Below are 65,478 nucleotides of genomic sequence, written 5' to 3'. Positions count from 1 at the left end.
CCATCCACACCTCCGATACACGTAGATAATTTTTCAAAATCGTATGCACCCTTTCATTTGAACCAAAACTGTATTTGTTTTTTTTGTAGATGTGGCCAACCCCTGAACAAGGTACTGTTTCAATTCTTCCTCCTGTCATCCAGACATTAAAGGATAGGTCAAAGTGTTCACATCCCCAGATCTTAAGGCCTGGATCGAAACGTCCGACGGCATTAAAGTAGGACTTTCTGACGGCGATACAGGATCCTTGTAGTACTGGGGTGGGAAATGGTTCCCAGTCGGAGGCCCGAAACTGATTCAAATATGGAGGTAGAGGAAACCAAGCGTACCTGTTGAGATGAACATGACAGGTATACCAGCATTGTTTATTTGGCATTTTGATCTTTACAATGTAGCATCAGGTGCAAGCAAAACGAAAAAGTGACTAAATAACTATTATCAAACCCTACAACTGTTAATACTGTGGTTGAGCCCCAAATGTATTGTGCAGAGTCGCGTCTCTTACACCAGAATAGGATTATAGCAAATTCGAAACCCAGATTCACTTTGAGTTTTATTCTTGTCTTCTTAGTACCATAATCGTGTTTCACCATTAAGGAACACGTTTTTCATCTGCATTACTGTGGTCGTCACTATAATATGAAATAGTCACTCACATGCTTCATTTTCTTTGGGGCGGTCGGGGCAGCCTAGTGGTTAAAGCTTTCGCACGCCATGCCGGGTTCGATTCTTGACATCGGTACAATGTGTGAAGCCGATTTCTGGTGCCGTGATATTGCTGGAATATTGCTAAAAGCGACGTAAAACCATATTCACTCACTTCTTAATTGAACATAATGTCACCATTATTGCAGATGGGCTGCAAATTAATTGCATATAATTTGACATAGTATAATATTCTACCAAAGGTGACACACAAAGCAAGGATATTGGTTATATATGACTTTGTATTTTAAAATTGCATCCCAGTCTTACCTCATGTCCCATCCAAAACCTCCCGTGAACCGTAAAGGTTCCCCAGTGTCTAAGCGAATTGTATGGTCATTAATCCCAATGGGATGTGCTTGGACCACAATGGCTGGCTGACTCTTAATCCTCTCCAGCAGTGGTTCTGCCCAACCCTCACAAACCTCCATATGAGCATCAAGGAAAACCACGACTTCTCCACGTGCTTCTTCTTCCCCTTGCAGTCTTGAAAGTATCAAACCCTTTCGCTCTTTGTTACGTATTATTCGAATTCGTGAATCCAAGATTCTGAAATATTCTTGGAGGTCTTCACCCAGATATGAAAAGGTGCTGTTATCATCTACTAGAATTACCTCCATCAGGAGCTGTGGCGGAGTTCGGGACAAAATGGCGTGAACATGACGTAATAATGGCGTCAGAGCCTCGTTGTGGAATGGAGTGACAATTGATAATGTTGGAAGAGAAGAGTAGTTGAAATTCCTGTTTTTGCATTCAGAAGGTCTAGCATCAGGTACGTCTCTCATCACCGAGATCTCGTCACTTCTCGTGACGTTATATCCGAAATAATCATCCGCTGGTCTTGGATGAGTTTTCAACATTTTTTGTAAAAGAGATGCAAGTCTGTATGATTTCTTAGCATCAATTGTTCCTTGCTTATATGTGTGGACGGGTAAGGAATAATCGCGTATCACTGATTCTGTTTCCCTTAGAAAGAAAGAAACAAATAAGGTATTAAAGTTGGAGGAAATTAATAATTTGCCTGTGGAAACGTGATACTTTGTACATCCAAATCGTTACATAAATATAAGGGGAATGAAGTGTTTCCTCAAATTTGTCTTGTGGGATAATGGTTGCTTTGACGTGACTGAATAAATTATAAATCTTTCATAGATTCGTTTACTGAACACAGTGACAATAGGTACGTCACTATTCTCAAAGATTCGGGACAATTTGTTAAAACCAAACCAAACGTCCTCTGAAGTTTGTTTGTTGGTTGTTTAACGCCGCACTCAGCAATATTCCAGATATATGACGGCCGTCTGTAAATAATCGAGTCTGGACCAGACAATCCAGTGATTGACATCATGAGCATCGATCCACGCAATTGGGCGGATACGATGACATGCATCAACCAAGTCAGCGATCCTGACCACCCGATCCCGTTAGTCGCATCTTACGACAAGCATGGGTTGCTGAAGACCTGTTCTACCCCGGATCTTCACGGGTATTATCAAAAGTCTAATGTGATAACAGACATATCTGCTTCAGATATTTCAGTATCAAGAGTGTAATGTTATATCTGAAGCAGGTGTATTTATATCAAGTACTTTCTGTAAATAAGGATATTATGTTTGGGGGATTTCATGTAAAAACATAGCATTTACATACAGTTCAGATTGATCAAGGTGTTGAAATGATTAGTCATTTAACATCTTTTTACAAACAGGTGTACTGATATCAATCAACAGAATCAACAACAATATCCTAAATTAGAATTGTATACCTCATTGAAAGCCAGTATTCATTTTGAAAGTTATTTATCAAAAGTAATTGTTAAATATTTATCGTATGACATTTTGATCTTTTCGGTGCTCTAGTCATAATTTTGATGAAAGAGAACGACAGACGAATGAGTCTGAGTAGAGAAGGAAGACTTTGTCCTTTATCACCTTTGTTTGAAATGGCCCTTCTATGCCGAGATGTGCCGACAGTCTCTTATCCAAACCTACAGTCGAACCCCGTTATCTCGAGCCTAGCAGGACCGTGTTGTAACTTCGACATATCCGGACGTTAGAGATACCGAGCATGAGCATTATACAGCAAGGCGGTCGGGACCGGAGAACAGGTTCTATATATCGTTACGTTCGAGATAATAGGGATCAAAGTAATAAGGTTAGACCTTTTGGGTTTTTTTAAAAAAAATTCAGTCACTAATTTAGTACAGAATTCCCCTCCATCATGAAATCGAAATAAACAATAAAATGCCTCGTATGAAATTCGACACAGGTTCATATCAAAAATGGCAGACCCAGTCTATATTTTGAAGGTGAGTTTAAAACAAATGAATACTGTTATTAGTCAATCTTTACCCGTTAAATATTTATTCCTGAGTCTGTTACAGAGTTGTAGTACGACGGTAGGCGACATAAGGATCCGAATGGTAATTTCAACGCTTGTTTCCAGCTACATAGCAGAAGGTACATATATTACACTGGATAATGAGAGATAATGTTATCTAGACCTTCATTCGTTTTGCTTGTTTAACTGAGTTGGATGATTTTGAAAAAAAAATGTTTATGGGCGGCTGCTGTCCTTTAATAGTCCATACACTGATAACCTGGTGATCAGCCTGTCTATTCAAATGCAATGCTTTATTTAAACAAAACGGATTCAAAGTGTAGCACCAACTCTTAATGTACTGTGTTTAAATGTTCGGTTAAGACTAGGTGTGTTACTGTTCTACAGTAACTAAAACATAATGCGCTTACTTATTTACTGAACTATAATAAATCCTTTATCAATTCCGATTGAATAAGGGGCACTGCGGTAGCCTAGTGGTTAAATCGTACGCTCGTCACGCTGAAGGGCAGAATTCGATTCCCCATATGGGAAAAATAATTGAAACCCTTTTTTATTGTACCCTGCCGTATTATTGCTATACTATTGCTAAATTTGGCGTAAAATCCAACTCACAAATTCATTCATTCGCTTTCATTGAACACAGGGCCAACCATTTGATGTTTTTCTAATATGAACATATGTTCTCGAAAGAACATGGAAAGGATTCAATATTGCTAAAACTGGCACAAAATCCAACTCACAAATTCATTCATTCGCTCTCATTGAACTCAGGGCCGACCATTTGATATTTTTCTAATATGAAAATACATGGAAAAAATATATCCTCATGTTTCAACATAATATATCGTTACTTGACATGCAGGAAGTTCCGAAGATAATGCGTTCTGAGTACAGAAAAACGACTCTACACATTTTCCACCATCACGGGTGGCCCTGTCGTCTAAGGGGCCGCGATTCGCTGTGCAGAATTGTGTCCTTTGCTTCGAATCTCGGTTCGCCCCGATTATTTTCCTAGGTTTGTAAGCAGCATAGCCGTGCTCGTGGGTTTCACCGAAGAGGTAGACCTGTATCACTTCGGGCTTTCCTCCCACATTAAACTGACACGCCGTGATATAACTGGAATACTGTTAAAAGTGGCGTTAAACCCAACTCACTCACTCACTCACAAGAAATGTTAGACAGCGTATGTGTTGAAGAGCTAACTATAAATTAATCAGTTCTGGTCAGCTGAAATATTGAGTGCATGCATACTCAATAGCTTGACCAATTCTCGATCATTGTAGTTCGTTAAAGTCCAAGTACTTACGGTTCGGAATAAAAAACGTTCTTAGCCTTGAGGTGATGATCATTTTTACTGACATTAGGGCCCACTGTTGACAGGGTTCCAAGTAGCACTACCGTGGTGAGTAGGAAACAAAATATTGTCACCAAACTCAATACCAGCAACCGCTCTCGACTTCTCATCTCGCTTGATTTCATATGACTGACCAACAGACTGATAATACCGATAATGGTGTAGCATTCAAACCACCTGCTGCACAAATGATTTGCTCACAGATGCAGAAAAGTCAATTTTCAAATACATCATATACTTTAAAGAACTAGCCCAAAGGCATCTTCAAATGAATTGGTTTTGTGATTTGCTGGGCAGCGTGGATCGTTGCATATAATACCAATCAATTTTAATATTCATTTATGTTCATATATCAATTATAATGTCACATTTGCCGAAATCTATTGTAGATACCAAACACAATCATAATCGGTTTCCTTCACTTGCATAATGAACACAATTGAATTACAATTTATTTAACCCAATCCACGATTATCAAGTGTGTGATATCCTCGTATATATGATAAATATGATCGACTTATCTTCATATTTGAAGACAATAATATTGCTGGAATATTGCTGAGTGTGGCGTAAAACAACCAACCAAGCAACCAACCATATTTGAAGTACAATTAAATTCAATTATGTCAAAACTTTTGATTTTTCAACCAACATCCTACAGTACAAACTTAAGGAAACACTTCAGTCTATGATCCATGAGGCATTTGTTTTTTCCGCCTTATGGAACTTGTTTTGTTTTGTAATCCAGACTGGTTATTCCACAAAGCGATGGAAGCGCTACGGCTGTCATAAGCTAATGTTATGGAATCTGAGTTACGATCATCTTAACGGTAAGATCTCTTTGTGGAGCGGGACTCTGGAAACAAAATATAGTCACCACACTACATAGTACATACCAACAACAGTTTCTCGACTTCCTATCTCAGTTGATTTCATATGACAGACCAAGAGTTTGATCACAGATATTTCAACAAATCACAAACTTTAAAAAACTAGCCGAAGTTTTATTAGACATATTCGGATGGTCAGGTTCGGAGACTTGCTTGATGGATTTGATCATTGCTTATGATATCAATCACTTATAATATGCATATATTTCAATATCGCAATGATCACAATACATTTGCAAATATGTATGGAAAATATCACACTCAATCGTAATGCTTTTCCTTTATTTTAATGGAACGCAATTAAATTATATTGTATAGTAAACCACTGACAATGTCAACTCATGACCTTTTTTTCCTGTGAAGAGTCTGAGTCAGATCTGGTACCTAGCAACCCATATAGATTGGGTGTTTAGGTTTGGTGACATTTTGTGTGAATGTTATCATCATTTCTTTCCTAGAACTTCAAAACATTACAATAACTGTTTGAGTGTTCTGTTTTAACGTTTAGATTAAATATTTTGTATTTTTCTGAAAATCAGTCCAAAGGTCACCAAGGTGATTTGTTTTTAAGTTTAATCCAAATATTTATCAAAGAATTGTTCAAAGACTTCTTTTCGTCACTAAAATCTGAACATAAACGTCCATGTTTGGTATTCTTTTTGTTTGTCACACATCTGTAATTGTACCAGATCTTTCCCAGTGTGGATCGGAAATGTTGATTTAGCTTGAATAGCACAAATATACTCCGAATGATATGCAGTCATCAAACTGTCATTCGCATGTACCCACGTCATCGATGTTTTCGACTCAGATTTGGATGGACACTCTTTGATCCGCAGAAGAAACGTTGACTCTTCATATCCAACACACCTGCCCAGATATTTCAGTCTCCCATACCTATCCAAAGAAAATGTTTTTTCTTTTATTATGAGGTCGCATCGTACAGTTGTACCTACATACTCGTCCTCAAATACAAACCAGCACTGCTCACTCTTTGTATTTTTTATTTCTCCAAAAAACACATCCTCTTTCGATGGCACCATCTGTTCAGTATGGACACTCTTCAAGAACCAAGCAAATGACTTACTATTACGCTCTTGTCGCAACTTCTTTCTTTCCTGTAAAGACCTCAGTTCAGCTTCCGTAAACACTGGCAGAGGATTACGAATATGGGAGAGTGCAGCACGCACAAAAAATATATATTCATCCATCCATATCTCCGATACACGTAGATTATTTTTGAAAATCGTATATTCCTTTTCATTTGAACCAAAACTGTATTTGTTTCCTTTGTAGATGTGGCCAACCACTGAACAAGGTACTGTTTCAATTCTTCCTCCTGTCATCCAGACATTAAAGGATAGGTCAAAGTGTTCACCTCCCCAGATCTCAAGGCCTGGATCGAAACGTCCGACGGCATTAAAGTAGGACTTTCTGACGGCGATGCAGGATCCTTGTAGTACTGGTGTCGGAAATGGTTCCCAGTCAGAGCCCCGAAACTGATTCAAATATGGAGGTAGAGTAAACCATATGTACCTGTTGAGATGAACATGACAGGTATACCAGCATTGTATATTTGGCATATTGGTTTCAGGGTGTCAGCATAATCGAGAAGTGTGACCAAATAACTATGCTCAAAATGACTGTCTTCATACGTTTTGCATAGCGTACATGACGCATGGTCTTTAATTAAGAATTGACCTTCACTTTGTGTGAGTTCATTGGAGTATGAACCTTCACAGAGTGAGGGCCAAACTGAATGAACGTCGGAGCTTGCGAAGACGTTCATACCATGTTTGGCCCTCACTCTATGAAGGTTCATACTCCAATGAACTCACACAAAGTGAAAGTCAATTCTTATAAAAAAAATATCACAATTTCTTACCTCAAAGGATGTAGGCAAAGATCTAAACACAATTTTATTTAGTACGTGTGACTTCATGTTTACACTGACAGCCATATAACAACCAGCTACATCGCGGAGTAAAATAGTTCCTCAAAAAGTAGAGGTGACATGGCGGTTACATGTGTTAATCATCACTGATCAACTGGCCGATCATTGAAAGGTGAATAAAGATAGGACAAACAGACACTAAGGTAAATTCATAGATTGAGTCGACACTACGATAGTTTAGATGAGCATTTCATCGTTTGTTCATTAAGATAGGCCGCAGCAAGGATATTCGTGAACAAACATGCAGTCACGCTCTCTGACATTTCTCAATGTATACTGAAACGCTGAGACCAAGAATAAAGGTTCTAAATGATCAGAAAGAACGTTTTCGTGCTAGGGAATTCCCAGGGGTTTCCCCAGGAATGTGGAAGTAGTCCGTCAGTTTTTACGTCATTTCAAGAACACGGTCTCGTGAAATATGTATGAACGTCAAATTGTGTCTTTCATACACTTATGAACGTCAATTTCGCGGTCATGTGACCGATCTCTCGTCCAATGGAAAAGCCGTATATCGTGTAAACTTCAATTTAAAAAAATATTGTAATGTAAGGAACACCGCGAGGAAAACATCTTTGTCCAGGATTATTTGTGTCTCTCTTCCCAAATGAAGTGATGTTACTTAATTACTCATTAATTTGCCATATTTGATTAATTAACAGATCGACTGCCCACGTTAATTTAAAAAATATTAACAAATTACAATAATATTCAAGAATGTGACACGCATGGCAAGGATATTGGTTATATATGACTTTGTATTTTAAATATTGCATCCCAGTCTTACCTCATGTCCCATCCAAAACCTCCTATGCATCTTGCACGTGTCCCAGTGTCCAAACCAATTGTATGGTCATTGATCGGAATGGGATGTGCTTGAACCACAATGGACGGCTGACTCTTAATCCTCTCCAGCAGTGGTTCTGCCCAACCCTCACAAACCTCCATATGAGCATCAAGGAAAACCACGACTTCTCCACGTGCTTCTTCTTCCCCTTGCAGTCTTGAAAGTATCAAACCCTTTCGCTCTTTGTTACGTATTATTCGAATTCGTGAATCCAAGATTCTGAAATATTCTTGTAGGTCTTCACCCAGATATGAAAAGGTGCTGTTATCATCCACTAGAATTACCTCTATCAGGAGCTGTGGCGGAGTTCGGGACAAAATTGCGTGAACATGACGTAATAATGGCGTCAGAGCCTCGTTGTAGAATGGAGTGACAATTGATAATGTTGGAAGAGAAGAGTACTTGAAATTCCTGTTTTTGCATTCAGAAGGTCTAGCATCAGGCACATCTCTCTTCACCGATATCTCGTCACTTCTCGTGGCGTTAAATCCGAAATAATCATCCGCTGGTCTTGGATGAGTTTTCAACATTTTTTGTAAAAGAGATGCAAGTCTGTATGATTTTTTATTATTTGTGACTTGCTTGTATGTGAGGGCGGGTTTTTGTCTCACTGCTTCTGTTTTCCTTAGAAAGAAACAAAACAATAAAGAAGTTTAGTTCAAGTCAAATTATTTCTATGTGAGTGAGTGAGTGAGTATGGTTTTTACGCCGCATTTAGCAACATTCCAGCAATATCACGGCGGGGGACACCAGAAATGGGCTTCACACATTGTACCCATGTCGGGAATCGAACCCAGGTCTTCGGCATGACGAGCGAACGCTTTAACAACTTGGCTACCCGACCGCCCCTTATTTCTATGTAAACATGATACAAACCAACCAACAAATAATACACATGTAATCCGATCCTCGATTATCAATGTGGATAAAACTCTCGTACATAGGATAAACATCCGGGACCCATTAGACACCATGTCCATCTTTGAATTATGAGAATAAGTTCGATAATGTTAAAACAGTTAAGAAGGAAACGCTTCGTTCTTTGACCCATGGTGCATTTGGAACTCAACTAGAGATACATCACTATCTTCAAAGGTTCAGGACAGTTTGTTAAAAATTAAAGCAAACTGCATCTGAAGTTTTTTGAGAAAACAGTATGTGAATTACTGGACTTCCAGTAGGTGTCCCCATGGGCACCAATTCTGTTCCCCTCCTTGATGATCTGTTTCTTAAAAAAGAGTATTATGTTATATACGAAGCAGGTATATTTATTTACATTACCTTAAGCAAATAAGGATATTATCTTTTGGCATTTAATGAGCACAAATATCATTTAAATATAGTTTTATGTCACCTCAGATTGATCAAGATGTTGCCAATATTAGTCACTTTATATCTTCTTGGAAACAAAGGTGTATTTTTAATCAAGTGTTTTATCAAGTGTTTCCGTTTAACAATATCGTATGGCACTTTGCTCTTGCAATAATTTTATGTAAGAGAAAGATAGACAATTGTATCTTATTGGAGACTATATCCTCTTTCTAATTTTCATACAAAAATCCGAAAATCACTTTTGCACCTTCTATGCGGACTTGTGCCGACAGTCTGTTATCTCAAACTATTATTACAATTTCCCAAACTCTCCTCCCACCTATTCTCCATAATGCAACCGCCCTATCTCATCTCAAAAATATAGTTTTATAGCTTTTTTTCAGAATTTTTTGACATGCCTTTGCATGGGTTGTGATGGCTGCCACAGTTGTGGCAGGATACACCCACCTCTGTCGAACACCTGGTATCATCACTTTTTGGTAGTGTTTCATAAACACGTGCTCGTGATATAGTCGAATAGTACAGTCGACGTAAGCGCGTCCTTCAGTGAGCCAGTTTATGTTTTTACTTGGCTTCTCCAGTCAGACACATATCTAATGTATCTATTGTCATTGTAAAATGGGTCGGGGGCCCCTTTCGGAATATTGTAAAACACTCTTACTTACTACAGAATTACCCTCGCTCATGAGATTGAATAAACAGTCACAATTCAAGGTCTTATGTTCAGTAAAGATTCACATTGAAAATGCGAACCTTGTCATCTTTTGTAGGTCAATCACTGGATTGTGTGGTCCAGACTCGATTATTTACAGAACGCCGTCATATAGCTGGAATATTACTGAGTGTGGCGTTAAACAACAAACAAGCAAGCAAGCAAGGTGAGTTTAAAACGAAATGAATACTGTCAGAAATCAATAATTACCTGTAAAATATCTTTTCCGGCGTCTAAAGACAAAGTTGTATTGCGATGGTACATGAAAAAACGATCTGATTGGTAATGTCGACGCTATTGACAGATTGACCCAGGGTTTTTTCATTGCAGAAGGAAAATATATTATACTGGATAATGAGAGACACTGTTAAGACTTGGTATGTTACTGTTCTACTAAAACATAATGCACTTACTAACTAAACAAAAGTAAATTATCTTTTATCAATTCAGACTGAATAAGGGACGGTGGAATAACCTCGAGGTTAAATCGTTCGCTAGGCCTACACTGAAGGCCCGGATCCGATTCCCCACATGGTTACAATAAGTGAAGCCCTTTTCTGGTGTACCTTGCTATAATATTGCTAAATTTGGCGTAAAATTCAACTCACAAATTCATTCATTCGCTCTCATTGAACTCACGGCCGACCATTTGATTTTTTTCTAAAATGAACTTACATGGAAAATGATATGCGTCCTCGTGTTTCACAAAACATACTACATCGTTACTGGACATGCGGGAAGTTCTGAAGATAATGTGTTTTGAGTACAGAAAAACGACTAAACACTTTCCACCATCAAGTTAACACGATATACAGCTTTTCCATTGGACAAGAGGTCGGTCACATGATCGTGAAATTGACCCAATTTGACGTTCATACGTTTTTCACGAGATCGTGTTCTTGAAATGACGTCAACACTGACGGACTACTACTAAACCCCTGGGAATTCCCTAGCACGAAATCATACATAAGCGTTCTCTCTGATTATTTAGAACCTTTATTCTTGGTCTCAGCGTTTCAGTATACAGTGAGAAATGTCAGAGAGCGTGACTGCATGATTGTTCACTAATATCCTCGCTGCAGACAATCCTAATGAACAAATGAAGAAATACATATCTAAACTATCGTAGTATCGACTCAATCCGTGCCTTGGCTGACAGTGACCGTCTCCAGCAATCTATGAATTTACCTTGGTGTCTGTTTGACGCATCTTTAGTCACCTTTCAATGATCGGCCAGTTGATCAATGATGACTAACACTTGTAACCACCACAGGTTCATTAACAACTTCTGAAATCTCTCCCGTCACGTTTATCGTGTCGGCCATTTTGACGTCTTGTACTTGATGTAAATGTATTACAACGCGCTGTCATGTGACTGACTTACTGAGGTAGTTCTTTACAGACATTTCTCATCTAATGAGGATATGATTTGAACACATGTACTGCTTAAGATGTTTCTGAAGAGCAAGTTGTGCATCCATACGCCCATGTCACCTCTCTTTTTGAGGAACTATTTTACTCCGCGATATAGCTGGTTGTTGTATGGCTGTCAGTGTAAACATGAAGTCACACGTACTAAATAAAATTGTGTTTAGGTCTTGGCCTACATCCTTTGAGGTAAGAAATTGTGATATTATTTTTATAAGAATTAATAGAATTGTCGCAAGCTCCGACGTTCATACAGTTTGGCCCTCACACAAAGTGAAGGTCAATTCTTAAATACATCGTTACTGGACTTGCAGGAAGTTCTGAAGATAATGTGTTTTGAGTATACAAAAACGACTAAACCCTTTCCATCATCATAAGAAATGTATGACAATGTATGTATTGAAGAGCTAACTGAAAATTTACTCCCTATCAAACAAACACCCCAGCCTACAATTCCAATAACTGGGCCAGATTCGATTATTTACAGGCAACCTCTGGTGAACTGGACTATTTATGAGTGCGTGCATACTCAATAGTTTGAAACAATTCTCGATCATTGTAGTTTGTTAAAAATTCAAGTACTTACGGTTCGGGATAAAAAACGTTCTTAGTCTTGAGATGATCATTTTTACTGGCATAAGGGCCCATTAATGACAGGGTTCCAAGTAGCACTACCGTGGTGAGTAGGAAACAAAATATTGTCACCAAACTCAATACCAGCAACCGCTCTCGACTTCTCATCTCGCTTGATTTCATATGACTGACCAACAGACTGATAATACCGATAATGGTGTAGCATTCAAACCACCTGCTGCACAAATGATTTGCTCACAGATGCAGAAAAGTCAATTTTCAAATACATCATATACTTTAAAGAACTAGCCCAAAGGCATCTTCAAATGAATTGGTTTTGTGATTTGCTGGGCAGCGTGGATCGTTGCATATAATACCAATCAATTTTAATATTCATTTATGTTCATATATCAATTATAATGTCACATTTGCCGAAATCTATTGTAGATACCAAACACAATCATAATCGGTTTCCTTCACTTGCATAATGAACACAATTGAATTACAATTTATTTAACCCAATCCACGATTATCAAGTGTGTGCTATCCTCGTATATATGATAAATATGATCGACTTATCTCCATATTTGAAGTATAATTAAATTCAATTATGTCAAAACTTTTGATTTTTCAACCAACATCCTACAGTACAAACTTAAGGAAACACTTCAGTCTATGATCCATGAGGCATTTGTTTTTTCCGCCTTATGGAACTTGTTTTGTTTTGTAATCCAGACTGGTTATTCCACAAAGCGATGGAAGCGCTACGGCTGTCATAAGCTAATGTTATGGAATCTGAGTTACGATCATCTTAACGGTAAGATCGCTTTGTGGAGCGGGACTCTGGAAACAAAATATAGTCACCACACTACATAGTACATACCAACAACAGTTTCTCGACTTCCTATCTCAGTTGATTTCATATGACATACCAAGAGTTTGATCACAGATTTTTCAACAAATCACAAACTTTAAAAAACTAGCCGCAGTTTTATTAGACATATTCGGATGGTCAGGTTTGGAGACTTGCTTGATGGATTTGATCATTGCTTATGATATCAATCACTTATAATATGCATATATTTCAATATCTCAATGATCACAAAACATTTGCAATTATATTGTATAGTAAACCACTGACAATGTCAACTCATGACCTTTTTTTCCTGTGAAGAGTCTGAGTCAGATCTGGTACCTAGCAACCCATATAGATTGGGTGTTTAGGTTTGGTGACATTTTGTGTGAATGTTATCATCATTTCTTTCCTAGAACTTCAAAACGTAACAATAATTGTTTGAGTGTTCTGTTTTAACGTTTAGATTAAATATTTTGTATTTTTCTGAAAATCAGTCCAAAGGTCACCAGGGTGATTTGTTTTTTCAGTTTTATCCAAATATTTATCAAAGAATTGTTCACAGACTTCCTTTCGTCACTAAAATCTGAACATAAACGTCCATGTTTGGTATTCGTTTTTTGGGGCACACATCTGTAATTGTACCAGATCCTTCCCAGTGTGGATCAGAAATGTGGATTTAACTTGAGAAGCACAAATATACTCCGAATGATACGCTGTCATCAAATTGTCATTCGCATGTACCCACGTCATCGATGTTTTCGACTCAGATTTGGATGGACACTCTTTGATCCAAAGAAGAAACGTTGACTCTTCATATCCAACACACCTGTCCAGATATTTCAGTCTCCCATACCTATCCAAAGAAAATGTTTTTTCTTTTATTATGAAGCCACATTGTCCAGTTGTACCTATATAATCGTCCTCAAATACAAACCAGCACTGCTCACTCTTTGTATTTTTTATTTCTCCAAAAAACACATCCTCCTTCGATGGAACAATCTGTTCAGTATGGACACTCTTCAAGAACCAAGCAAATGACTTACTATTACGCTCTTGTCGCAACTTCTTTCTTTCCTGTAAAGACCTCAGTTCAGCTTCCGTAAACACTGGCAGAGGATTAAGAATATGGGAGATTGCGGCACGGACAAAATATATATATTCATCCATCCATATCTCCGATATACGTAGATTATTTTTGAAAATCGTATATTCCCTTTCATTTGAACCAAAACTGTATTTGTTTCCTTTGTAGATGTGGCCAACCTTTGAACAAGGAACTGTTTCAATTCTTCCTCCTGTCATCCAGACATTAAAGGATAGGTCAAAGTGTTCACCTCCCCAGATCTCAAGGCCTGGATCGAAACGTCCGACGGCATTAAAGTAGGACTTTCTGACGGCGATGCAGGATCCTTGTAGTACTGGGTTTGGAAATGGTTCCCAGTCGGAGGCCCGAAACTGATTCAAATATGGAGGTAGAGGAAACCATTTGTACCTGTTGATATGAACAGAATAGAACAGAATAGCATTATCACAACTTCGAAACTTAGATACGCTTTGATTATGATTCTTGGTTTGTCTGTACCACAACCGGCCTTAACCAGGGTTTATCGAGGAAAACATCTTTGTCCAAGATTTTTTGTGTCTCTCTTCCCAAATGTCGTGATGTAACTTAATTACTAATTAATTTTGCCTTATTTGATTAATTTAAGATTACTTTTCTATTAAGACAGATCGACAGCCCACGTTAATTTAAAATCAATTGACAAATTACAATACTATTAAAAAATGTGACACGCATGGCAAGGATATTGATTACATACGACCCGTTATTTAAAAAATTGCATTCCAGTGTCTTACCTCATGTCCCATCCAAAACCTCCTATGCAACTTGAACGTATCCCAGTGTCCAAACCAATTGTCTGTTCATTGATCGGAATCGGGTCTGCTTGGACCACAATGGCTGGCTGACTCTTAATCCTCTCAAGCAGTGGTTCTGCCCAACCCTCACAAACCTCCATATGAGCATCAAGGAAGACCACGACTTCTCCACGTGCTTCTTCTTCCCCTTGCAGTCTTGAAAGTATCAAACCCTTTCGCTCTTTGTTACGTATTATTCGAATTCGTGAATCCAAGATTCTGAAATATTCTTGTAGGTCTTCACCCAGATACGAAAAGGTGCTGTTATCATCCACTAGAATTACCTCCATCAGGAGCTGTGGCGGAGTTCGGGACAAAATGGCGTGAACATGACGTAATAATGGCGTCAGAGCCTCGTTGTGGAATGGAGTGACAATTGATAATGTTGGAAGAGAAGAGTAGTTGAAATTCCTGTTTTTGCATTCAGATGGTCTAGCATCAGGCACGTCTCTCGTCACCGAGATCTCATCACTTCTCGTGACGTTATATCCGAAATAATCATCCGCTGGTCTTGGATGAGTTTTCAACATTCTTTGTAAAAGAGATGCAAGGCTGTATGATTTTTTAATATTTGTGACTTGCTTATATGTTAGGGCGGGTTTTTGTCTCACTGCTTCTGTTTTCCTTAGAAAGAAACAAAACAATAAAGAAGTTTAGTTCAAGTCCAATTATTTTATGTAAACATGATACAAACCAACCAACAAATAATACACATGTAACCCGATCCTCGGTTATCAATGTGGATAACATTCTCGTAAATAGGATAAACATCCGGGACCCATTAGACACCATGTCCATCTTTGAATTATGAGAATAAGTTTGATAATGTTAAAACATTTGAGTTGTCAACCACTTTACCACAAGAAGGAAACGCTTCGTTCTTTGACCCATGGGGCATTTAGAACTCAACAAGAGATACATCACTATCTTTCAAGGTTCAGGACAGTTTGTTAAAAATTAAAGCAAACTGCATCTGAAGTTTTTTGAGAAAACAGCATGTAAATTACTGGACTTCCAGTAGGTGTCCCCATGGGCACCAATTCTGTTCCTCCCCTTGATGATCTGTTTCTTAACCAAGAGTATTATGTTATATACGAAGCAGGTTTATTTAGTAACATTACCTTAAGCAAATAAGGATATTATCTTTTGGCATTTAATATCAAATATCATTTAAATATAGTTTTATGTCACCTCAGATTGATCAAGATGTTGCCATTATTAGTCACTTTATATCTTTTTGGAAACAAAGGTGTATTTTTAATCAAGTGTTTTATCAAATGTAGCAGTTTAACAATATCGTATGGCACTTTGCTCATTTCATTTCGGTGCTCTAGCAATAATTTTATGTTGGAGAAAGGGAGACAATTGTGTCTTATTGGAAACTTTACCCTTTTTGTAATTTTCATACAAAAATCCGAAAATCTCTTTTGCCCCTTCTATGCGGACTTGTGCCGACAGTTTGTTATCTCAAACTATTATTACAATTTCCCAACAGCACTGAAACTCTCCGCCCACCTATTCTCCATAATGCAACCGCCCTATCTCATCTCAAAAATATAGTTTTATAGCTTTTTTTCAGAATAATTGACATGACTTTGCATGGATTGTGATGGCTGCCACAGTTGAGGCAGGATACGTCCACCTTTTGGCGAACACCTGGTATCATCACTTTTTGATAGTGTTTCATAAACACGTGCTCGTGATATAGTCGAATAGCACAGTCGACGTAAACACGTCCTTCAATGAGCCAGTTTATGTGTTTACTTGGCTTCTCCAGTCAGACACATATCTAATGTATCTATTGTCATTGTAAAATGGGTCGGGGCCCCTTTCGGAATATTGTAAAACACTCTAACTTACTACAGAATTACCCTCGCTCATGAGATTGAAATAAACAGTCAAACTACCTGATCTTAAGTTCAGTATAGAATCACATTGAAAATGCGAACCTTGTCATCTTTTGTAGGTCAATCACTGGATTGTGTGTTCCAGACTCGATTATTTACAGACCGCCGTCATATAGCTGGAATATTACTGAGTTCGGCGTTAAACAACAAACAAGCAAGCAAGCAGGCTGAGTTTAAAACGAAATGAATACTGCCAGTAATCAATAATTACCTGTAAAATATCTTTTCCGGCGTCTAAAGACAAAGTTGTATTGCGATGGTACATGAAAAAACGATCTGATTGGTAATGTCGACGCTATTGACAGATTGACCCAGGGTTTTTTTCATTGCAGAAGGAAAATATATTACACTGGATAATGAGAGACACTGTTATCTATACCTTCATTAGTTTTGCTTGTTTATCTGAGTTGGATAATTTGGAAAAATGTTTATGGGCGGCTGCTGTCCTTTAATAGTCCCATACACTGATAGCCACTCTTGATCAGCCTGTCTATTCAAATACAATGCTTTATTTTAACTAAACAGATTCAAAATGTAGCACCAACTCTCAGTGTACTGTTTAAGTGTTCGGTTCAGACTAGGTGTGTTACTGTTCAACTAAAACATAATGCACTTACTTACTAAACCAAAGTAAATAATCTTTTATCAATTCAGACTGAATAAGGGGCGGTGGAATAGCCTTGTGGTTAAATCGCACGCTAGGCCTACGCTGAAGGCCCGGATCCGATTCCCCACATGGTTACAACAAGTGAAGCCCTTTTCTGGTGTACCTTGTTATAATATTGCTAAATTTGGGGTAAAATCCAACTCACAAATTCATTCATTCGCTCTCATTGAACTCACGGCCGAACATTTCATATTTTGTCTAATATGAACATACATGGAAACAAATATACGTCCTCATGTTTCACAAAACAAAATAATTTTTTTAATTTGAAGTTAATACGAAATACGGCTTTTCCATTGGACAAGAGGTCGGTCACATGACCGCGAAATTGACGTTCCTTAGTGTATGAACGACACAATTTGACGTTCATACGTTTTTCACGAGATCGTGTTCTTGAAATGACGTCAACACTGACGGACTACTTCCACATTCCTGGGGAAACCCCAAGGAATTCCCTAGCACGAAATCATACATAAGCGTTCTCTCTGATTATTTAGAACCTTTATTCTTGGTCTCAGCGTTTCAGTATACAGTGAGAAATGTCAGAGAGCGTGACTGCATGATTGTTCACGAATATCCTCGCTGCAGACAATCCTAATGAACAAATGAAGAAATACATATCTAAACTATCGTAGTATCGACTCAATCCGTGCCTTGGCTGACAGTGACCGTCTCCAGCAATCTATGAATTTACCTTGGTGTCTGTTTGACGCCTCTTTAGTCACCTTTCAATGATAGGCCAGTTGATCAATGATGACTAACACATGTAACCACCACAGGTCCATTAACAACCCCTGAAATCTCTCCCGTCACGTTTATCGTGTCGGCCATTTTGACGTCTTGTACTTGATGTAAATGTATTACAACGCGCTGTCATGTGACTGACTTACTGAGGTAGTTCTTTACAGACATTTCTCATCTAATGAGGATATGATTTGAACACATGTGCTGCGTAAGATGTTTCTGAAGAGCAAGTTGTGCATCCATACGCCCATGTCACCTCTCTTTTTGAGGAACTATTTTACTCCACGATATAGCTGGTTGTTGTATGGCTGTCAGTGTAAACATGAAGTCACACGTACTAAATAAAATTGTGTTTAGATCTTCGCTTACATCCTTTGAAATTGTGATAAAATATTTTATAAGAATTGTCGCAAGCTCCGACGTTCATACAGTTTGGCCCTCTCTCTTGGAAGGTTCATACTCCAATGAACTCACACAAAGTGAAAGTCAATTCTTAAATACATCGTTACTGGACTTGCAGGAAGTTCTGAAGATAATGTGTTTTGAGTATACAAAAACGACTAAACCCTTTCCATCATCATAAGAAATGTAAGAGAATGTATGTATTGAAGAGCTAACTGAAAAGTTAGTCCCTATCAAACAAACATCCCAGCCTACAATTCCAATAACTGGGTACGATTCGATTATTTACAGGCAACGTCTGGTGAACTGGAATATTTATGAGTGCATGCATACTCAATAGTTTGAAACAATTCTCGATCATTGTAGTTCGTTAAAAGTCCAAGTACTTACGGTTCGGAATAAAAAACGTTCTTAGCCTTGAGATGATGATCATTTTTACTGACATTAGGGCCCACTGTTGACAGGGTTCCGAGTAGCACTACCGTGGTGAGTAGTAAACAAAATATAGTCACCAAACTCAATACCATCAACGGCTCTCGACTTCTCATCTCGCTTGATTTCATATGACTGACCAAGAGACTGATAATACCGATAAAGATGTAGCATTAAAACCACCTGCTGCATAAATGATTTGCTCAGAGATGCTGAAAAATCAATTTTCAAATACATCATATACTTTAAAGAACTAGCCTAAAGACATCTCCAAATGAATTGGTTTTGTAATTTGCTAGGCAGCGTGGATCACTGCATATAATATCAATCCGTTTTAATATTCATTTATGTGCATATATCAATTATAATGTCACATTTGCCGAAATCTATTGTACACAATTATAATCGGTTTCCTTCCCTTTCACAATGAACACAATTAAATTATATTTTATTTAACCCCATCCACGACCATCAAGTGTGTGCTATCCTCGTATATATGATAAATATGATCGACTTATCTCCATATTTGAAGACCCGCGAAGATCGGGGCTAGAATAGGTCTTCAACAACCCATGCTTGCTGTAAAAGGCGACTAACGGAATTGTCTGGTGCAGACTCGATTTTTTACAGACCGCCGTCATATTGCTGGAATATTGCTGAGTGTGGCGTAAAACGAACAACCAAGCAGCCAACCATATTTGAAGTATAATTAATAGAGGATATTTTATGTGTTTTCTCAAATACCAGTTTTATCTCATTGAGTGAAGTGGGGAGAGTCTAACATTTTCACTCGTGACTGAATTTTCTATTTATTATATGCATGTTTTATTTTTATTACTTGCAATTTATATATTTTTTCGAAAACAGTGTCTGATAAATTACTAAGTTCTCCCTGTCGCCCCTTTACCACCGCCGTATAAAGGGGGTTTGAGAAAAGAATATAGTTCATGAATAAAACTAGCCCTGTTAATATATGTTATGCGAAATATGTTATTTCATATCGAGTATTAAGTTCCGTGGACATTTTTGTTTGTCATAATTAAACAGTTCCGTTCAAAATGAAAACAGAAATCATTTTCAAACAGTGATTATTTTATTGGCGTAGGAATATATAAACAGTTAGTACTGTGACCATGTCGAACGATCAGCTGAGCGCTCTCCAGACTTGCAAAATCCGCAAAATTAGATCAAATTTTCTCACAGATAAGTATGAAAGTATAAACACATTTATAGAACCCCGAACATTTTAACTAAAACATTCTTGCTTGGTGTCATGAATTAAATTAGGAAAGTTCAATTCTCGGAAAATTCAAGCGGGCGTTCATCGCCTCGGCGGTACGTCTCGCTGTCGCCAGTTGTGCCTAATGTCTGACGAAGTATGTCCGGCGCAAGAGTGATATTAACATTGCCATAGATGTTATTTCCAGACATCAGACTCGTCAAAAAGTTCCTGTGGTTAGTTGAAGAGAAGTTATGCACCTGCCGTTGAGACTGAGTACAGTCGGCATCTGAAGCATGTGGACTGACCGTGCAGATGGGTTCGGCTCGGTGTGTAAGACAGATCGCACCTGTTGACCCCATTTCCATTGATGTGTTGTCGGACAACAGGTGCGAGATGTTTTTTTGTTGATTGGAATTAAGGTGACTGTACTGGTTGATGGAATTCACATTCTGGTGACCTGTTAAATTAGAGTATGACGATATATAATTTATAATCATTTTTATAAATTAATTTATCAATTAAAAGTACGTAGTCTCATATGACTGTAAGTAGGCTAACATTTCATGATTATAATAAAATTCCTCAGTCTGCTGTTAGAAGCTAGAATGTGATAGTTTATACTGATACAATAATGGAATAGTATGTGCATTTGAAAGAAATAGTCCATATTGGAAAAGAAATTGATTTTTTAATGATTATTAGTCAAACAAAGGACTAGGTTTATTGTTAGTTTCAGGTATATTGGGACAATTGTGTTCAAATGAGGTATTGCAGAAGAGTGGAAATTTGAGAATACTAAAATTTACCTGTAAATATAAATAATTACAATGCATGCAGGTGGTATTTTTATCGATGCAGTCCTCATGTGGGGATACTATATGCTATATTATCTGGCAGTTAAATTTGCAGAAAATTCATCATGTTTGCCTAATGATTCATGCTCACTTTGATCTGCAAAAAACAAATATCACCCTTTGTGTGCATAATTTGGTTTTTTTTTTGGGGGGGGAGGCCCTTGTCGTTCAGTTTCTGCACCAGATGTTTTCTCACACTGCAATGAAATAATGGGCATTTTTCAGCATGAGAATAATGTATGTATTCAGTTTAGTTTGAAATTATGACATATTTTCCCAAACCAGAATTTTGGATTGAGTTTGCTATATTTGATAGTAATAATGATAATCTTTCTTTCTTACTCAGGTTATTATAACAAGTGGTAATTTGCAAGTTTTTATTATGATTATTTTTTTGCAGCCAGTTGAACATGTTGAATTATGGCTGTTGTAAAGCAGTATTGTGTTTCATATTATGTATATTTTTATTTATGTTTTAGCATCTGTCGTGATTAATGTAATGTTTACCTGTAGGGTGTTATGCGCTCTTTTTGTTCGAATGTTGTTACGCTTTTCATGCCTTTCATTATGTCATAAATTGTGTTGATTCCCATGGCATTTTTTTCAAACCATGAACCACTTTCTTTTTTTTGTACTTGATGGCAAGAAAGAATGGAGTGTCGCCAGAGAGCATCGCATCTGGTCGCTTCTCCCGGTACAGCTTGTACAAGGCAACTGGGTCTTTCTCTGGTGTCTGAGGGATTGCATAAGCACGAGGCTTGGTGTCCCGCATATTTCTCGCATCTGCTCCAGTCCTGGTCTTGGTTCTCGCATCTGCTCCAGTCCTGGTCTTGGTCTGCTGCTCACTGTCGCACTGAAGGTACTCTGTACCATCATCATCGGTAAGTAGGACAACATCGCCCCATGTAAGATTGTGGCATTCCTTTCCGGTTTGTATCCCAAAATGCATGGTACAAATAAACCACATTGAGTGAAGTAGTGATTAGGGATTTTGGGGGCCAAGTTTGTCAAGAGCATTCATTTCTTCTATATTTGCGTCACTTAACTCAACCGCTGCTTTGGGTTTATTCCATTTACCCTGGGATTTGAGAGACTTTTGTTTCAGTGTGAGGGTTTCTTTCATTTTAGAAAATTCTACATCATCAAATGTTTTGTTATACCCTTTCTTTTTCATAACCCGCTGAATTGAGCTGATGAATGACCGAAGACCGGAAGGCTCATACTCCCCACCATCTCTCTTTTTCACGGACAAAATGAACATGCTCAAATAATTGCTCAGCTCAGTCGGAGGCATGTCTGTAAACTCTCTGAATTCCAGATTGGCCTCCAAAAATTCCTGGAAGACTCTTACATCCTGCTCCGTCTTTCTTTTAGTGTTCTGATTTACCTCAGTGTCCAGAAACTGGTCCACATCCTCAACTGTCACTTTGGCAAATCTGCTGTTTTCTTTCCTTTCGATAATTTCAAAATCAATGTCAACTTGACTTAACAATAAATCAATGTCAGAAGTGTCCATTTCGTCCATTTATTGTTGCTGAGCAAAGGAGGATAACTCTTTAATGTTTTGATTCAGGAGAAAGTAGTTCCGGCACCTTGTTTATATCAGTCATTAGTGACTAATAACTTGATCTATCGTCACTGATAAATTCCAGTATTTCATTCATATGTATATAATAAAATTCAATTATGTCAAAACGTTTGATTTTTCCACAACCATCCTACAGTACAAACTTAAAGGGGCACTCATCTAAAGCAATTCCCCGGGACTGGTTGTTGCCTTTGTTATTGTTTTTTCCCAGTGAGTACCCGGATGATACGCAATGCAACTGAGCGTGACAAGAGACTGGGCTACCGTCTGCAAGGACAGCTAAATAAACTTGGAGGCAATATTTGTTTTACTCATTTTTGAACACTGATTGGTTAACCGTGATCTATAAAGATTTCGACAAAGAGTGCATGTTTCTTCAGCCTAAACAGACAAAAAGAACGGCGGAGCTTATCGGATGTCCTCATTTGGAAATACCTCTGATTGTTATAGTTTAATAATAAAAAAATATACATGCAGTGAAAGCATTTTCGGATTGCGTCGATAATACGATTACTATTCCCTTGTTGTCATCCACGTTTTCTCATATAACCCTACACTTGTGTATTTGTCGTAATTTATTACGTGTATAATTAGTGGTAGCACAACTCAGACAAAGGTTCCCATTTGGCATTTATTGTGTCTGGGGTAATTATTCAATGTTGATCCAGATTTGAAGGGAAGTGAAATGTGTGTTTTGTAATATGCACGTGGCAGCCCAGCATGAGATGAATGATCAGTTGATTTACTTTTTGGTAAATCAACGGATCGTTCCTATTCTTCAAAGGATTAACAGAAAATACATTGAATGATTAATTACTGTTATCTTGCAAAGTGGATATGTCAAAAGTAAGTGTTAACATGTGTAGGTGTACTAAAACAAAGGGAATACACTCATATCATGGCGTTAGGGGCAGATGTAAAAACAACATACGTTGTTCAAAGGGTTAACCGATAATACGTTGATTGATTGCTCATTGTTATCTTTTTTAGGAACCGTGGACGTTATGAAAATAGTTGTCACGTGGGCTTTCTCAGCCCTTTGAGACTTGACAACTTTGTGAAACACCTGAAACAATCTAAGTGATCAGTTGAGAAACGAACACGGGTTATAATATCCCTAAACGATATATATTTTTTTAAATATTTGATTGTTACAGAGACACGTGACATCGAATAAGTTTCTTTGTACAGCTGCAGACGTGTGGGATATTGTTCCTTAGTGTGGGTAATCACGGATACATTCTTCGAACAAGGAAGCTGCCTAAAATTTTACACATCAGTTTGGTAGGCTGTAATTATGATATTTGCATTTTGTCTTCCTTCATTTGCTGTAGCATTGTAAAGATTCATTCTTGATCCTCTACGTCTTGGTTGGGAAATTGTTTACTTTTCCTTTGTAAGCGTGTATATATTACAGCCAATTTGTAAAATGTGATTCTCTCAGGCAGTTTATAAAATGTGTAAATATTTCAGTCCTTTTGACCATTTCTTTAACAGATTGACTAAAATTGATTAAGGCGATCAAAAGGGGCTAGACACACCGCAGTAGATTATTATGTAGGATCTTGGTGATGATATTAAGCATAAAAATGTTTGGAGTCCGTTGTCATAATAATACAGATGGACATACTTTTCAGTCAATGAATAGTCACTGAATATTCAGGCGTTTAATAAATTTCCTAATGTAAATTTTGCACATTTTGACTGTAAAAATATAAACACGATGAAATAAGCAATGCTCAGGAGAAATATTTTCTTTGTGTTGCAAGATAAAATAGTGTAAACGAAAATCGCACAATTACCAAGCAAGTGACTTATCAAAACTTCGTCACAATTACCGATGCTACCCCACAAAGATACCTACATTTCCTTATTATTTACCAAACTGTATTCCATTATGTTGATCAATGTTACCATACGCTCTTATACTATCAATAAAAGTGACAAATGCGCTTACGAATTGCGCAGCACAGGTCGCGAACTAGTCTAGGTTTCTGCTATATCAGCCGGGTACTCACATGAAAAGACAATAACAAAGGCAACAACCAGTCCCGGGGAATTGCTTTAGACCAGTGCCCCTTTAAGGAAACACTTCAGTCTATGATCCATGAGGAATTTGTTCAGACCAACAGTTTGATCACAGATATTTCAACAAATCACAAACTTTAAAAAACTAGCCGAAGTTTTATTAGACATATTCGGATGGTCAGGTTCGGAGACTTGCTTGATGGCTTTGATCATTGCTTATAATATCAATCACTTATAATATGCATATTTTTCAATATCTCAATGATACAATACATTTGCAAATATCTACTGAAATTATCACACTCAATCGTAATGCTTTTCCTTCATTTTAAGAGGGCACGGGTGGCCCAGTCGTCTAAGACGCCGCGATTCGTTGTGCTGGGTTGCGTCCCTTGGGCATGCCAGAAACCTTTGATTGTGGGTTCGAATCCCGGTTCGCCCCAATTATGTTTCTAGGTTTGTCAGCACCATACCCGTGCTCATGGGTTTCACCGAAGTGGTAAACGTCTGAGACCTGCATCTCTTCGGGCTTTCCTCCCACATTAAGCTGACACGCCGTGATATAATTGGAATACTGTTAAAAGCGGCGTTAAACCAAACTCACTCACTCCTTCATTTTAATGGAACACAATAAAATTATATTGTATAGTAAACCACTGACAATGTCAACTCAAGACCTTTTTTTCAGATCTGGTACCTACATCTTCCCGAGGCAAGAGCGTTAACTGGCTTTAAAAGTCCAGTTTCCACCCTTGCCGAACAAGGCTGGAATTCCTGGGCTCGATCGTAGCGCCGCCAGTGGCTATTACGAGTAATGTCCTTTCTATGCCTCTCCTATTGACCAATCAGATTCAACCTCTCGTATCACTTGCATTTGCTTCAAACAAAACGGTGGCGCCCAGTCAAGACGATCTGATCGATAATCCAGATCTATATTGTGATCAAACGAATCTTACATCGCGAAGTGCATCAAATCACGTGAGCACCTTGATTAAAAACATGAAAAGATATAGAAAATATCTGTTGACAACGAGTTAGCGGTGCACATGCTTTTCAAATCCTGCAGTCGACCGAAATCTGCATGACACTTTACGAACCAGATTTCGATTTCGGTGCGCGATTTTGATTGGACTATGCATAGACTCGTTATGTAACTCCATAATACCAGCCTAGTTTGGCAAGGGTGAAAACTGGACTTTTATAGTCAGTTAACTCACTTGCCTCGGGAAGATGGGTACCTAGCAACCCATATAGATTGGGTGTTTAGGTTTGGTGACATTTTGTGTGAATGTTATCATCATTTCTTTCCTAGAACTTCAAAACGTAACAATAATTGTTTGAGTGTTCTGTTTTAACGTTTAGATTAAATATTTTGTATTTTTCTGAAAATCAGTCCAAAGGTCACCAAGGTGATTTGTTTTTCAGTTTTATCCAAATATTTATCAAAGAATTGCTCATAGACTTCCTTTCGTCACTAAAATCTGAACATAAACGTCCATGTTTGGTATTCTTTTTGTTTGTCACACGTCTGTAATTGTACCAGATCCTTCCCAGTGTGGATCGGAAATGTGGATTTAGCTTGAGAAGCACAAATATACTCCGAATGATACGCAGTCATCAAATTGTCATTCGCATGTACCCACGTCATCGATGTTTTCGACTCAGATTTGGATGGACACTCTTTGATCCAAAGAAGAAACGTTGACTCATCAAATCCAACACACCTGCCCAGATATTTCAGTCTCCCATACTTATCCAAAGAAAATGTTTGGGGTTTTTTATATTATGAAGCCACATTGTACATTCGTACCTAGATACTCGTCCTCAAATACAAACCAGCACTGCTCACTCTTTGTGTTTATTATTTCTCCACAAGATACATCCTCTTTCGATGGAACAATCTGTTCAGTATGAACACTATTCAAGAACCAAGCAAATGACTTACTATTACGCTCTTGTCGCAACTTCTTTCTTTCCTGTAAAGACTTCAGATCAGCTTCCGTAAACACTGGCAGAGGAAGACGAATATGGGAGAGTACAGCATGGACAAAATATTTATATTCATCCATCCACACCTCCGATATACGTAGATTATTTTTCAAAATCGTATATTCCCTTTCATTTGAACGGAAACTGTATTTGTTTCCTTTGTAGATGTGGCCAACCTTTGAACAAGGTACTGTTTCAATTCTTCCTCCTGTCATCCAGACATTAAAGGATAGGTCAAAGTGTTCACCTCCCCAGATCTCAAGGCCTGGATTGAAACGTCCGACGGCATTAAAGTAGGACTTTCTGACGGGGATGCAGGATCCTTGTAGTACTGGGGTGGGAAATAATTCCCAGTCGGAGCCCCGAAACTGATTCAAATATGGAGGTAGAAGAAACCATATGTACCTGTTAAGATGAACATGACAGGTATACCAGCATTGTATATTTGGCATATTGACGTTTCAAACAGAAAATAGGGTGTCAGTATAATAAGAAGTGTGACCAAATAACAAAATGACTGTCTTCATACATTTTGCATAGCAAACATGACGCATGGTTTTAAATGTAATGTAGGGAACACCGCATGGTTGTAGTGCATCCTTTAGAACAGAATTCGCATAATCACAACTTCGAAACTTAGATACGCTCTGATTATGATTCTTGGTTTGTCTGTACCACAGTCGGCCTTGACCAGGGTTCATCATCGAGGAAAACGTCTTTGTCCAGGATTATTTGTGTCTCTCTTCACAAATGTTGTGATGTAGCCTTATTTGATTAATATAAGATTACTTTTCTATTAAAACAGATCGACTGCCCACGTTACTTTAAAATAAATTGACAAATTACAATACTATTCAAAAATGTGACACGCACAGCAAGGATAATGGTTACATACGACCCGTTATTTAATAAATTGCATTCCAGTCTTACCTCATGTCCCATCCAAACCCTCCCCTACAACTTGAGCATGTCCCAGTGTCCAATCCGATTGTCTGTTCATTGATCGGAATCGGGTCTGCTTGGACCACAATTGACTCTTCATCCTCTCCAGCAGTGGTTCTGCCCAATCCTCACAAACCTCCATATGAGCATCAAGGAAAACCACGACTTCACCATGTGATTTCTCTTCCCCTTGCAGTCTTGAAAGTATCAAACCCTTTCGCTCTTTGTTACGTATTATTTGAATTCGTGAATCCAAGATTCTGAAATATTCTTGTAGGTCTTCACCTAGATATGAAAAGGTGCTGTTATCATCCACTAGAATTACCTCTATCAGGAGCTGTGGCGGAGTTCGGGACAAAATAGCGTGAACATGACGTAATAATGGCGTCAGAGCCTCGTTGTGGAATGGAGTGACAATTGATAATGTTGGAGGAGAAGTGTAGTTGAAATTCCTGTTTTTACATTCAGTTGGTCTAGCATCAGGCACATCTCTCATCACCGAGATCTTGTCACTTCTCGTGACGTTAAATCCGAAATAATCATCCGCTGGTCTTGGATGAGTTTGTAAAAGAGATGCAAGTCTGTTTCTTAGCATCAATTGTTCCTTGCTTTTGTGTGTGGACGGGTAAGGAATAATCGCTTATCACTGATTGTGTTTCCCTTAGAAAGAAAGAAACAAATAAGGTATTAAAGTTAGAGGAAATTAATAATTGTCTGTGGAAACGTGATACTTTGTAGATCCAAAACGTTACATAAATATATACGGGGAATGAAGTGTTTCCTCAAGTTTGTCTTGTGGGATAATGGTTGCCTTGATCTGACTGAATTAATAAAAATCTTTCATAGATCGATTTACTGAACACAGTGACAATAGGTACATCACTATTCTTCAGGGGTTCGGGACAATTTGTTAAAAAAACAAACGTCATCTGAAGTTACTGAGAAAAAAATATGTGAAATGGTGGACTTCCAGTAAGTATTCCCATTGGCCCCAATTGTTTTCCCCTCCTACGTGATCCGTTACTTTATCAAGAGCGTTGTTGTTGTTGTTGACATGTATCAACCAAGTCAGCAAGCCCGATGCCGTTAGTCGCCTCTTACGACAAGCATGGTCACCTTTTATGGCAAGCATGGGTTGCTGAAGACCTATTCTATCCTTATCTTCACGGGTCTACACATATGGAGATAACTCGATGATATTTATCATATATATACGAGGATATCACCCCGGATCTTCACGGGCCCTGAAGTTATTGGGAAAAAAATATGAAGTTACTGAGAAAACAATACGTGAAATGGTGGACTTCCCGTAGGTATTCCCATGGGCCCCAATTCTTTCCCCCTCCTTGGCGATCCTTTACTGTTGTTGTTGTTGTTGTTGTTGTTGTTTAACGCCGCTCTCGGCAATATTCCAGCGATATGACAGCGGTCTGTAAATAATCAAGTCTTGACCAGACAATCCAGTGATTAATATCATGAACATCGATCCACGTAATTGTGGGAATACGATGACATGCATCAACCAAGTAAGCGAGCCTGACCACCCGATCCCGTTGGTCGCATCTTACGACAAGCATAGGTTTGCTAAGACCTATCCTACCCCGGATCTTTATGGGTATTATCAAAAGTGTAATGTGATTACAAATATATCTGGTTCAGATATTTCATTATCAAGAATGTAATAGATATCTTATGTATCCATTGTCACTATATAATGGATCGGGGGCCCCTTTCGGAATATTGTAATTCAGTCACTAACTTAGTACAGAATTCCCCTCCATCATGAGATCGAAATAAACAATATAATGCCTTGTATGAAATTCGACACAGGTTCATATTAAAAATGGCACACCCTGTCTATATTTTGAAGGTTTGAGTTTAAAACATAAATGAAAACTGTTATTAATCAGTTTACCTGTTAAATATGTTTTCCTGGGTATATTAGAGAGTTGCGGTACGACGGTAGGCGACATAATAAGGATCCGAATGGTAACATCAACGCATGTTTCCAGCAACACTGACAAATTGTCCTTGGTTTTTTCACTGCAGAAGGAAAATATGTTACACTGTATAATGAGAGATAATGCTATCTAGACCTTCAGCTAACTGAAAAATTGGTCCCTATCAAACAAACATCACAATACCAATAACTTAGCCAGACTCCATTATTTACAGGCAACCTCTGGTCAGTAGGAATATTGATGAGTGCATGCATACTCAATAGTTTGAAACAATTTTCAATCGTTGTAGTTCGATAAAAGTTATAGTACTTACGGTTCAGAATAAAAAAACACGTTCTTGGCCTTGAGATGATGATCTTTATCACTGACATTAGGGCCCATTGTTGACAAGTAGCACTAGCATGGTGAGTAGGCAATATAGTCACCAAACTTAATACCAACAATGGCTCTCGACTTCTCATCCCGCTTGATTTCATATGACTGACCAACAGACTGATAATACCGATAATGATTTAGCATTAAAACCACCTGCTGCAAATATGATTTGCTCACAGATGTTGAAAAAGTCAAATTTCAAATTATTCACATACTTTAAAGAACTAGAACTGGTTTCAATATATCAGTAGTAATGTTACATTTGCCGAAATCTATTGTAAATACCAAACACAATCATAATCGTTTTCTTTCACTTTTACATTGAACACAATTTAATAACAATTCATTAACCCCATCCACGACTATCAAGTGTATGATATCCTCGTATATATGATAAATATCATCGACTTAACTCCACCTTGACATGGTTGATGTATGTCATCGATCCCAATTGCGTAGATCGATGCCCATGATGTCAATCACTGGACTGTCTGGTCCAGACTCGATTATTTACAGACGGCCGTCATTTAGCTGGAATATTGCTGAGTGCGGCGTTAAACAAATGGGATACGATGACATGAATCAACCAAGTCAGCGAGCCTGACCACCTGATCCCGTTAATCACCTCTTACGACAAGGATAGTCGCCTTTTTCGGCAAGCATGGGTTGCTGAAGACCTATTCTACCCCTTATCTTCACGGGTCTATTGGCAATTAAGTGACTCTAGGCATATACATGTCATGGCTACAGGGTAATTAGTCTTTGGAATTAAATGTTCATTAAGACAGAAGTCGTCCCCAATCGGTCGCTGTGACATACATTGGTATTATTCATGAAGATCATGGGTGTCTGTGGTGTTGCTACATATGCAATGCACTGTTCCTGGTTGCATTAAGTACAATACTTTACATTCACAAAAAGGCATCATAGTGAAAACCAGGCATCATGATGCTGACAAGCCTAGAAACATAATTGGGGGAATTCGGATTCAAACCCACAATCAAAGGTTTCTGGCGCAAGCGACGCAACTCTGCATAGCGAATTCCCGAACCTATGACAACTGGGCCACCCGTGTCCCACGTTAACATGCATGAGTTTTTCGTCTTAAATTAATGGACGTATGATGTCTTTGCTCGCCATTTAGAAGTAGCAAAAACATGAACACATGGCGCTTTGTTGTGTATAACCTTAAACGAGTAAAGCAAGATTATTGTTTTGAATTCCTGGTATGAATTGAATTTATCATATGATGGGTAGGTTTCTCGGCAGGATAAAGCCAACAGATAAAAACGATATCCGTAGGGGTCATATGCGGATAGAGATACAAATATCAAGTAGGGACTACTTTTAGTGTTTATAAACAAACATAGGCGTCGCCCTTGTCTTTCGGCAAACTAGTCAGAATTACCCATCGGGAATCTGGATAAACTACAGAGATAATTGCTATCATTATGAAAAGAACAGTCTAATATACTTAAAATCAGTTTCTAACTGTGACGTCCCTAATGCATTTTACAAGTTGTGGCAACTTTGGAGATATAAATTTCGAAACATTTTTGCTAGAGCACTAGGCCTAGCCAAGTGGGATCAGTAGACATATCTGTGCTTGTAGACCTCTGCGGCTTGAAACCTTTTCCACAAATAAAATAGTTGGATTTGGCCGAAATATATTTGAATTGTTACCTTGTTTCATTTTGTCGCTGTGTGTACATCTGATTGAACTTATTAACGTTTTGACAGGACAGGCCGACTGTCAGCAACGTCTGAACGTGGCCATGACGTCTCATAGACTATGGTTAGAGTAGCTTCCCTTTGACAAAGGGCAGTTACTCTAGCGAACAGACCGATGGACTGCCGCGAAATGCAAGTAAAAACAATTGTTGTTTTGCGTATATGTTGCTTCGCCACTGTATAAGAAACAGATTTCAGTTGTGACTATATTGGCTACTGTCACTGTCCGACTGACACACCACTTTCCCCGTGACGTAATAAATATTAATGCGAGGAAAACTCGCAATGTTTAGGTAATGTTTTTGAGAGAGGGAAAGCGATTTTCAAGCACAGAATTAAAGAATGACATTATATGATAAAGAGGTTAGCTTAACGGCACTCGTTTCAACCAGGCGACTTCCATTTCAGAATACGCATGAAAAATATGTTGGCACAGTTCTCGATTAAAATTTTGAAAACTGAACAAACGAACATTCCGGAATGTCTAATATATGGTTGAGATTGTATGACAGTACTTCCCATGTACTGTGCAACGCCTCCTCCGTTCAAAAGTTTGACCCACGGAAGCGAGAGACAGACGATAAATTTGACGGCATCAGTCGTACGAGCCGTAACTGTCGTTCGGAATATTCCGTGTTAAGGTTTTCGATGTTGCATGATGAGAAAACACATTCTGTTTGTCACTTTCATGATCTCGTAAGCGACTCTTTGATTGGTTGGATGAAAGATCGTTCTGACGTGACCCGTAATGGGATGTCCTCAGATCCTTGTTTTGCGATAGCGAGAACTAAGATCTGATTTTAATGAGATTGTGTTTATTCCTAATACTGGATATTTACCACCCCCAACCACACTCGGGTGATAACCTCTATGGATATTGCATTGGGTATCTTTTGCTTTGACGTGAATGTTTTCTTTACTTGGAGATTTGTACATTTATGAAAGAAATCAAGTATATCAAGACGTACTGAATCAGCATTTCCTCAGCAACACTTCCACAATAATGGAAGGGAGACTATTTGCCGTACAGGCACTTAGTGCAAGAATATATTACGTACGCTTCGTTGACTATTGTCCAAGTGAATGTTTGTTTTGTTTGTTTGCTTGTTGTTAAACACCCCATTCCAGCTATAGTGACGGTTGTCTGTAAATAATCAAGTCTAGACCAAACAATCCAGTGATTGACATCATGGGCATCGATCCACGCAATTGGGATACGATGGCATGCATCAACCAAGTCAGCAAGCCTGACCACCCGATCCCATTAGTCATATTTTACTGTAAGAATTGGTTGCTGAAGACCTGTTCTATCCCGGATCTTCATGGGTCTGATTGTGTTTTGTAACCATGGATAAATGTTTATCAGTGATGTATTTATAACTACCTATCATACGTATGCATTATTGTATGACGACGTTTCCCGTGCTTTCATCATGGCGTATTTGGCATCATCATGTTCGACAATCACATTATATTGTTAAATACGTTTGTCTACCAGTGAAGATCAGGGCTAGAACAGGTCTTCAGTAACCAATTCTTACAGTATAAGGCGACTAAAGGGATCGAGTGGTCAGGCTTGCTGACTTGGTTGATGCATGTCATCGTATCCCAGTTGCGAAGATCGATGCTCATGATGTCAATAATTGGACTGTCTGGTTCCGACTCGATTATTTACAGACCGTCGTAATATAGCTGGAATATTGCTGAGTGCGGCGTTAAACATGAGCAATATTGGGCATCCTGGGATCCTGGTGGTCTTTATTAGACAATAAGCATTCATTCCAAGTGACTGAGGCTCGTATTCTACCACAGAGTGTATACTCCAGTGGTCACATACACATAACATAAGATATTTACCATGCAGGGGTATCTGACAACTACTCAGTGACACCTGCAAACAGTCAATGTGTTACACGTAGTTTTCCTTCAGCTGTCCAACCTCAGCAGACCGCCTCCGTGGTCTAATGGTAGAGCGGAAGGTCCGGGGTTCGATCCACAGCCGCGTCATACCAAAAGACGTGAAAAGATAGTACTTGTTGTTACCCTGCCTGGCGCTCGGCATTATGGGGCTAAAACAAGGACTGGTCGGCTCGGAGTCAGTAGACTGTGTCTGCGTAGGGTATTCTGCGGCATGGTATCTCAGTGGGCTAGCACTATAAATCGGCATCAGTCCGGATTAGTACAAGCAGCCACACACACACACACACACACACACACACACACACACACACACACACACACACACACACACACACACACACGTCGCTATATAAGTGCAATAATCTTGGGCGCGACGTTAAACCCCATTTCACCTCACCTCATCTCCAACCTCTGCAAGCTGAAGTATGCTGGAACGCAGTTTTAACAAACGTCTCTATCGGTGAACAGAAATGTGTTTAATTAATATTATCTATGACAGCTGCAGCTGTGTCGTATAGAATAGTGGTTTGATTAATAGTGTCTCCGCCTGCTATCTCCACCTGGGCGGTTTCACTCGAACAGGTAATCAGATGTTTGTCGTATGTTTAAAGCCGCACTCAGGTTTATGTCGGCGATTGTAAATAATCGAGTCTGCAACAGGCAATTCAGTCATTGGCATCATGTGCATCGATCTACGGAACTGGAATTGGCATCAACAAAGTCAGTAAGCCTGACCACCCGATCCTGCTAGTCGTCCTTTTTGACAAGCATACGTTGCTGATGACCAAGTCTAACCCGGTCTTCGAAGTGATCTGGGGCGGTCGGGTAGCCTAGTGGTTAAAGCGTTCGCTCGTCACGCCGAAGATCCGGGTTTGATTCCCGACATGGGTACAATGTGTGAAGCCCATTTCTGGTGTCCCCCGCCGTGATATTGCTGGAATATTGCTAAAAGTGGCGTAAAACCAAACCCACTCACTCACTCACTCAAAGTGATCTGATTTTATATCTTTCATGTCAGGTGTAATCAAATTTGTGTCGCGGCAGATCTGTTTACTTTCGCATGTAGTTATAGTTTTTATATGTTAAAGAATGAGAGTTTCGTGGGACGAAGGTTAGAAAGTGCTTCAACAGTCACATGTGAGTGTTTAAGTGGATGTGAATAAAATTACCATTAAGATAACTGCTTTGAGGACGTATTTGTTGCACGTATTTAATGCATGGCTTATACTTCACACGCACATTTTATCCCATAATATGTTTAAGTGATTGGTCACTTCAAAATGCTGTTACACAATTTACATTCCTTACAAATCGAGACTGGTTATTCTCTGGCGTTGGCGTTTCATAATTACTCATAGCTGATTTCGTTGGTCAAAGCTGATCATACCCAAATCCATCACTTATTAAAATCTCTTCATCAATTTGAGGGGCGGTCGGGTAGCCTAGTGGTCAAAGCGTTCGCTCGTCACGCCGAAGACCCGGGTTCGATTCCCGACATGGGTACAATGTGTGAAGCCCATTTCTGGTGTCCCCCGCCGTGATATTGCTGGAATATTGCTAAAAGCGGCGTAAAACCATACTCACTCACTCACTCCATTAATTTGAAAAAGTGATTTGTGAGACATTTGATCTACCGTTGCATATTTCCTGCTCAATCCTGATGTGGATTTCTTTTCATTCAAATAACAGAACGTTAACGTCAGACAATAACCAGCCTCGATTATCCACCAAACAGATTCTATTGTAAAAAGGCAAAATAGCTGGGGAAAATGTATAAGCAGGTCACCGTCGCATGGCAGAAATCCTGCAGTGCGGCGTTAAGCTGTAGGCTACTTAGTGTAGTGTACCCATCCTATGAGTGGCGGCTGCTGCTAGGACGTGGTTACTCTTCTCGCGAACACCCGGTGAGTGAGTTGGGTTTAAAGCCGCTTTTAACAGTATTCCAGTTATGTCGCGGCGTGTCAGCTTAATATGGGAGGAAAGCCCCAAGTGATGCAGGTCTCAAACGTTTACCACTTCGGTGAAACCCACGAGCACGGGTATGGTGCTGACAAATCTAGAAACCTAATTGGGGCGAACCGGGATTCGAACCCACAATCATAGGTTTCTGGCGTGCCAAAGGGACGCAACTCTGCACAGCGAATCGCGGCGCCTTAGACGACTGGGCCACCCGTGCCCCCGAACACCTGGTGTCATCACTGATTTTCAGTGATCCTTCCAGGAAACAAACCAGACAATCAAGTGACACAATAGCGCCTTTACAGATTTTGTTGAAACTGAAAACGACATGTTAATTTTCTGCTGTGTACAAGTGCAGAGATTATATCAGCGAAGAAAACGATTATTTTACTCTTATTATTGTACGCCACTCCTGCGATATCACGTCGGCGTATGAATAATCAATTTTGGCCCAGATTGACATCGCAGTGTCTGATTTCATCAGCTAAGTTAACAACCAGAAGAAACACCGCAGTACAATATCATCATATATCCCGAAGTAAGTAGATGTCTTTTGTTTGGTGCTTAGCAATTGGTGACTATTAATTCACACACATTAAGTTTGTTTGATTGTTGTTGTATAACGCCGAACTCAGCAATATTTCAGCTACATGACGGCGGTCTGTAAATAATCGAGTCTGGACCAGACAATCCAGTGATTGACATCATGAGCATCCATCCACGCAATTTGGATACGATGACATGCATCAACCAAGACAACGAGCATGACCACACGATCATGTTAGTCGCATCTTACGACAAGCATGGTCGCATTTTGAGGCAAGCATATGAATTCTGCATGGTGTGTGATGTGATTGTATGTTTTACATAAAATATTATTGCCTTACTTCGATAATAACGAGAGATCGTAAACCAACATACATACATATATTGAAGATAAAAACACGTTTGAATTGTAAACGTTACCTGAGGCTAAATCGAAAGCGGGTCCTACCGGTTGGGCAGAACCGTTTATCCTTTTCACTAACGGTCGGGTAGCCTAGTGGTTAAAGCGTTCGCTCATCACGCCGAAGACCCTGGTTCGATTCCCGACATGGGTACATTGTGTGAAGCCCTGGAGTCCCCCGCCGTGTTATTGCTGGAATATTGCTAAAAGCGGCGTAAAACCATATTCACTCACTTACTCACTTTTCACTAACAGTGATCCATTCATATAATTTTACCACTGGTTTGCCTTTAGCGCCCTGTGAAATCGGCTTCAGGCGATGAACGATTTTATGATGAAGGAATAAGCACAATAGTAATATTCCACAAACTGTAAAAATGTTCTTACATCCTAATAAAAGCGACAAACTCTTCCCATAACAACAAGAAATCTCTTCTAAAAAAGAGTCGATTCCGACTGCACCATGAGCCCATGCTTCTGAATCCCTATGCAATTGTGATGATACCAGGTGTTCGCGAATAGGTGAGCGTATCCTGCCCCAACTATGGCACCCGTCACAAACACATGCAGAGGTAAGTCATGGTTAAATTTAGAAAGCATCTGTTGTAATAATTGTATTTGTTATTTGCCTTCTCCATCAACGCTGAGCTACTATACTACATACTAGTCTTGATGAAACTGTCACACATGTTAATCATGACTCTAAATGACGTATATTTTGTTTCTAAACATGTTTAGATCTTAAACCTGTTAACTCGCCGCGAATAGCTGCAAAATTGCTGATGCGGCGTTAAGCAATATTCACTCACTCACCGTTAACACAATTCTTGACAGAATTAAGTTAGCCTCCAGTTTCACCAAACAAATTAATTACTATTCGGAGACAACAACCAGTACTATTAATCCGACCACTAAATTATACAGTGCAGGTGAAACTGTCGTAGATAAAATAAATTAAACACCTTCATGTTCACAGACGGGGGCAATTACATATCACAGCGATCCATCATGCACCAGCACGAAACAGTGGTAGCGTAACTGCAGGCGGACAGATTGTCTACAGACTGTATATTCTCTTGCATTGACGCTATATATTTACATGTGTAATTGATTCGCTGAACGATGGCTCGGCAGCGGTCAATATTTTTGTGGACGAGTTTTGTTGTTTTTTGGTTTGCGTTTTACATACTCTGTTTATGTCTATTTTTGACGACTGGAGCGAACAGAGAAAAAGATGTCACCAAGAAACAAATAACATTTCGAGCGGATCGACCCCAACAAAATAGGTAAGAGCGAGATACGGAAATTAATGTTGACACAACTGAACCGGTGATTGTGCAGCATCGTTTTAATTTATTGCCATAAGCAGATATATTTATGAATTGGTTTTTAATGTTGCTATTTCATGCTGGGACACAAATCGATGAGAGACGCTATTTGTATATCCCAACAGATATACTACTACTACTACTACTACTACTACTACTACTACTTCTGGAACCACCATATGTGGAATAACGTGGTGTGGGGTCGAAGCCCTGGATGAATCTGGGATGACTCTAAAAACATACTCAAATTATTTGAATTACAAATATCACAGAAGAGCCTCGTTTCATTAGATCAAATTCACTTCAGTGTTGCTTGGGGGACGATGCCGCATGTAGAATAAATGAGTTAGCAGTGGCGCTTAATCAACATCAACAACGGAGCACATAAGATAACGACGCACAGTTGAAATAAATTGTTTTGTTTTGCTGTGTTGTCATTGGTTTTTTAATTATTGAAACATTTTATCCGTTTGACAGAAGACCCGCCTCTGTGACTCAAGGCAAGACTAACGACAATGCCCAAGTCCACTTCAGGGCACTGCTGGATTCCAGCCCCAGCCACAAGGAAGAGTTGTTACGACGAACACGTCATTACCTTTTGAAGACACAGAACATATCATCTTCCGATAGTTTTGGCTTTAACGTTGATGTAAGTGACACGATACCCGTTTTACGACAACTACCGGACACACGACCAGATGACTGCAAGAAAACCGGATACAACATGTCCACCTTACCCACTGTAACCATCGTGTCACCGATGTATAACGAGGCTCTTTCAACACTTTTGCGCCACGTCCACTCACTTCTTGCCCGAACGCCAAAGGAACTTCTGAAACAAATCATTATTGTGGATGACAAAAGTGAACACTCCTTTCTAGATAAACGTCTGGACGATTATTTCAAGATTCTCGATTCAAGGGTAAGGGTCATGAGAAGTAATCATCGGCAGGGTCTGTCACGGTCGAGGATGAAAGGAGCTTCAGTAGCGGAAGGGGAGGTAATCGTATTCCTAGACAGCCACATGGAGGTAAACGTAGGGTGGCTCGAGCCCTTGTTGGAACAGCTAGTGAATGGTGGACCCGCAACGGTAGTACAACCCGATGTTGTTTCTGTAGATGCCAAAACATTGAACTTCTCAGAAGAAAAGGAGACCACCTTTGTAGGTGGATTTGGATGGGATTTACGGTAAGTTTGATTCGAGTTTACTTTCGTTATGACAACAAGTCGATGATGTATCAAATGTCCTTGGAGGCGGATCCGTGAAGATCCGGGGTAGAACAGGTCTTCAGCAACCGATGCTCTGCGTAAAAGGCGACTATGCTTGTCGTAAGAGGCGACTAACGGGATCGGGTGGTCAGGCTCGCTGACTTGGTTGCTGCATGCCATCCTATCCCAATTGCGTGGATCGATGCTCATGTCAATCACTGGATTGTCTGGTCCAGACTCGATTATATACAGACCGCTGTCATATAGCTGGTATATTGCTGAGGGCGGCGCTAAAACAACCAACCACATTCTAGGAGGCGAACAGGAACTGAGTTAGATTTTGGAGAAGATGACATAATGAAAAATCTATAAATTTAAGATTGTGAGTTCTGTGTGACAGTTAAAACACACAACGTTTCTCATGTGGTAAACTTACCAACAAGTATGAACAAATGTTACTTAATATATGCAGTGCTTATAATTTAACACAAAAGATACATTGTTGCAAGCTGTAGTGGTAAAAATAATCCACACTACATTTTAACGCTGCTCTTTTCTTCAATGGCTGGAAAATTTGAAAAATAATCAGTAGCTAAATATTTTAATAGGGTGTGTACGATTTGCCGAACTTGTCGGTGACTACGACGTTTTTTGTTGGTTATCAGAAAGGAATCTTATATTTTCTCTGCAGATACTCTTGGTTTTTCAAGCCCGACTATTTACAGCAGGTTCTTAGGACCATGGCAGATCCGATACCCACCCCTGTATTGGTCGGGTGTGCAATTGCGGTCTGGAGGGAACATTTCATGTCAACTGGCGGATTCGATCCTGAACTGCAGGTCTGGGGTGGCGAGCACCTGGAACTCTCCTTCAAGACATGGATGACCGGGGGAAGAATACTCACAGTTCCTTGCTCAAAGGTCGGACATGTTTTCAAATCCGGGCCGTTTCGCTTCCAGGAAGATTTTCAAAACATATTACGTAAAAATTTGATGCGAGTTGCAGAGGTGTGGATGGACGACTACAAGGAAATATTTCTCGCTACTCAGCGATATGAAGCAATAATGCCAGAATTTACCGTATCCGATCTAGACTCTATTACAGAGAGAAAGCGTTTACGTCAGCGTCTAAGATCAAAAAGTTTCAGATGGTTTCTGAAGGTAATAACACCTGACATGAAAATTCCAACTAAAGATGCTGTTAATTATGGTGAGATTGAAAACGCTTTAACCCATTCATGTATAACGGTGACATCTGGCGGTGTACTGACTCTCTCCTTTAGATGCTTTCGACATAGAATCCTTCCTGAGAATCAGTTCACTATTGACAAATATGGCCAGTTTCTACATGATGGAAAATGCATTGTTCCAACAACTGGAAAGTTGATCTTAAGAGAAACTTTGTGTTCTTGTAACGCCAGGAAAGAAGGGGAGTGGCAACTGAATCCAGGTCCTCTTGGGGGACACATACAGTTTGGGATTGCCAAAAAGTTGATGTATTGCGTGGTGCCGCAACAACTTGATGGTATGATGGTGTTGACGCTAGAACGCTGCTCCCTAGTGCACGACAGGGACGACAGCTACTGGGAATTTCAGTATCACCTACAGTATAGTCAGGATGACAGACATCTTGGTTTTATTACAACATGACATCGTATTGTACCTATGTTAACGTTTGTCAAAAACACAAATACACAAAACAAGAGAATGATTGTTAGTCTGATGGAAGTTAAAAATTAATGTACAGTAAACTACGGTTATAACGAACTGACGGATATAACGAACTACTTTTTTGGTCCCGACTATTTGCTTTAGTTGCTTTATTTGCTGTATATATGCTTATAACAAACTACGGTTAAAACGAACTAAAATTAGTAGTCCCTTTGAGTTCGTTATAACCGTACTTTACAATATATGTTAAAAATATGAATAATTGGGCATCTACACAAACAGTTTAATCCGCTGATCGAGGGTTCGGATAGTACTGATTTTTGTCCTGGGATTGTAGGCACCGTATTAGTGCGTGTGGGTTCATAAACACATGGAATCGTACAATCGACTCTGCTTTTAGCAGAGATATCTTATGGAAATGAAAAGGTTTTTGTCGCTCTTGTTTTCATCTAAGTGGTAAACGTCACTTTAGGATTTCTTCCCACATGAAACCTATACATCGCTACTTTACTCGCATTCACTCGGCGGTCGGGTAACCCGGTGGTTACAGCGTTCGCTCTTCACGCTGAGGACCTGGGTTCGATTTCCGACATGTGTACAATGTGTGAAGCCCATTTCTGGTGTCCCCCACCGTGTATAGCTGGAATATTGCTAAAAGCGGCGTAAAACTATCCTCACTCACTCACTAGGGTTTAAGGCACATAAATAGTGACGAGCTGTTTGTACCAGCAAGTCCGTATTTATGCTGGTGTTATTGTGCAGGCCTACTTAACTTGGATACCCATTACATTACACTGACTAACATCTCTTTGTATCTTTTGGTATGAGTTTGTTTGTTTGTTGTTTAACGCCGCACTATTCCAGCAACATGACGGCGGTCTGTAGATACTCGAGTTTGCAACAGACAATCAAGTGATTGATACCAGGAGCAGCAAACCACGCACTTGCGATACTATGACGTGATACAACCAAGTCAGCGAGCCTGACCACCCTATCTCGCTAGTCGCCTCTTATGTTAGAAACATTCAACGACATTCAATTAATTTAATCTCATGCTGACAAACAAAGTCGCCTTTTACGGCAAGCATGCTTTGCTGGAGACTTATTCTACCCCGGAACTTCTCGGGCGACCTGATTACTTACAGACCGCCGCCACATAGCTAGAATATTGCTGAGTTCGGCGTTAAACAACAAACGAACTAAAGCCTGGTTTCTCTGATTGTTCGTCAATCTTGGCATGGCGCTAGTACCGATACAGGATTGTTTGTTTGTTGTTTAACGCCGCACTCAGTAATATTCCAGCTATATGACGGCGGTCTGTAAATAATCGAGTCTGGACCAGACAATCCAGGGATTAATATCATGAGCATCGATCCACATAATTGGGATACGATGACATGCATCAACCAAGTCAGCGAGCCTGACCACCCGTCTGTCGCCTCTTACGACAAGCATAGTCACCTTATTACGGCGAGCATGGGTTGCTGAAGACCTATTCCACCCCGGAATCTTCACGGGTCCGATACAAGATTGTTGGATCCACATTTCAGAAAGGCAAAGGGAAATGCACGTCATCATTAAATGTGGATGCAGACTAGTGTCATCAACGAGGAATGGGGTTTCTTTTGCTGTTCAGAATATAAACTGCTATAGCATACCCTCTTATTCTCAGTACACTGTGTTTTTTGATACTCCAGACTAACTGTTCTATCGATGACAGACCATGTACCGTAAATATCCTACTATATTTCCTTTCTGGCCTACAAATCTTATCAAACCTTAATTCCAAACGTTGCGTGTATACAAGCAAACTGTGAAACGTTTGAATTAATATCACTTGAATACCAGGCATCGAAACACTCGTAGTGGCTCTCTCTCTATGCATTTGTTAATGCCCTTGTGTTCTAGGTAGATTTGATCCACAATCTTACTTTTCAACTGTGCTGGCACAACGATGCGATCCCAGAATATCAAGAGATGATTATCGACTGAGAATTCACTGCGTATCTGGTGGTATGCACGAACTTGTGAAGGTAGATCATGGCCATGGTGCCGTTGTACAAAGCGATCTTAGCGCTAAGGTGCTCGTAACTCCAATACCTTACGACAGTTGTAGGGGCGGTCGGGTAGCCTAGTGGTTAAAGCGTTCGCTCGTCACGCCGAAGACCCCGTGTTCGATTCCCGACATGGGTACAATGTGTGAAGCTCATTTCTGGTGTCCCCCGCCGTGATATTGCTGGAATATTGCTAAAAGCGGCGTAAAACCATACTCACTCACGACAGTCGTAGCGTTAATGTTGCTTTGAACAACGGCACCCATTTTAGCTGTATTGTAAGCAAATCACTGTCTGGTATTGAGGTTCTTTTCGTGCACTCTACCTTATGTATCTTAAATTGTTCTGATTCAACATAATCAGCTATTTCCTCCTCCAGACATACTTTATCAACTTTCTCTGACGAAGGACTTCTTGACAGTGTATCTGGTACAAGGAAATTCTTGTCTGGTAGATATTCAGCATTGGTATTGAAACGTTAAAATCTCTTAAGCAAGCCTTGAGATCATGGCAGTTGATCAACGGTTTATGATCCGTCTAAAGCTTGAATGATGTAAGGCCGTTAGGGTGCGTGAGCAGAAGAACGTAATATATCACCATGTACTTGAAGCAGTACTTAAGCTATGGCGTGACTACTGTCATCAGCACTGGCCACTACTGGTAGAGCTGGATCATAGATTCATAGAATACGTGTACTTGACTACTTGTTAACGTGTCTTTAACTGCTGTGAATGCACTATCTTGTGCTGGACCCCAAATCCATACTGAATCATTCGTGAGTGATCTCTACTCGACGGGTTGTTGTAACCATTTCACACTGACCTTGAACCTGTAGGTATGACCATAGTGAGTCTATATAGAGGGAGTGGGCACTCGGCTATTTCCGCTGGATCCCTTGCACAGTTTCTGCGCATGCACGGTAGCATCAGAATACTTCCAGTTGTGTTGACAAATTTACGCTCTCACCAAAGAATTAAGCTCATGACAGCTGACGTCTATTCTCTAGTTGTATCCTGACTATATACATATCTGTTATGATGCATGTACACACTGATTAATTAATTTCCATGTTTGTACTCTCCAATACTTATGGAGGAAATAAAGATTATTCATTCATTCATTCATCCCATATGGTTACTGTTTTTTCACTATTCATATTCAAATTTCATTCATAATACCACACCATTACAGGGCTCACGGGTGGCCCAGTCGTCTAAGGCGCCGCGATTCGCTGTGCAGAGTTGCGTCCCTTGGGCACGCCAGAAACCTATGATTGTGGGTTCGAATCCCGGTTCGCCCCGTTTATGTTTCTAGGTTTGTCAGTACCATCCCCGTGCTCGTGGGTTTCACCGAAGGGGTAAACGTCTGAGACCTGCATCACTTCAGGCTTTCCTCCCATATTAAGCTGACACGCCGCGATATAACTGGAATACTGTTAAAAGCGGCGTTAAACCAAACTCACTCACTACAGTACTCCTTGGAACTTTACAGTGACTTCAAATGTTATGTACAATAGATTGAAGGGGAAGAAATGACTGTGCAGTGTACTAAGAAGGATTATGTCTGTCATTATGCAGCTTTAGAGTTAGAATTTGCTCATTCGAATAAAGAACGAGACTAATTGATTATCATGAATAAATATTGCGCAGTTAAGATTTTGTTTGTTTGTTTGTTTGTTGTTTTACGCCGCACTCAGCAATATTCCAGCTATATGACGTCGGTCTGAAAATAATCGAGTCTTGACCAGACAATCCAGTGATTGATATCATGAGCATCGGTCCAGGCAATTGGGGCCGATGACGTGCATCAACCAAGTCAGCGAGTCTGACCACCCGATCCCGTTAGTCGCCTTTTACGAGCATGGATTGCTGAAGACCTATTCTACCCCGGAATCTTCACGGGTCGCGCAGTTAAGATCATATATGATATATGAAACATATGTAGATCGGGTGTATAATCTCTTTTTTTAATTTGGCAAAATACACGTATTGGTTTGTTAAATATGATTATGTAACGAATTTTGTTTTAATTCCTTTCATTCAAAACTATGCTTGAAAAATAGATCTGACTTGATGGGAGATGTGATGTTAGCCAGTTGAGACAGTACATGTGGACACACAGTTACATCGATTACAGCATATATACATGTAGGCACTATGTTCAAGCAGGACTGTACAGGAAATGCTATGTAACAAACAATTCTCTGTGTACTCATTACATGTTTGGATGTTATCAGTTCTGCGTTCTGGGATACAGTGATGTAAGTATCTACTACAATTAACAATACATTCATATATTAAAAATATAAAAAAATAACTCTCTGCTGGAATATGTGGTACATTCGATCGGGTAAGAATCGTATAATGTATGACCAGACGATTCATCTATTCATACCCCATACAAACAGCCAGATTTTAGTGACATGAAAATTTAAAATTCTAATTTGCAGATTAATTAGAGAAAGTGACCACATTACATAATCCCTATAAATCAAAGCTGTTAAACTGAAAATCAAATCTATCGGAGACACCCCAAGTAACGTTGCGTTACCAAGTTTTATTCATTGCTATATTTGCTACAATTCAAAATACTTTAGTGTTACATTCTTCAGAGGAAAGGGCATACACACCAGAATTATATTGCTTGCGTGTGTGAATGCATGCAATACTTGACATCTCAGTTCTCAGCTTCATAATGCTTCACACTGGCGATATAACTATAATTGAAGTTGTGTATATGGAGGCATACATAGCATGAAAAACACTTTCTATTCACCAATCTACAACAACTCAAAATAGTCAAACAGGTTTGTGTTGTCTATGCAATATCCTATCCTTAGGAACCGTTTGTGCACAGGCAAGTTGTTTAGTACAATATTTATTTTTATTAAAATCTATTTCAGTTTGTTTCCACCATTTTCTCTGTACCCGTTTATGCATGTTTATGTTGCTTATTATAATTGCTCATTTCAGTTTTCTCAAATCACGTGGATCATAAAACACTTTAATGTTTCTCCTTCCTATTCTAACGTTATAAGGTTTTAGATCATAACCATCATCTAAAACACAACAGATGATACCAAGATATATTTTATTTGTATTTATTGTTTGTACGGTCTTATTTCATTAGTCTTTAAATCTTATGCCTATTGCATATGTTCACAACAGGACCGTTAGCTGAAATAAGGAATGTAACATCCAGTTGATCGTCCAGTTATCTTTCTTTAGTTATCTTTCTCTTCAACTTTTTGTGTCTTTCACCCTCATTTATCTACAATTAACGAAAATATATAGTATAATATAACTGTTTATTCGTGGTGTGGCAGATTGTAATTGAACGAGTGCAGGTAATGTAGACTCGCCTGCACATTAGGCGGACTCTGTAATTAGATACAACTTTCTCTAAGGCGAGTGACATTGTGTATTCAAGTGTAAGCTGACCTAGTTATAAGAAGAAGATATATTTACTGAAGGCATTAATCAACCTGCATATACAGAGTGACAGTTACAATGAATTGCGATTACTAACATCATGTTCACGTGTATTCGTGTTCCAAAATTTATTGGAAAGTTTAGATTTTTCCCTGGAGTGTAATAACTACGCGTATACTCATTACGTAAATATCAAACGTCAGAACAACTAAACCTGGTTGTTTATTATCATAAACTAACAATATTTACTCACACATTTAACTTTAGTCGTCATACTTTTTTATTCTCTTGAGAGTTGTACACATTTTAAGGCACATTATGCACACTGCCACATGTGCCACGCTGAATTGATCATTCTGAACATAACATGGATATACACTGCGTTATTAAATAGTCCAGCAATATATCGACAAGATACGTATACATGTACATTGTGTTACCACACTGCCACATGTGCCACGAATTGATCAGTTTTGTAGGACTACATGTAATTCACTTCATATTGCTATCAACGTTAACTATGTGGCCACACTAATCAGGACGTCTCTCCATACATGTACAGGGTATGTGTTTTGTACTCAAGTACAAGTACATGTACATATATCAGCTGTGATACAACCAGTGTCAAAGTGGTATTCCTCAAACCACAACATAAGTATATGCTAGTACATACATGTATACAAGTACATGTACATATATCAGCTGTGATATAACCAGTGTCGGAGTGGTATTCATCAAACCACTACATAAGTATATGCTAGTACATACATGTATACAAGTACATGTACATATATCAGCTGTGATACAACCAGTGTCAAAGTGGTATTCATCAAACCACTACATAAGTATATGCTAGTACATACATGTATACAAGTACATGTACATACATCAGCTGTGATATAACCAGTGTCAAAGTGGTATTCATCAAACCACTACATAAGTATATGCCAGTACATACATGTATACAAGTACATGTACATACATCAGCTGTGATATAACCAGTGTCGGAGTGGTATTCATCAAATCACTACATAAGTATATGCTAGTACATACATGTATACAAGTACATGTACATATATCAGCTGTGATATAACCAGTGTTGGAGTGGTATTCATCAAACCACTACATAAGTATATGCCAGTACATACACTACTGCCTAGAAGTTCATTCCCCTTACACGCATGGGCAACGCGTTACGCAACCAGTGTGCATTGGGTTGGTCACGCGTGTGATACCCGTGTGCAACGCGTTGCACACGGGTGTGCACCCCGTCCGCCACTCGTGTGCAACGCGTGACACACTCATTAGAGGGGGAACAAACTTTTGATCAAAGGAGGACCCGTCTTAAAGGGGCACTGATCTAACGCAATTCCCCGGGACTGGTTGTTGCCTTTGTTATTGTTTTTTCCCAGTGAGTACCCGGATGTAGAGCAGAAATCTAGACTAGCTCGCGACCTCTGTTGCGCCATTCGTAAGCGCATTAGTCACTTTTATGGATACCGGTAGTAATAAGAGCGTATGGTCACACTGATCAACAAAATGAAATACAGTTTTCGAGATAATAAGGAAATGTAGGTATTTTTGTGGGTAGCATCGGTAATGGTGACGAAGTTTTGATAAGTCACTTGCTTGGTAATTTTGCGATTTTCGTTTACACTATTTTGACTTGAAACACAAAGTAAATATTTCATTTGAGCATTGCTTTTTTTATAGTGTGTATATTTTTTTACTGTAAAAATGTGTAACATATTTATTAAACGTATAAATATTCAGTTATTTTACAAAGTGACTGAAAAACATTTCCATCTGTATTATTATGATAACGAATTCCAAACATTTTGATGTTTAATGTCATCACCAAGAGACTGAAAATGTTACGTTGAAAAGTACATTTCTATGTTGTTTGGCTTCTAATCCTACATAATAATCTGTTGTGATGTTTGTAGGCCCTTTTGATCGTCTTAATCAATCTGGACAGATCTTTTAGTCAAAATGACTGAAATATTTACACATTTTATAAATTGCCTGAGAGAATCACATTTTACAAATTGACGGTAATCTATACACGCTTACAAAGGAAATGACCTGTGAAAACAATGTCTATCGCGCATTGAAGAATTTCCCAACCAAGACGTAGAGAAACAAGAACGAATCGGTTCAAATGAAGGAAAACAAAATGCAAATACCATAATTACAACTTACCAAATTTATGTGTATAAATAGGCAGCTTCCTTGTTCGAGGAATGTATCCGTGAATATCCACACAAAGGAATAATGTCCCACTCATCTGCAGCTATACAAAATAACTTATTCGATGTCACGTGTCTCTGTAACTATCAAAAATTCTAAAAGATATATATCGTTTCGGGATATTATAACCAGTGTTCGTTTCTCAACTGATCACTTGGATTGTTTCCAAGGGTTGGCTGAGAAAGGCCACGTGACAACTATTTTCATAACGTCCACGGTTCCTAAAAAATCCACTGAGTTTGATAACAATGAGCAACCAATCAACGTATTATCAGTTAACCCTTTGAACAAAGTATGTTGTTTTTACATCGGCACTTCACGCCATGATATGAGTGTATTCCCTTTGTTTTAGTAAACCTAGACATGTAAACACTCACTTTTGACATATCCACTGTGCAAGATAACAGTGATTAATCAATCAACGTATTTTCTGTTAATCCTTTGATGACTAGGAACGATCCGTTGATTTACCTAAAAAAGTAAATCAAGTGATCATTCATCTCTTGCTGGGCTGCCACGTGCATATTACATAACGCACATTTCACCTCACTTCAAACCTGGATATAGATTGAATAATTACCCCAGACACAATAAATGCCAAATGAGAACCTTTGTCAGGTAATCTAAGTGGTGCTACCACTAATTGTACCTGTAATAAATTCATTAACTGAGCATCAAGTGAATGACGACAAATACACAAGTATAGGGTTATACGAGAAAACGTGGATGACAACAAGGGAGTAGTAATCGTATTATCGACGCAATCCGAAATCCGAAAATGCTTTCACTGCATGGATACCTTTTTTTTAGTATTAAACTATAACCATCTGGGGTATTTCCAAATGACGACTTCCGATGAGCTCCGCCGTTCTTTTTGTCTGTTTGTTTAGGCTGAAGAAATTAATTAACATGCGCCCTTTGTCGAATCTTTATAGATCACATTTAACTAATCAGTGTTTATTCAAAAAATGCGTAAAACAAATATTGCCTCCAGCCTCCAAGTTTATTTAGCTGTCCTTGCAGACGGTAGCCCAGTCTCTGGTCACGCTCAGTTGCGTTGCGCATCATCCGGGTACTCACAGGGGAAAAAACAATAACAAAGGCAACAACCAATCCGGGAAATGGCGTTAGATCAGTGCCCCTTAAAGGGGCACTGATCTAACGCAATTCCCCGGGACTGGTTGTTGCCTTTGTTATTGTTTTATCCCAGTGAGTACCCGGATGTATAGCAGAAATCTAAACTAGTTCGCGACCTCTGCTGCGCAATTCGTAAGCGCATCAGTCACTTTTATTGGTAGTAATAAGGGCGTATGGTCACATTGATCAACAAAATGAAATACAGTTTTCGAGATAATAAGGAAATGTAGGTATCTTTGTGGGTAGCATCGGTACTGGTGACGAAGTTTTGATATGTCACTTGCTTGGTAATTTTGCGATTTTCGTTTACACTATTTTGACTTGAAACACAAAGTAAATATTTCACCTGAGCACTGCTTTTTTTTAAAGTGTGTATATTTGTTTACTGTCAAAATGTGTAACTTTTTCAAATTTATTAAAAGTCTAAATATTCAGTTATTTTACAAAGTGACTGAAAAAAACACTTCCATCTGTATTATTATGATAACGAATTCCAAACATTTTGATGTTTAATGTCATCACCAAGAGACTGAAAATGTTACGTTGAAAAGTACATGTCTATGTTGTTAGGCTTCTAATCCTACATAATAATCTGTTGTGATGTTTGTAGGCCCTTTTGATCACCTTAATCAATCTGGACAAATTTTTTAGTCAATATGACTGAAATATTTACACATTTTATAAATTGCCTGAGAGAATCACATTTTACAAATTGACGGTAATATATACATGCTTACAAAGGAAAAGACCTGTGAAAACAACGTCTATCGCGCATTGAAGAATTTCTCAACCAAGACGTAGAGAAACAAGAACGAATCGGTTAAAATGAAGGAAATCAAAATGCAAATACCATAATTGCAACCTACCAAATTTCTGTGTATAAATTTTAGGAGCTTCCTTGTTCGAAGAATGTATCCGTGAATATCCACACAAAGGAACAATATCCCACTCGTCTGCAGCTGTACAAAGAAACTTATTCGATGTCGCGTGTCTCTGTAACAATCAAATATTTTAAAAGAACTATATCGTTTCGGGATATTATAACCCGTGTTCGTTTCTCAACTGATCACTTGGATTGTTTCAGGTGTTTCACATAGGTGTCAAGTCTCAAGGGTCGGCTGAGAAAGCCCACGTGACAACTATTTTCATAACGTCCACGGTTCCTAAAAAATCCATTGAGTGATAGATAACAATGACCAATCAATCAACGTATTATCAGTTAATCCTTTGAACAAAGTATGTTGTTTTTACATCGGCACTTCAAGCCATGACATGAGTGTATTCCCTTTGTTTTAGTAAACCTAGACATGTAAACACTCACTTTTGACATATCCACTGTGCAAGATAACAGTGATTAATCAATCAACATATTTTCTGTTAATCCTTTGATGACTAGGAACGATCCGTTTATTTACAAAAAAAGTAAATCAAGTGATCATTCACCTCTTGCTGGGATGCCACGTGCATATTACATAAGACACATTTCACCTCACTTCAAACCTGGATTTAGATTGAATAATTACCCCAGACACAATAAATGCAAAATGGGAACCTTTGCCAGGTAATCTAAGTGGTGCTACCACTAATTGTACCTGTAATAAATTCATTAACTGAGCATCAAGTGAATGACGACAAATACACAAGTGTAGGGTTATACGAGAAAACGTGGATGACAACAAGGGAGTAGTAATCGTATTATCGACGCAATCCGAAATTGCTTTCACTGCATAGATACTTTTTTTAGTATTAAACTATGACCATCTGGGGTATTTCCAAATGACGATATCCGATGAGCTCCGCCGTTCTTTTTGTCTGTTTGTTTAGGCTGAAGAAATTAATTAACATGCGCCCTTTGTCGAAATCTTTATAGATCACAGTTAACCAATCAGTGTTTATGCAAAAATTCGTAAAGCAAATATTGCCTCCAGCCTCCAAGTTTATTTAGCTGTCTTTGCAGACGGTAGCCCAGTCTCTGGTCACGCTCAGTTGCGTTGCGTATCATCCGGGTACTCAAGGGGGAAAAAACAATAACAAAGGCAACAACCAGTCCGGGGAATTGCGTTAGATCAGTGCCCCTTTAAGGCATCTGTGTACAATTGCTGTCGAAGGATGCGATTCACATGCAACATGCGTGTTCAGTGGGGCTACGTGCACGGAGTAGGAACACACATATTAGCGATATTTCTATTTCTAGGAAGTTTGAGGCAATAGAATAATGTAAGGCGGGATGTTTTGTAGTCAGGTGGGAAAGGATGATAATCTATTAATTAATTTTGAATGGCCTAAAGTAGCGACTATGGTGTCGTGTAAAAACATCGGACAATCTCATTTTAGCCGAATGCTACAAATTGGTCTTGGAGAATTTTGTTTAGATGAATAATAATGTGATTATTTCTGTAACTGTTACAGCAATACTGCTGATGTGGCTTTAAGCAATATTTACTCTATCACTGACAGTGATATATATTGTTTCCAGGTTCCTCACACTTTAATGTTTTCACTATCCATGAACATTCATGTACACAATTTCTTTTGTTAAATTATGTTTAGCATGTTGAGGGTTTTAATTTAAAGTACATAGAAAACAGCACCAAAGGGAGAGGAGTCTACTCTACTCTACATGGGTCTTTGTGTATGTAAATTACATGATAGCATTTTCAAGCTCAAGTCATACATTTTCTAAATGCTACTTGGCGAAAGAAGAGAATGATAGAAGCATGACCACTGTGCAGGACTACTAATGTGCGCATGCGCCTTGACCTTCTGATATCACGCATGCGCACGGACTGCGTCTAAAACACTAGAACACGAGAATGCGACATTTGGACATGATGCAAAATCTGGTGGGGTTACTAAATCTGACTATTGTTTCCTGAATAAAATATTATTGACTTCAGATATACCTCTTATCTTTTGGTGTCATGTGACACCAGATGTTGTTATCAACCAATACTCCTGTATAGAAATATGAAACATCAATGCTTGAGAATGCTAGTGAATAACCAATTTCGATTTGCCAACAAAACAAATTCCTGACAACGTTGACAATAGCGGTAAGAATATATTCATGGATCAGTGATGACCCAGTTGTTTCCAAAAAGAAGCTGTTGCCTCAGATGAATAGATGAAGTTATGCCAGCTGGGACCACGTCAGTACATCATGTATGACTTTGCTGCAGGCTTCAATGCAGGGTTGGAGTACACAAAAACTATTCAGAGACAATCAATTCAATTCATTAATCAGTGTAACTACCAGTGCAAATGAAGAATGTTTATTATGATATGTCATTATTATTTTCCCAAAGATCAAAGATTAAAGCAGTTATCAAGATTTATTTTCCATATCTTTAGAAATACTTAATCGTTACATTGAAACTGCCATCATGATGTATTATTATGATTATGATTATTATTATTATTATTATTATTATTGATGTACATATGGTTCGCACCATATGAATATATATCAAGTTTCCTTTTGCAAGAACATATGCATGCTGTTGTGTTTTTTCAAGGTAATCTTCGTTCTCTCATTGATAACAATATTAAAAGAACAAGTATTATAAAATATGATACGGGAATATATTACACACGTTATTTACGCATCCGGTTGCTCATAATACAATGCTAGTAAACAATATTTTTGTTCCAGGGAGTGAATACCAATTAGACCAAGCCAGTTCAACATCTCATTCACTTATAAAAGACAACTTCATCATAAACTTAGTCATCATCGGAGTATTAACAGTTTTTATGTGTGACGCCACATTCCCCGCTATAGTGCAAGTATCCATGATAGAAAACGTATGATGTCTGGAAACGTAAGATCCGACGATTGTGTTATGAATAATAATAAAGGCATGTTTGATGCTGAACGCTCTGAACGAAAACAGGACAATCCGCCATTGTAGTCCGGCAACACAATGTTTTCGTAGTATTTTTAAAAAATAATCTTTGATAATATTTTGTAGATGATTTTTGCAAGGACTACCGTTTTACGAAACGCGATTTTCCGCGTTTCCGCCGATATTTCACATTATAACAATGTATATCTACAATGAAACCGACAGCTCAGAACAAACCAAATTCAACATTTTTAAGTAGTGATATCATAACTTGTTTGATAGGCATTACTTAGAAGTTGACGGATGACAAGATAGACACAATTTTTATGGATAACAACTTCTTTAATACTGTAAAAAGGCGACGTTTCGGTTTGGATCCTTATACCGTTGTCAAGCAAGACTGAATGAGGGACATAGTGCAGAATATATATAGCAAGTGGATGATTAACAATAGAGGATTAACAGCAACAACAAGGGCATACTTACTTACTTACTTACTTACTTACTTACTTTGGAGATTTAACGTGCGCTTTCCGACTGATGCGTATTTCGCACACGGGCCCGGCCAGGCCATTTAATGTGTTTCCGAAAGGGGCGAGGGTGGTCTGTGCAACCCAAGAGGGGGCTTTAGGGGTTGCTTATAAAGAATTTGGGAATTTTGAGATTTGGAATAGATGCCGATGGGGTTGGGGAGGAGAACTAAGGGAGCTGGGTATGGTGGATGATTGTTTGTTTATGTGATTTTGATTTGGTAGGTTATTATGGTTTTAGATGCGTTTTATTAGTTCCGTTTTGATTAAGAATACGCCTAAGGCCTTGAAGTTTTCTAGTTTATTTTGTGGGTTTAGTATTGCTTCTAGAGTGAGAGCCTTGTTTAGATTGAGGGTGGTTTGTAATGCGGTTCGATGTGTTAGGTAGTGTGTGCAGTGGATGAGTGCGTGTTCTGGGGTTTCTGGTTGTTTGCAGTGTGGGCAGTTACCTGTAGTGTGTTTTTTAAATTTTTTTAGGTGGTTATTTAGGTTGGTGTGTCCTGTTTGGAGTTTAGTGATTACTCTGTCGATTTTTTTTGATGGATGGAGAATTTTTGGTTTGGTTAGTGGTTTGCTGAGCACTCTTTTGATTTGGCTATTTGAGTTTAGATATAGGTTATGCTATTTTTTGTGATTTTTTGTTTGTTTACACTTTTAATTTCTGATTTTGAGATGGGTAAGTTTAAGCTTATTTCTGGGATTTTGAGGGATAGTTTAGCTGCTTTATCGGCGTTTTCATTACCGTATATTCCTACGTGGGCGGGTATCCACAAGAAGGTTATTTGTTTGCCTGCCTTAGTTAGGTCGTTGGAGCTTTTAAGTATTTGATTTATTAATTTAGGTCGGTTTTTGGTATTTTTGTTTTGTAGGGCTTGTAGTCCACTTAGGGAGTCAGTAAGTATTAGGATTTTTTGGTGGTTTTTGGATTCTTGATTGTGGAGGGCTGAGGCCATGCCCATTAGTTCTGCCGTGAATATTGATTGGTTATTTGGGAGTCGGAAGGATTGTGTGGTTTTAGTTGGTTGTGTGGTATGGACTCCGAAACCCGTGTGTTTGGAGGTCGGATCTGAGGATCCGTCCGTGTAAATGTGACACCAATTTGGCCAATTTTTGTGTATGTATGCTAGTGTGGTAGTTTTAGCTATGTTTGGGTCGGTTTGTTTATTTATTTGGCTAGCTAGTGTTGTGTCTATTTTGGGTATTTTAAGTTTAGGGGTGAAGATATTTGATTGTTTGCAGTTTTGTTTAAGATTTTTAATTCATGTTTTTATATTTGAATACTATTCCTGTTGTTTTTTTCTGAGTTAAGGGAGAAGCCCCATTTGTCAGCCCATTGTTGTATTTTAGTAAGAGATTTTTGGAGTAGATTTTTGGCCATTTTCATGCTTTTAGTGCGGATCCAGATGGCTCCATCATCCGCGAATTTTGATGTGTTTACTTTAGGGGATAGACCCTCGAATAGATCGTTTATCATTATATTGAAGAGGGTGGGGCTGAGGATACTGCCCTGTGGAGTGCCATTTTCTAGGGGACATTGGTCCGATAGAGTTTGGTCTATACCCACGGTTATTTTACGATTGTTTAGGAAGTCCTGGATGTAGTTTATTATCTGACCTTTGAGTCCTATTTTTTTAAGTTTTTGTATTAGCCCATCGTGCCATACCATGTCGAAAGCTTTAGAGAAGTCTAAGAAGATGCCTGTGGTATATTGTTTATTTAGTTGTCCTGTCTTAATAGAAGAAGAAGAAGAAGAAGAAGAAGAAGAAAATTATTTTATTATAGTGCCACCTGGTGTTTAAAAACAGTAAAAAACATTACACGTATACATACGTATGATATATAAAAACATCAGCCGACCCATGAAGGATCTATGAGGCACTTAAACTCATTAAATTATCCATTATATAAATTGGCAAGAATAATACACGAACATAATCGAAAGTACACACACACCCACGCACGCACGCACGCACGCACGAACACACACACACACACACACACACACACACACACACACACACACACCCATAAATATTACACACATTTCATTTTCAATCCACTCAATATCACGTGCGCATACATCACATACAAACACTACCCACATACTCATCTATCACTCACAAAAACATACACATTATATACATCACTGCCCGGCACGTTGTCGCCGGAGAAACATTGACGTCACTGTTGCGGCGAGAGGTTTACACAAGCTGACACACTGCATAAGGAAGCGAAGTTGATCACAAGGGTGGAAACTCAGAAACTGTGAATTGGCAGTGCAGGCTTTCCTCCATAGGTCGTAACGGATATCCGAGAAGAGGGTACAGTTGATCAGGAAATGGGTCTCGTCTTCAACTTGAAGTTCATCACAGAACTGACATATACGGTCATTAAGTGGGGTAATCGGTCGCCGGAATCTGCCGAGCTCAATTTCTAAAGGTAAAGTCGCACATCTCAATTTTGCAAGAACACTACGCTCTTGTCTGTTCAGAATATTCCGGACATAAGACTCGACGTGTGCGGATGCCTTGAATAGCCTGTAGGTCCGCAGTTTGTTCCCATTGGCTAATCCCCTGTCAATTTTGTAGACTACACCTTTAGCCTCTTGGGGTTTAGATGTGTAGTCTACAAAATTGACTGCAACTGTGGGCAATCTTACGTAGGTGAAACATCCCGCCCAATCAACACCAGAATCAAAGAGCATAAAACCTCCACCATCAAATCCGACAGCAAATCAGCCATCTCGGACCATATCATCAACTGTCCCAATCACATCATCAACTGGGACAACGTCCAAATCCTCGCCAACAACCTCCATGACTTCACCAAAAGAAAACTAACAGAAGCAGCCCATATTCGCCGCCACAAGCCATCAATCAACAGAGATAAAGGCTATTTCATCCCATCCGCCTACCATGAACTCATCAACCAATAATCACCTGTTTATTGGCTTCATGCCCCCATTGGCTTCTAGCTATGTGTTTTCTGTCCATCGTGTTGTGACAGCATAATCCCTTTGTTGTCACACCTACCTATGTTATCCCACTCTTGTATGCCCTTGTTGTTACTGTTAATCCTCTATTGTTAATCATCCACTTGCTATATATATTCTTCACTATTTCCCTCATTCAGTCTTGCTTGACAACGGTGTAAGGATCTATACCGAAACGTCGCCTTTTTACAGTATTAAAGAAGTTGTTATCCATAAAAATTGTGTCTATCTAGTGATATCATAGTTTTCATCCTCTGTGCAATCCACTCTGTTGGCATATGAGCACGAGCATGTTACAAAACACATCGCGGCCTCCCCGTAAAACGAATCCAAGCTCAAACACTTTCAATACAGAAGTTACCGCCAATGCAATCGCCCCCGACAGCTAATCCTCTCTGTGCATTTGACCATAAAGTCTACTCACATACCAAGCACCGCGCCAGGAAAAGTACCAGACGCCTCAACCGCCCACCCGTCAATATCATTGCAAGGACAGTATGTACTCCGCTAACAGTGTGGAGTACTAATTAAACATTCCAGTAATGTTACCCGCCACTATATCAGTTTTTTGTAACTTGCTGATACTATTTTGCACATACAAAACAATTATAGAGCAATACATAGCAATTATCCTCCTTTACCAACATCTACAAAGAAACACAGTGCTTAACTTAAAACACTTCAATTTGCACATATATAATAATTATACACAAATACATAATAATTATCTCCGTTTACCAATATATACAAAGAAAACAAATTTGGATACACCATATATACAAATTTGTCTATTTTTGTATATGTCGTATATACAAACTTGTATATTTTTGTATATATCATCATTCCAATCTTGTATATCCTTTGGAAATATCATCTTTCCAAAGGATATACAAGCTTGTATATATGGATTTTTTTTGCAGTGAATTAATGCTGCACTCAGCAATATTCCAGCTACATGTACATGTATACAAGTAGATTTGTACAAGACACGACGCAAGTCGATCAAAAATCAAATATGCATGTCAATAAGAATATTTAATGAGAGCATTATTATTGCAGGAATATATTCCATGTATTTATCGAACATTACATGTACCTGCAATCCATTCATCAGGGCGTACATTGTATGCATGGAGACTATTTCCATGGCCAGCCACGCATTGACGGCGTGATAGTCCCATAAAACTCCTAGATTAAAATAGTTTTCGTTGAAGTCCTTGGATTTTGCAGATTATTCTCGAATTATTTGCAACTTACCCGCTCATTATTCGCAATTTTACTGCAAACTACAAACGTTTGGGTTGTAGTGTACTGTACACAACTTATAATGTACGTCGAACAATCAGCTACTTCCTTTTCAGATAAGAAAAGGGTCACCTGATCAACAGATTGCCGTGAATGTAAACGTCTATTGTTAATGCACCATTCGCGTATTGTAATTACATTACCGTATTTATCAAAATAACCATTAACGTTCAGAAACGTTCAATCTATCCGTCCTCCCCACACCGTACATATCCATGTAACTTTTGTGATCTATTATTAATGCATTATTGATTGAATTTGTCCTGATGTATAACATATATTATACATTACGTAAATTAAGTGTAAGTCGAAATCTTGAATATTTAGAAGTCATGCCAATTAAAGTTACTGGTGTTACATAACATGGAAATCGGAATAAGATTATTATCCAAGGTTTATGATTACTTAATATATGTTTATATTAAAACGTTAAAGTCATTTCATCATATCTACACTGTACATTTAAATGTTGTTTGAAAATTGTCTCTCTATATATTTTTACTGCCACGAATAAAGACTACTCGACTCCACAGCCTTCTTTCTGTTTTAAGGTGATAACCGCGCAGACCGCTCTTCCAAATTAAATCCTCGACTATCGTAAGTCATTGTGACAATAGCAAACGGGCCCACTACACATAACAGGCAAAACGTCGCCTATTGATCCCTGCACCAGCGAGATAGTCGTGCAGTGTTGATTTGTTTTGACGCCATAGTTGTAGCATGCGGGGAAAACCTCGTTTTGGAGTCTGACCTTGGGGTCGTGCATAAATATTAAGAGAGGTCTATTGTGGCATAGAACTCGAGGAAGCAGGATGTGTACCAAGTACAGTCACAGGTATTAATGTTGCTCTCAATTAACTGAAATATTATTTTATTTGTCTACATGAATGTTTTTGAATTTACCATTGTTTTACTTATTCAAAGCGTCAGAGGATAATGAGCTCCGAGCTCCGCATATTTGCCAAAACAGATTCCAATGGCGTAAAAGTAAAAAATAGTGATGAAAGTTGTATAAATTGAATAGATAAGACATACAGAAACACTCTGTAATAATGTCAAGACGCACCAAGACTGCAGCTCAGTTGCCCATTTGCACAAAGCGATCTTAGCGCTAAGATGATCTTAACTCCCATATTTTAGCATAGGCTTACAATAGTCTTAGCGCTAAGATCGCTTTGTGCTAGCTGAAAAATAGCCATCCACGTCGCAAAGTTCAAAACAGAGGTACCACCCAGCGGCCCAAGCGTCTAGGGACATAATGATAGTACTTGTTTGTTTGTTTGTTATAATGTATCCACCCTTTTTTAAAATATGCATTGATTCTGTATGATAGTATTTTAGTGTGGTCAAGCCTCAGGATCTTTATATTGTACATGTAAATATGCCAATCGGCCTCCTAGCAGCTGGTTAATGTGTGCACCGATGGATGTGTCTGGAAATGTGAACCTGATGCATAAATGATGTAATATATGCCGTAGAATCGATTGTTATGGCAGCAACCAGATCATATTGCAAGGACACACAGGTTGTGTCCTTCGTGCAAACGCATGTGCTGTCTATTGGTGATCGATACCAATTTATTACTTGCCCGTGAAGAGATCACCCGTTTAATAAACATACAGCTGTATTACACATTGTGTAATACTAAAACGCGTGCTTATGTACTCTCGGAACACGTTTCAGGAACAAATATTGAAAGCTCTCAACATCCCTTGGCTTATTCAACGACATTACGTGTGGAGTTGATAGCTCACTGAGAGGAGCTTATGCACACTCGATGGCCCCAGCAACCTTGTTGCTAAGCTGACGTCACATGGCATTGTTTCGCCGATGGATCTTGCAACAAAATTCCACAAATTACGTCATCGGGTATTGTGACGTTATTGTAAACTTTGAGGTGCAAGGCCCGTTCCACAAGGCGATCGCAACGATAGTCGTTAGTCTAAGTTAAAGTATGTGAGTTGCGATAGTCTTAGCCCTACGATAATGTTGTGAATTCTTAAGGTGGACCTTTGTATGGTATTAAATTCATACGTTTCAACTTTTGACGTGTTTGAAGTATTATTCTGTTAGAATCAATTGGACTATGCCGTGGATCGTGTAGGTGTCAGCCTATTCATACTCAACAGTATAATTAAAAACCCCGTTATAAATGGCAAGTAATAAATACAATACTAAACTCGCTCCCGTGTAAAACCAATTTTATGAAACTCGTGAAAAGTTGAGGTATCTGACTCGCTTTCGCTCGTCAGATACCACAACTATTCACTCGTTTCATAAAATTGGTATTACACTGGAGATCGTTTAGTATTCTATATATATCATCCAAAACTGTCTCCCACAGGAGATATCGCTTGGGTTAGATCAAGCAATATCTACACTGTAGATATCGCTGCAATGAAATTGCATCACAATGCTTTGCAGACCATTGTGACGTCATTGGTTACCATGGCGTCACAATCAAATGACATCACTAATGGCTCTGCTACTGAAGCTGTAAGCAGTACCTTTTACACTTAAGACACTGCTTATTACTTTCTACAAACTGAAAATGTTGGAAAAATGATGTTGGATGATAAATAAAATCTCACCCTCGTGTCTTTTGATATGAAATATATCAACACTCGTTGATAAAAGTGGAAAAAATCCTCGGCAAGCCTCGGAGTTTTCCCACTTTTATCAACTCGTGTTGATATATTTGATATCAAAAGACACTTGGGTGAGATTCTCTATATATCATACCTTTAATGCCTATAATCCAAACCGTCTTTGTTTGTTTTAACGTTGTATAGAATAACTGAAACTGCCCAAACTGTCATTTTTTTAGAAAAAATAACGAACAATATATTTATCTCTATGGAAGAGGGTTTCATGTTTACCTCTTGTCTCATGCATTTTTTCGCATTCTGTTCCTTTTGGTGTGAGACAGAAGTGTATCGCGCCCCCAAACCGAAGATCATTGTCAGGCAACCCATGAAGATCCGGGGTAGAATAGGTCTTCAGCAGCCCGTGCTTGCCGTAAAAGGCGACATATAGCCGAATATTGCTGAGTGTGGCGTTAATCAAACAAACAAAACATTGTCAGGCCCAGCCTCGATTATTTACATGCTCAGGCGCGCTAGCTTTGTTGATGAATGCCATCGCATTCCAATTGCTGAAATCGAATCGTTCATGATGGTAATCACCGGATTGTCTGCCCCAGACTTCATTATTAAAACGCTACCGTGATATGGCACGAATATTTCTGAAAGTTACGTAAAGAACACCCACTCATTCACCTTTATCCATGGTTGTTTTGTTGACGCCGCACTCAACAATATTCCAGCTATATGACGGCGGTCTGTAAACAATCGAATCTGGAGCAGACAATTCAATGAATGAGGTCATGGACATCGATCTACGCAACTGGGATACGATGACATGGATCAACAAGGTCAGCGAGTCTGACCACCCGATCCCGTTAGTCGCCTATTATGACACGCTAACTTCACGGGGCCTGCAGATTGTCGCGACCCTTACATAAATGTTGCTAGGTACTAATGTGCACATAATTCATATAAACATGAAACGTGTTTTCTTTGCACAAACATGCGGGATGTGGCGTTACATGGATTTCAGAGATACCATTCGACTATTCTATGATTCCCCCCTCTCCGTTACCTGCAAGACATTCGATGAATGTTATGTGCGAAAAACCAATCAGAATGCGCGTATGATTTCAAGATCTTCATTAAAGAATCCCTCAGAAATATTTTTTGATTTTACATATGTCCAGCATCTAAAAATATACCCAAGACATAGTTATATGTGTTCAATCATATTGTATAATTCCGTAAGACCCTATGTGCTTTAAATTGTATCTGAAATATATGTGAACTATTACGCAACGAGTTGACAATTGTCTTAGGTATGCCCGTTTGCGCTAAGACGGAACTCGATTGCAAAAATGGCCCTAAGAGGGACAGAACAATCTTTCGCGAACTTTGCCCGACCACTGAAATGACTAACAAGAAGTCGTCATCAGCCAATTAGACTTTCTCGAGCTTTTCAACCTGGCGACTTCCATTTCAGACTACGCTTGAAAGATATGTTGACAGTTCTCGGTTAAAATTTTGAAAACTGAACAAACGAACATTCTGGAATGTCTAATATATGGTTGAGATTGTATGGCAGTGCTTCCCACGTAGGTTGCATGATTAGAAAACACATTCCCACTGTCACTTTCATGATCTGATGAGCGACGCTTTGATTGGTCGGATGAAAGGTCGTTCTGACGTGACCCGTAATGGGATGTCCTCAGATCTTTGTTTTGCGATAGCGAGAACTGAGATCTGATTATAATGAGATTGCAGAGTGCCGATCCTGTGTTTGTTGTTATAGACGGCCATTCATATATATTGTCATTGAATAGAAGGCACGGGTGTCCCATTCGGCTTAAGGCACCGCAATTCCCTGTGCAGAGCTGCATCCCTTGAGTGAGTGAGTAATATGGTTTCACGCCGCTTTTTGCAATAGTCGAGCAATATCATGGCGGGGGACATAGAAATGGACTTCACACATTGTGTCCAATTTGGGAATCGCACCCGTGCCTTCGATGTGACGAGCGGACAATTTAACCACGATCGCTTGAGTGCCATTATAACTATGATCGTAATCCCAGATTCAGCCTGGTTATGCCTCTTGGTTTATCAGCACCGGACCCGTGCTCGTTGGTGTCACCAAAGTGGTAAACGTCTAAGATCCGCATAACGTTGGGCCTGCTCATACGTCCATCTGATCAGGTTGGTTGGTTTGGTTGGTTTGTTGTTTGACGCCGCACTTAGCAATATTCCACCTATATGACGGCGGTCTGTAAATAACCGAGTCTGGACCAGACAATCCAGTGATTGATATCATGAGCATCGATCCACGCAATTGGGATCGATCATGACATGCATCAACCAATTCAGCGAGCCTGACCACCCGATCCCGTTAGTCGCCTTTTACGACAAGCATAGTCGCCTTTAACGGCAAGCATGGGTTGCTGAAGACCTGTTCTACCCCGGATCAGGACATGCATTGATACAACTGAAGCACTGTTCAAAGTGTCATTAAACATAAGACTCACTTACTCACTTACTTAAAATGCTTGTAATGCGACATTACAATATCACAATGTTAACAGTGGTTTTTTTTCATCTTTTCATAAAGGGGTGTGATTTTACATAGGACCCACCCATCTTTGGGAGAAATAGTTTGTTGTGTTCAAACTTCAACTCGAGGGAAACCCAAAAATCGTGGACGTAAACTACTAAACAGAATTCAAAGAACATTAAAAGAAAAGATAAACTTTTAACTGCAGGTAATCAGTCGTGCATTGGGAGATTTATTATATTAATATGAGAAAATCGGATGTTCTTTAATTTCTTTTGAGTAGTATATATATTTTTTGTCGCTGTATATTCACCTGTTACTTTCTGTTGTAGGTGTGGCTCAAAGATACTGAACCAACTCTCCCTCCGATCTCTGTTTGCCTTGGTGCTCATCTGTATGCTGGTAATATACTTTACCAAGGATATGATTGGAAACAAAGATTCTTCTCCACTCATCCCTGATTGGGGAAAACAAGGAAAGAATGTATTGCGTTCTCGGATCAAACTGACTGACCGAAGTAAACAGCATATCAGCGCTCATGATAGTTCACTTTCTCCGAATTCATTGCAGAGTCATCTGTCCGGCGGTACCATTATCTCTTCTGGGTACAGCGCTGGTTATAGAACCATGCCGACCATTCATCTGAGTGAAGGTGAAGTGAGGAGTTTGAAACTGTTGCGAAGGCTACATGTTATAGAAGATGCCACTGTTCCTGTTTCTCTAGATACTAAAGTTATTCTATGGTATGTCCCAACGAGATATCACCCAGTTTTATCTCAACTTCACAAGCTTCGCCATTGTCCGGAAGTTAAGTGTCGAGTGACAACAAACAGGGCATTTTATAATCAAAGTGACGCTCTTGTGTTCACTGCTCAGCTTATTCAAGATTATAAACCTCCTCCTAAACTACCGAATCAAGTATGGCTTCTACATAATCACGAATCCCCTCACCTCTGGGCTAGACATATGAATCTTTACAATGAACACTGGAAAGACACTTTCAACTGGACAATGGACTATCGAGAAGATGCCGATGTAAGAGCTCCATATGGATGTTTCGAAAGAGACAAAAATGGCATGTTTCAAAAAAGAACAGTATCTTTGTCAAAAAATTACACAAATATTTTGGCATCAAAGAAAGGTGTTGTTGCCTGGATGGTGAGTAATTGCCAGACTATGAGCCTACGCCATAAATATGTTGCGGAGTTGAAAAAATATGTCAGGGTCGATATATTTGGCGAATGTGGTTCGAAGTCATGTGCAAGATTAAATGATGGCTCTTGTCTTGAAACAATTGGAACAGAGTATAAGTTCTACCTCGCCTTTGAAAACGCTTTCTGCAAAGATTATATTACAGAAAAATTCTTTCGTTATTACAACGCAAACATGATAGTGATTGTTCGGGGAGGAGGAGATTACAGAAGCGTAGCTCCAGAGGGAACCTTTTTGAACGCAGCAGATTTTGAATCGCCCAAGGCACTGGCAAATCACATCAATATGTTGGATAAGAATGACGAGGAATATATTCAACTCGTTCGTCTCAAAGACCAATATGAATCCATTTTTGAAGAATGGCCTATTGTACAGAATGGAGTCATAACCTATATGTCATATCACAGTGATGCCAGAGCAATGTGTGAAATATGTGATAAGCTGTGGAACAAGGACAAGTATAGGAAAGCATACACGGACGTAGGAGTGTGGTTCAAGAAAGGATTGTGTTATTATCCGAAAGACGTTTAGTTGAACCAAGTCAATAGTTTCATCACACTGAAAGCAGTGATTTTAATTAAGTAAATATAGTATGTAGGGAAGTTGGTCCTCTTTTTACTTCCTGTTATTTTCACAACATTTATTTTCAGAGTTAATAAAATGGGAAAATGAGAATAGACAACGTATATTTATTTCACAGCTGGAGCTTCATTAATTGAGGCTTTTTATCACCTTAAATAACATTACTCCAACCGTCAATAAACCCTGACCAAGGCTATTACATATCCCTGTCGTACCATCAACTCA

General features: G+C 39.0%; 6 protein-coding genes and 1 pseudogene across 6 annotated transcripts in view; 2 read left to right on the top strand and 5 right to left on the bottom strand.

Moving 5' to 3' along the window:
- Positions 1 to 4,527, bottom strand: part of LOC139459081 (polypeptide N-acetylgalactosaminyltransferase 13-like) — a 5,472-nt gene extending 945 nt beyond the window's left edge. Inside the window, exons 1-3 of the mRNA XM_071240522.1 lie at positions 4,355 to 4,527; positions 976 to 1,671; positions 1 to 329 (exon numbers count right to left, since the gene is read on the bottom strand). The exon at positions 1 to 329 is cut by the window's left edge and continues 945 nt beyond it. Of these exons, the coding sequence (XP_071096623.1) occupies positions 1 to 329; positions 976 to 1,671; positions 4,355 to 4,527 (1,198 nt within the window). The remainder of the gene's footprint in view (positions 330 to 975; positions 1,672 to 4,354) is intronic.
- A 1,088-nt stretch (positions 4,528 to 5,615) lies between these two features.
- Positions 5,616 to 12,318, bottom strand: LOC139459080 (polypeptide N-acetylgalactosaminyltransferase 6-like). Its single transcript, XM_071240521.1, has 3 exons — positions 12,149 to 12,318; positions 8,031 to 8,714; positions 5,616 to 6,828 (listed from the first exon to the last, which is right to left on the bottom strand). The coding sequence occupies exons 1-3, from the start codon at positions 12,316 to 12,318 to the stop codon at positions 5,913 to 5,915; spliced, it is 1,770 nt and encodes a 589-aa protein (XP_071096622.1). The 3' UTR covers positions 5,616 to 5,912.
- An 834-nt stretch (positions 12,319 to 13,152) lies between these two features.
- Positions 13,153 to 19,191, bottom strand: LOC139459079 (polypeptide N-acetylgalactosaminyltransferase 13-like). The gene is made up of 3 exons (XM_071240520.1): positions 19,019 to 19,191; positions 14,849 to 15,532; positions 13,153 to 14,483 (listed from the first exon to the last, which is right to left on the bottom strand). Exons 1-3 carry the CDS (start codon positions 19,189 to 19,191, stop codon positions 13,568 to 13,570), a joined length of 1,773 nt encoding a protein of 590 aa, XP_071096621.1. The 3' UTR covers positions 13,153 to 13,567.
- Positions 19,192 to 22,118: 2,927 nt separating this feature from the next.
- On the bottom strand, positions 22,119 to 22,652 carry LOC139458537 (uncharacterized protein KIAA1958-like). The gene has a single exon (XM_071239968.1). The coding sequence runs from the start codon at positions 22,650 to 22,652 to the stop codon at positions 22,119 to 22,121; it is 534 nt and encodes a 177-aa protein (XP_071096069.1).
- A 3,574-nt stretch (positions 22,653 to 26,226) lies between these two features.
- Positions 26,227 to 30,120, bottom strand: LOC139458536 (polypeptide N-acetylgalactosaminyltransferase 13-like; annotated as a pseudogene).
- Positions 30,121 to 37,119: 6,999 nt separating this feature from the next.
- LOC139458535 (polypeptide N-acetylgalactosaminyltransferase 1-like) lies at positions 37,120 to 40,784 on the top strand. The gene is made up of 4 exons (XM_071239967.1): positions 37,120 to 37,147; positions 37,795 to 37,861; positions 38,381 to 39,091; positions 39,804 to 40,784. The coding sequence occupies exons 1-4, from the start codon at positions 37,120 to 37,122 to the stop codon at positions 40,759 to 40,761; spliced, it is 1,764 nt and encodes a 587-aa protein (XP_071096068.1). The 3' UTR covers positions 40,762 to 40,784.
- Positions 40,785 to 59,097: 18,313 nt separating this feature from the next.
- Positions 59,098 to 65,260, top strand: LOC139459077 (glycoprotein 3-alpha-L-fucosyltransferase A-like). The gene is made up of 2 exons (XM_071240518.1): positions 59,098 to 59,161; positions 63,792 to 65,260. The coding sequence occupies exons 1-2, from the start codon at positions 59,139 to 59,141 to the stop codon at positions 65,200 to 65,202; spliced, it is 1,434 nt and encodes a 477-aa protein (XP_071096619.1). The 5' UTR covers positions 59,098 to 59,138; the 3' UTR covers positions 65,203 to 65,260.
- Positions 65,261 to 65,478: the final 218 nt, after the last annotated feature.

The sequence above is a fragment of the Haliotis cracherodii genome, unplaced genomic scaffold (assembly GCF_022045235.1).
Source record: "Haliotis cracherodii isolate W230 unplaced genomic scaffold, xgHalCrac1.p SCAF_13, whole genome shotgun sequence".
In the NCBI taxonomy this organism is placed as follows: Eukaryota; Metazoa; Mollusca; class Gastropoda; order Lepetellida; family Haliotidae; genus Haliotis; species Haliotis cracherodii.
The sequence above is the reverse complement of the archived record's forward strand: the minus strand, read 5'-3'. Positions and strand labels throughout refer to the sequence as shown.

Excerpts from the sequence above, each read along its gene's own strand:
- LOC139459080 (XM_071240521.1), bottom strand. The coding sequence starts at position 12,318 with ATGAAATCAAGCGAGATGAGAAGTCGAGAGCGGTTGCTGGTATTGAGT. Across the intron at positions 8,715-12,148 it reads AACGTTTTTTATCCCGAACC|GAAAACAGAAGCAGTGAGAC; the intron begins GTAAGTACTTGA and ends TTTCTTTCTAAG. Across the intron at positions 6,829-8,030 it reads GGTTTTGGATGGGACATGAG|GTACATATGGTTTACTCTAC; the intron begins GTAAGACTGGGA and ends TCATCTCAACAG.
- LOC139459079 (XM_071240520.1), bottom strand. The coding sequence starts at position 19,191 with ATGAAATCAAGCGAGATGAGAAGTCGAGAGCCGTTGATGGTATTGAGT. Across the intron at positions 15,533-19,018 it reads AACGTTTTTTATTCCGAACC|GAAAACAGAAGCAGTGAGAC; the intron begins GTAAGTACTTGG and ends TTTCTTTCTAAG. Across the intron at positions 14,484-14,848 it reads GGTTTTGGATGGGACATGAG|GTACAAATGGTTTCCTCTAC; the intron begins GTAAGACACTGG and ends TCATATCAACAG.
- LOC139458537 (XM_071239968.1), bottom strand. The coding sequence starts at position 22,652 with ATGGACACTTCTGACATTGATTTATTGTTAAGTCAAGTTGACATTGAT.
- LOC139458535 (XM_071239967.1), top strand. The coding sequence starts at position 37,120 with ATGGCACCCGTCACAAACACATGCAGAG. Across the intron at positions 37,148-37,794 it reads CGTCACAAACACATGCAGAG|CGAACAGAGAAAAAGATGTC; the intron begins GTAAGTCATGGT and ends TGACGACTGGAG. Across the intron at positions 39,092-39,803 it reads GGATTTGGATGGGATTTACG|ATACTCTTGGTTTTTCAAGC; the intron begins GTAAGTTTGATT and ends TTTTCTCTGCAG.
- LOC139459077 (XM_071240518.1), top strand. The coding sequence starts at position 59,139 with ATGTGTACCAAGTACAGTCACAG. Across the intron at positions 59,162-63,791 it reads TGTACCAAGTACAGTCACAG|GTGTGGCTCAAAGATACTGA; the intron begins GTATTAATGTTG and ends TTTCTGTTGTAG.